Below are 72,089 nucleotides of genomic sequence, written 5' to 3' on the forward strand. Positions count from 1 at the left end.
CTAAAATGGTACAATACCATCCGAGTAGGTCCATACAGAACCATACCACTGTAAAACGGTACAATACCGTACGACCAAGTACGTCCATATGGAACCATACCACACCAAAATGGTACAATACTGTACGAGTACGTTCAAACGGTACTAAACGACACAAAAACGGTACAATACTTTACGAGTATGTCCATACGGTACAAAATCTCACAAAAACGGTACAATACCGTACGAGTACGTCCATACGATACAAAACAATACCGTTCGAGTACGTCCATACAGAACCATACCACACAAAAATGGTACAATGCCGTACGAGTACGTCCACACGGTACCATACCATACCAGAACGGTAAACTACCGTACGATTACGTCCATACGGAACCAAACCACACCAAAACGGTACAATACCGTACGAGTACGTCCATACGGTACCAAATCACACCAAAATGGTACAATACTGTACAAGTACGTCGATACGGTACCATACCACTAAAAAATGGTACAATACCGTATGAGTACTCCCACAAGGAAGCATACCACACCAAAACGGTACAATACCGTACGAGTACGTCCATACGGTACCAAATCACACAAAAATGGTACAATACCGTACGAGTACGTCGATACGGTACCATACCACACTAAAATGGTACAATACCATCTGAGTAGGTCCATACGGAACCATACCACTCTAAAACGGTACAATACCGTACGACCGACAACGTCCATACGAAACCATACCACACAAAAAAGAGACAATAACGTACGAGTACGTCCATACGGTACCAAACCACACAAAAATGGTATAATACCGTACGAGTACGTCCATACGGTATCAAACCACACCAAAATGGTACAATATACTGTATGAGTACGTCGATATGGTACCATACCACTCCAAAACGGTACGCTACTGTACGAGTACTCCCATACGGAACCATACCACACCAAAAAGTACAATACCGTACGAGTACGTCCATACGATACCAAACAATACCGTCCGAGTACGTCCATACAGAACCATGTCACACCAAAACGGTAAAATACTGTACGAGTACGTCGATACGGTACCATACCACTCCAAAATAGTACACTACCGTACGAGTACTCCCATACGGAACCATACCACACCAATATGGTACAAAACCGTACGAGTACGTCCATACGATACAGAACAATACCGTCCGAGTACGTCCATATAGAACCATACCACACCAAAACGGTACGATACCGTACGAGTACGTCCATACGGAACCATACCACACCAAAACGGTACAGCACCGTATGACTACGTTCATACGGTACCACACAACCCCAAAATGGTACAATACTGTATGAGTACATCGATAAGGTACCATAATACTCAAAAACGGTACACTACCGTACCAGTACTCCCATACGGAACCATACCACAGCAAAATGGTACAATATCGTACGAGTGCGTCTATACAGTATCAAACCAAACCAAAATAGTACAATACCGTACGAGTACGTCGATACGGTACCATACCACACTAAAATGGTACAATACCGCCGAGTAGGTCCATACAGAACCAAACCACTCCAAAACAGCAAAATATCGTACGACCGAGTACGTCCATGCTGAACCATACCACACCAAAACGGTATAATTCCGTACGAGTACGTCCATACGGTACTAAACCACACCAAAACGGTACAATACCGTACGAGTACGACAATACGGTACCAAACCACACCAAAATGGTACAATACTGTACAAGTACGTCGATACGGTACCATACCACTAAAAAATGGTACAATACCGTACGAGTACTCCCATACGGAACCATACCACACCAAAACGGTACAATACCCTACGAGTATGTCCATTCGGTACCAAACCACACCAAAATGGTACAATACCGTACGAGTACGTCCATATGGCACCATACCACACTAAAATGGTACAATACCATCCGAGTACGTCCATACGGAACAAAACCACTCCAAAATAGTACAATACCGTACGACCGAGTACGTCCATACGGAACCATACCATACCAAAATTGTACAATAACGTACGAGTACGTCCATACGGTACCAAACCACACCAGAATGGTACAATATACAGTATGAGTACGTCGATACGGTACCATACCACTCCAAAATGGTACACTACTGTACGAGTACTCCCATACGGAACCATACCACACTAAAACGGTAGAATACCGTCCGAGTACGTCCATACGATACCAAACAATACCGTCCGAGTACGTCCATACAGAACCATGTCGCACCAAAACGGTACAATACTGTACGAGTACGTCGATACGGTACCATACCACTCCAAAATGGCACACTACCGTACGAGTATTCCAATACGGAGTCATACCACACCAAAACGGTACAAAACCGTACGAGTACGCCCATATGATACCAAACAATACCGTCCGAGTACGTCCATATAGAACTATACCGCACCAAAAGGGTACAATATCGTACGAGTACGTCCATACGGTACCATACCAAAACGGTACAATACCGTACGAGTATACCAATACGGAACCATACCACAACAAAACGCTACAACACCGTACGAGTACGTCCATAGGTACCATACAACCCCAAAATGGAACAATACTCTACGAGTACGTCGATACGGTACAATACCACTCAAAAACGGTACACTACCGTACCAGTACTCCCATACGGAACCATACCATACCAAAATGGTATAATACCGTACGAGTACGTCTATACGGTATCCAACCAAACCAAAATAGTACAATACCGTACGACTACGTCGATACGATATGATACCACACTAAAATGGCATAATACCGTCTGGGTAGGTCCATACAGAACCATACCACTCCAAAACAGGACAATACTGTACAATCGAGTACCTCCATGCGGAACCATACCACACCAAAACGGTACAATTCCGTACGAGTACGTCCATACGGTACTAAACCACACCAAAACGATACAATACCGTACGAGTACGTCGATACGGTACCATACTACACTAAAATGGTACTATACCGTCCGAGTAGGTCCATACGAAACCATAACACTCCAAAACGGTACAATACCGTACGACCGAGTACGTCCATACGGAACCAAACCACTCCAAAACGGTACAATAACGTACGAGTACGTCCATACGGTAACAAACCACACCAAAACGGTACAATATTGTGCGAGTACGTCCATACGGTACCAAACCACACCAAAATGGTACAATACCGTACGAGTACGTCGACACGGTACCATACTACACTAAAATGGTACTATACCGTCCGAGTAGGTCCATACGGAACCATCACACTCCAAAACGTTACAATACCGTACGACCGAGTACTTCCATACGGAACCAAACCACTCCAAAACGGTACAATAACGTACGAGTACGTCCATACGGTAAAAAACCTCACCAAAACGGTACAATACCGTACGAGTACGTCCATACAGTACAAAACCACACCAAAATGGTACAATACCGTACGAGTACGTCGATACGGTACCATACTACACTAAAATGGTACTATACCGTCCGAGTAGGTCCATACGGAACCATAACACTCCAAAATGGTACAATACCGTACGATCGAGTAAGTCCATACGGAACCAAAGCACTCCAAAACGGTACAATAACGTACGAGTACGTCCATATGGTAACAAACCACACAAAAATGGTACAATACCGTACGAGTACGTCCATACGGTACAATACTATACCAAAACGGTACACTACCATACGAGTACGTCCATACGGAACCATACCCCACCAAAACGGTACTACGAGTGCGTCCATCGGTACCATACCACACAAAAACGGTACAATACTGTACGAGTACGTCCATACGGTACCATACAACCCCAAAATGGTACAATACTGTACGAGTACGTCGATACGGTACCATACCACTCAAAAATGATACACTACTGTACGAGTACTCCCATACGTAACCATACCACACCAAAATGGTACAATACCGTACGAGTACGTCTATACGGTTTCAAACCAAACCAAAATAGTACAATACCGTACGAGTACGTCGATACGGTATCATAACACACTAAAATGGTACAATACCGTCCGAGTAGGTCCATACGGAACCATACCACTCCAAAACGGTACAATACCGTACGACCGAGTACGTCCATATCAAACCAAACATCTCCAAAAGTGTACAATAACGTACGAGTACGTCCATACGGTAACAAACCATACCAAAACGGTACAATAACGTACGAGTACGTCCATACGGTACCAAACCATACCAAAATGGTACAATAAACTGTATGAGTACGTCGATACGGTACCATACCACTCTAAAACGGTACACTACTGTACGAGTACTCCCATACCACACCAAAATGGTACAATACCGTACGAGTACGTCCATACGATACCAAAGAATACCGTCCGAGTACGTCCATACAGTACCATGTCGCACCAAAACGGTACAATACTGGACGAGTACGTCGATACGGTACCATACCACTTCAAAACGGTACACTACCATACGAGTACTCCCATACGGAACCAAACCACACAAAAATGGTACAATACCGTACGAGTACGTCTATACGGTATCAAACAAAACCAAAATCGTACAATACCGTACGAGTACGTCGATACGGTACCATACCACACTAAAATGGTACAATACCGTCCGAGTAGGTCTATACAGAACCATACTACTCAAAAACGGTACAATACTGTACGAGTACGTCCATACGGTACCAAACCACACCAAAATGGTACAATACCGTACGAGTACTCCCACACGGAACCATACCACACCAAAACGGTAAAAAACCGTACGAGTACGTCCGTACGATACCAAACAATACCGTACGAGTACGTCAATACGATACCAAACAATACCGCCCGAGTACGTCCATACAGTACCATGTCGCACCAAAACGGTACAATACTGGACGAGTACGTCGATACGGTACCTTACCACTTCAAAACGGTACACTACCGTACGAGTACTGCCATACGGAACCAAACCACACAAAAATGGTACAATACCGTACGAGTACGTCTATACGGTATCAAACCAAACCAAAATCGTATTCGTACAATACCGTACGAGTACGTCGATACGGTACCATACCACTTCAAAACGGTAAACTACCGTACGACTACTCCCATACGGAACCAAACCCCACAAAAATGGTACAATACCGTACGAGTACGTCTATACGGTATCAAACCAAACCAAACCAAAATCGTACAATACCGTACGAGTACGTCGATACGGTACCATACCACACTAAAATGGCACAATACCGTCCGAGTAGGTCTATACAGAACCATACTACTCCAAAATGGTACAATACCGTACGAGTACGTCCATACGGTACCAAACCACACCAAAATGGTCCAATACCGTACGAGTACTTCCACACGGAACCATACCACACCAAAACGGTACAAAACCGTACGAGTACGTCCGTACGATACCAAACAATACCGTCCAAGTACGTCCACACAAAACCATACCGCACCAAAACGGTACAATACCGTACGAGTACGTCCATACGGTACTATACCATAGCGAAACGGTACACTACCGTACGAGTACGTCCATACGGAATCATACCACACCAAAACGATACAATACCGTACGAGTACGTCTATACGATACCAAACAATACCGCCCGAGTACGTCCATACAGTACCATGTCGCACCAAAACGGTACAATACTGGACGAGTACGTCGATACGGTACCTTACCACTTCAAAACGGTACACTACCGTACGAGTACTGCCATACGGAACCAAACCACACAAAAATGGTACAATACCGTACGAGTACGTCTATACGGTATCAAACCAAACCAAAATCGTATTCGTACAATACCGTACGAGTACGTCGATACGGTACCATACCACACTAAAATGGTACAATACCGTCCGAGTAGGTCTATACAGAACCATACTACTCCAAAACGGTACAATACCGTACGAGTACGTCCATACGGTACCAAACCACACCAAAATGGTACAATACCGTACGAGTACTCCCACACGGAACCATGCCACACCAAAACGGTACAAAACTGTACGAGTACGTCCGTACGATACCAAACAATACCGTCCAAGTGCGTCCATACAAAACCATACCGCACCAAAACGGTACAATACCGTACGAGTACGTCCATACGGTACCATACCATAGCAAAATGGTACACTACCGTACGAGTACGTCCATACGGAACCATACCACACCAAAACGGTACAATACCGTACGAGTACGTCCATAGGTACCATAAAACCCCAAAATGGAACAATACTATATGAGTACGTCGATACGGTACCATACCACACCAAAATGGTACAATACCGTACGAGTACGTCTATACGGTATCAAACCAAACCAAAATAGTACAATACCGTACGAGTACGTCAATACGGTACCATATCACACTAAAATGGTACAATACCGTCCGAGTAGGTCCATACAGAACCATACCACTCAAAAACAGGACAATACCGTACGACCGAGTACGTCCTTGCGGAAATATACCACATCAAAACGGTACAATTCCGTACGAGTACGTCCATACGGTACTAAACCAAACACAAACGGTACAATACCTTAAGAGTACCTCAATACGGTACCAAACCACACCAAAATGGTATAATACTGTACGAGTACGTCGATACGGTACCATTCCTCTCAAAAATGGTACACTACCGTACGAGTACTCCCATAGGGAACCATACCACACCAAAACGGTACAATACCGTACGAGTACGTCCATACGGTACCAAACCACACCAAATTGGTACAATACCGTACGAGTACGTCGATACGGTACCATACCACACTAAAATAGTACAATACCGTCCGAGTAGGTCCATACGGAACCATATCACTCCAAAACGGTACAATACCGTACGACCAAGTATGCCCATACGGAACCAAACCTCTCAAAAACGGTACAATAACGTACGATTACGTCTATACGGTTACAAACGACACCAAAACGGTAGAATACCGTATGAGTACGTCCCCAAATCACACCAAAATGGTAAAACATACTGTATGAGTACATCGATACGGTACCATACCACTTCAAAACGGTACACTACTGTACGAGTACTCCCATACGGAACCATACCACACCAAAACGGTACAATACCGTACGAGTACGTCAATACGATACCAAACAATACCGTCCGAGTACGTCCATACAGAACCATGTCGCACCAGAATGGTACAATACTGTACGAGTACGTCGATACGGTACCATACCAATCCAAAAGGGTACACTACCGTTCGAGTACTCCCATACGGAACCATACCACACCAAAACGGTACAAAACGGTACGAGTACGTCCATACGATACAAAACAATACCGTCCGAGTACGTCCTTACAGAACCATATCGCACCAAAACGGTACAATACCGTACGAGTACGTCCATACGGTACAATACCCTACCAAAACGGTACAATACCGTTCTAGTATGTCCATACGATACCAAACAATACCGTCCGAGTACGTCCATACAGAACCATGTCGCACCAAAATGGTACAATACTGTACGAGTACGTCGATACGGTACCATACCACTCCAAAACGGTATACTACCACACGAGTACTCCCATACGGAACCATACCACACCAACATGGTACAATACCGTACGAGTACGTCCATACGATACCAACAATACCGTCCGAGTACGTCCATACAGAAACATGTCGCACAAAAACGGTACAATACGGTACGAGTACGTCGATACGGTACCAGACCACTCCAAAACGGTACACTACCGTACGAGTACTCTCATACGGAACCATACCACAACAAAATGGTACAATACCGTACGAGTACGTCTATACGGTATCAAACGAAACCAAAATAGTACAATACCGTACGAGTACGTCGATACGGTACCATGCCACACTAAAATGGTAAAATACCGTCCGAGAAGGTCCATACAGAGTCATACCACTCCAAAACAGGACAATACCGTACGACCGAGTACGTCAATGCGGAACCATACCACACCAAAACGGTACAATTCCGTACGAGTACGTCCATACGGTACTAAACCACACCAAAACGGTAAAAATACCGTACGAGTACGTCTATACGGTTTCAAACCAAACCAAAATAGTACAATACCGTACGAGTACGTCGATACGGTACCATGCCACACTAAAATGGTACAATACCGTCCAAGTAGGTCCATACAGAACCATACCACTCCAAAACGGTACAATACCGTACGACCGAGTACGTCCATAATGAACCAAACCACTCCAAAACGGTACAATAACGTACGAGTACGTCTATACGGTAACGAACCACACCAAAACGGTAGAATACCGTATGAGTACGTCCATACGGTGCCAAACCACACCAAAATGGTAAAAAACATATTGTATGAGTACATCGATACGGTACCATACCAATTCAAAACGGTACACTACTGTACGAGTACTCTCATACGGAACCATACCAAACCAAAATGGTACAATACCGTACGAGTACGTCCATACGATACCAAACAATACCGTCCGAGTACGTCCATATAGAACCATGTCGCACCAAAATGGTACAATACTGTACGAGTACGTCGATACGGTACCATACCACTCCAAAAGGGTACACTACCGTTCGAGTACTCCCATACAGAACCATACCACACCAAAACGGTACAAAACCGTACGAGTACGTCCATACGATACCAAACAATACAGTCCGAGTACGTCCATACAGAACCATACCGCACCAAAACGGTACAATACCGTACGAGTACGTCTATACGATAACAAACCACACCAAAACGGTACAATACAGTACGAGTACGTCCATATGGTACAAAACCACACCAAAATGGTACAATATATTGTATGAGTAAGTTGATACGGTACCATACCACTCCAAAACGGTACACTACTGTACGAGTACTCCCATACCACACCAAAACGGTACAATACCGTACGAGTACGTCCATATGATACAAAACAATACCGTCCGAGTACGTCCATACAGAACCATGTCGCACCAAAACGGTATAATACTGTACGAGTAGTCGATAAGGTACCATACCACTCCAAAACGATATACTACCGTACGAGTACTCCCATACGGAATCATACCACACCAAAATAGTACAATACAGTACGAGTACATCGATACGGTACCATGCCACACTAAAATGGTACAATACCGTTCGAGAAGGTCCATACAGAACCATACCACTCCAAAACAGGACAATAGCGTCCGACCGAGTACGTCCACGAGGAACCATACCACACCAAAACGGTACAATTCCGTACGAGTACGTCCATACGGTACTAAACCACACAAAAACGGTACAATACCGTTCGAGTACGTTAATACGGTACCAAACCACACAAAAATGGTACAATACTGTACGAGTACGTCGATACGGCACCATACCACTCAAAAACGGTACACTACCGTACGAGTACTCCCATAGGGAACCATACCACACCAAAACGGTACAATACCGTACGAGTACGTACATACGGTACCAAAACACACCAAAATGGTCCAATACCGTACGAATACGTCGATACGGTACCATACCGCACTACAATGGTACTATACCGTCCGAGTAGGTCCATACGAAACCATACCACTCCAAAACGGTACAATACCGTACGATCGAGTACGTCCATACGGAACCAAACCACTCCAAAACGGTACAATAACCTACGAGTACGTCCATACGGTAACAATCCACACCAAAATGGTACAATACCGTACGAGTACGTCCATACGGTACCAAACCACACCAAAAGGGTACAATATACTGTATGAGTACGTCGATACGGTACCATACCACTCCGAAAGGATACACTACTGTACGAGTACTCCCATACCACACAAAAACGGTACAAAACCGTACAAGTAAGTCCATATGATACAAAACAATACCGTCCGAGTACGTCCATACAGAACCATGTCACACCAAAACGGTACAATACTATACGGGTACGTCGATACGGTACCATACCACTCCAAAACGATACACTACCGTACGAGTACTCCAATACGGAACCATACCACACCAAAATGGTACAATACCGTACGAGTACGTCTATACGGTATCAAACCAAACCAAAATAGTACAATACCGTACGAGTACGTCGATACGGTTCCATACCACACTAAAATGGTACAATACAGTCCGAGAAAGTCCATACAAAACCATATCACTCCAAAATAGGACAATACCGTACGACCGAGTACGTCCATGCGGAACCATACCACACCAAAACGGTACAATACCGTACGAGGACGTCAATACGGTACCAAACCACAGCAAAATGGTACAATACTGTATGAGTACGTCGATACGGTACCATACCACTCAAAAACGGTACACTACCGTACGAGTACTCCCATACGGAAACATACCACACAAAAATTGTACAATACCGTACGAGTACGTCTATACGGTTTCAAACCAAACCAAAATAGTACAATACCGTACGTGTACGTCGATACGGTACCATGCCACACTAAAATGGTACAATTCCGTCCAAGTAGGTCCATACAGAACCATACCTCTCCAAAACGGTACAATATCGTACGACCGAGTACGTCCATAAGGAACCAAACCACTCCAAAACGGTACAATAACGTACGAGTACGTCTATACGGTAACAAACCACACCAAAACGGTAGAATACCGTATGAGTACGTCCATACGGTACCAAACCACACCAAAATGGTAAAACATACTGTATGAGTACATCGATACGGTACCATACCAATTCAAAACGGTACACGACTGTTCGAGTACTCCCATACGGAACCATACCACACCAAAATGGTACAATACCGTACGAGTACGTCCATACGATACCAAACAATACCGTCCGAGTACGTCCATACAGAACCATGTCGCACCAAAATGGTACAATACTGTACGAGTACGTCGATACGGTACCATACCATTCCAAAAGGGTACACTACCGTTCGAGTACTCCCATACAGAACCATACCACACCAAAACGGTACAAAACCGTATGAGTACGTCCATAGGATGCCAAACAACACCATCCGAGTATGTCCATACAGAACCATACCGCACCAAAACGGTACAATACCGTACGAGTACGTCTATACGGTAACAAACCACACCAAAACGGTGCAATACCGTACGAGTACGTCCATACGGTACAAAACCACACCAAAATGGTACAATATACTGTATGAGTAAGTCGATACGGTACCATACCACTCCAAAACGGTACACTACTGTACGAGTACTCCCATACCACACCAAAACGGTACAATACCGTACGAGTACGTTCATATGATACCAAAAAATATCGTCCGAGTACGTCCATACAGAACCATGTCGCACGAAAACGGTATAATACTGTACGAGTACGTCGATAAGGTACCATACCACTCCAAAACGATACACTACCGTACGAGTACTCCCATACGGAACAATACCACACCAAAATAGTACAATACAGTACGAGTACATCGATACAGTACCATGCCACACTAAAATGGTACAATACCGTTCGAGAAGGTCCATACAGAACCATACCACTCCAAAACAGGACAATACCGTACGACCGAGTACGTCCACGAGGAACCATACCACACCAAAACGGTACAATTCCGTACGAGTACGTCCATACGGTACTAAACCGCACAAAAATGGTACAATACCGTACGAGTACGTCAATACGGTACCAAACCACACCAAAATGGTACAATACTGTACGAGTACGTCGATACGGCACCATACCACTCAAAAACGGTACACTACCGTATGAGTACTCCCATAGGGAACCATACCACACCGAAACGGTACAATACCGTACGAGTACGTACATATGGTACCAAAACACACCAAAATGGTACAATACCGTACGAATACGTCGATACAGTACCATACCGCACTACAATGGTACAATACCGTCCGAGTAGGTCCATACGGAACCATACCACTCCAAAATGGTACAATACCGAACGACCGAGTACGTCCATACGGAACCAAACCACTCAAAAATGGTACAATACCGTACGAGTACGTCCATACGGTACAAAACCACACCAAAATGGTACAATATACTGTATGAGTACGTTGATACGGTACCATACCACTCCAAAACGGTACACTACTGTACGAGTACTCTCATACCACACCAAAACGGTACAATACCGTACGAGTACGTCCATACGATACCAAACAATACCGTCCGAGTAAGTCCATAGAGAACCATGTCGCACCAAAACGGTACAATACTGTCCGAGTATGTCGATACGGTACCATACCACTCCAAAATGGTACGCTACCGTACGAGTACTCCCATACGGAACCATACCACTCCAAAATGGTACAATACCGAATGACCGAGTACGTCCATACGGAACCAAACCATTGAAAAACGGTACAATACAGTACGAGTACGTCCATACGGTACAAAACCACACCAAAATGGTATAATATACTATATGAGTACGTCGATACGGTACCATACCACTCCAAAACGGTACACTATTGTACCAGTACTCCCATACCACACCAAAACGGTACAATACCGTACGAGTACGTCCATATGATACCAAACAATACTGTCCGAGTACGTCCATACAGAACCATGTCGCAGCAAAACGGTCTAATACTGTACGAGTACGTCGATAAGGTACCATACCACTCCAAAATGGTACACTACCGTACGAGTACTCCCATACGGAACCATACCACACCAAAACGGTACAATACCGTACGAGTACGTCTATACGGTATCAAACCAAACCAAAATAGTACAATACCGTACGAGTACGTCGATACGGTACCATACCACACTAAAATGGGACAATACCGTCCGAGAAGGTGCATACAGAACCATATCACTCCAAAAAAGGACAATACCGTACGACTGGGCACGTCCATGCGGAACCATACCACACCAAAACGGTACAATTCCGTACGAGTTCGTCGGTACGGTACTAAACCACACCAAAATGGCACAATACCGTACGTGTACGTCGATACGGTACCAAACCACACCAAAATGGTTCAATACTGTATGTGTACGTTGATACGGTACCATACCACTCAAAAACGGTACACTACTGTACGAGTACTCCCATAGGGAACCATACCACACCAAAACGGTACAATACCGTACGAGTACGTACATACGGTACCAAAACACTCCAAAATGGTGCAATACCGTACGAGTACGTCGATACGGTACCATACCACACTAAAATGGTACAATACCGTCGGAGTAGGTCTATACCGAACCAAATCACTCCAAAACGGTACAATAACGTACGAGTATGTCCATACGGTACCAAACCACACCAAAACAGTACAATACCATACGACCGAGTACGTCCATACGGATCCTAACTATTCCAAAATGGTACAATAACGTAAGAGTACGTCGATACGGTAACAAACCACACCAAAATGGTAGAATACCGTACGAGTACGTCCATACGGTACCAAACCACACCTAAATGGTACAACATACTGTATGAGTACAATGATACGGTACCATACCACTCCAAAACGGTACACTACTGTACGAGTACGTTGATACGGTACCATACCACTCAAAAACGGTACACTACCGTACGAGTACTCCCATACGGAACCATACCACACCAAAATGGTACAATACCGTACAAGTACGTCTATACGGTATCAAACCCAACCAAAATAGTACAATACCGTACGCGTACGTCGATACAGTACCATACCACACTAAAATGGTATAATACCGTCCGAGTAGGTTCATACGGAACCATACCACTCCAAAACAGTACAATACTGTACGACCGAGCACGTCCATACGGATCCAAAGCACTCTAAAAGGTACAATAACGTACGAGTACGTCTATACGGTAACAAACCACACCAAAACGGTAGAATACCGTACCAGTACGTCCATACGGTACCAAACCACACCAAAATGGTACAACATACTGTATGAGTACAACGTTACGGTACCATACCACTCCAAAACGGTACACTACTGTACGAGTACGTTGATACGGTACCATACCACTCAAAAACGGTACACTACCGTACGAGTACTCCCATACGGAACCATACCACAGCAAAATGGTACAATACTGTACGAGTACGTCTATACGGTATCAAACCAAACCAAAATAGTATAATATCGTACGAGTACGTCGATACGGTACAATACCACACTAAAATGGTACAATACCGTCCGAGAAGGTCCATACAGAACCATACCACTCTAAAACAGGACAATACCGTACGACCGAGTACGTCCATGTGGAACCATACCACACCAAAGCGGTACAATTCCGTACGAGTACGTCCATACAGTACTAAACCACACCAAAACGGTACAATACCGTACGTGTACGTCAATACGGTACCAAACCACACCAAAATGGTACAATACTGTACGAGTACGTCGATACGGTACCATACCACTCAAAAACGGTACACTACCGTACGAGTACTCCTATAGGGAACCATACCACACCAAAACGGTACAATACCGTACGAGTACATCCATACGGTACCAAAACACACCAAAATGGTACAATATCGTACGAGTACGTCGATACGGTAACATACCACACTAAAATGGCACAATACCGTCCGAGTAGGTCCATACGGAACCATACCACTCCAAAACGGTGCAATACCGTACGACCGAGTACGTCCATACGGAACCAAACCACTCCAAAACGGTACAATACCGTACGAGTACGTCCATACGGTACCAAACCACACTAAAATGGTACAATACACTGTGTGAGTACGTCGATACGGTACCATACGACTCCAAATGGTACACTACTGTACGTGTACTGCAATACCACACCAAAACGGTACAATACCGTACGAGTACGTCCATACGACACCAAACAATGCCATCCGAGTACGTCCATACAGAACCATGTCGCACCAAAATGATACAATACTGTACGAATACGTCGATACGGTACCTTACCACTCCAAAATGGTACACTACCGTAAAGGTACTCCCATACGGAACCATACAACACCAACATGGTACAATACTGTACGAGTACGTCCATAAGATACCAAACAATACCGTCCGAGTACGTCCATACAGAACCATGTCGCACTAAAACGGTACAATACTGTACGAGTACGTCGATAAGGTACCATACCGCTCCAAAACGGTACACTACCGTACGAGTACTCCCATACGGAACCATACCACACCAAAATGGTATAATACCGTACGAGTACGTCTATACGGTATCAAACCAAACCAATATAGTATAATACCGTACGAGTACGTCGATACGGTACCATACCACACTAAAATGGTACAATACCGTCCGAGAAGGTCCATACAAAACCATACCACTCCAAAACAGGACAATACCGTACGACCGAGTAAATCCATGCGGAACCATACCACACCAAAATGGTACAATTCCGTACGAGTACGTCCATACGGTACTAAACCACACCAAAACGGTACAATATCGTACGTGTACATCAATACGGTACCAAACCACACCAAAATGGTACAATACTGTACGAGTACGTCGATACGGTATCATACCACTCAAAAACGGTACACTACCGTACGAGTACTCCCATAGGGAACCATACCACACCGAAATGGTACAATCCCGTACGAGTACGTCCATACGGTACAAAAAAACACCAAAATGGTACAATACCGTACGAGTACGTCGATACCGTACCATACCACACTAAAATAGTACAATACCGTCCGAGTAGGTCCATACGGAACCATACCACTCCAAAATGGTACAATACCATACGACCGAGTACGTCAATATGGAACCGAACCACTCTAAAATGGTACAATACCGTACGAGTACATCCATACGGTACCAAACCACACCAAAATGGTACAATATACAGTATTAGTACGTCGATACGGTACCATACCACTCGAAAATGGTACACTACTGTAGGAGTACTCCCATACCACCCAAAAACGGTACAATACCATACGAGTACGTCCGTACGACACCAAACAATACCGTCCGAGTACGTCCATACAGAACCATGTCGCACCAAAACGGTACAATACTGTACGAGCATGTCGATATGGTACCATATCACTCCAAAACGGTACACTACCGTACAAGTACTCCCATACGGAACCATACCACACCAACATGGTATAATACCGTATGAGTACGTCCATACGATACCAAACAATACCGTCCGAGTACGTCCATACAGAACCATGTCGCACCAAAACGGTACAATGCTGTACGAGTACGTCGATACGGTACCATACCACACCAAAATGGTACACTACCGTACGAGTACTCCCATACGGAACCAAACCACACCAAAATGGTACAATACCGTACGAGTACGTATATATGGTATCAAACCAAACCAAAATAGTACAATATCGTACGAGTACGTCGATACGGTACCATGCCACACTAAAATGGTACAATACTTTCCGAAAAGGTCCATACAGAACAATACCACTCCAAAATAGGACAGTACCGTACGATCGAGTACGTCCATGCGGAACCATACCACACAAAAAGGTACAATGCCGTACGAGTACGTCCATACGGTACTAAACAGCACCAAAACGGTACAATACCGTACGAGTATGTCAATACGGTACCAAACCACACCAAAATGGTACAATACCGTACGAGTACTCCCATTGGGAACCATACCACACCAAAACGGTACAATACCGTACAAGTACGTCCATACGGTACCAAAACACACCAAAATAGTACAATACCGTACGAGTACGTCGATACGGTACCATACCACACTAAAATGGTACAATACTGTCCGTGTTGGTCCATACGGAACCATACCACTCCAAAACGGAACAATACCGTACGACCGAGTACGTCTATATGGAACCAAACCACTCCAAAACGGTACAATAACGTACGAGTACGTCCATACGGTAACAAACAACACCAATACGGTACAATACCGTACGAGTACGTCCAAACGGTACCAAACCACACCAAAATGGTACAATATACTGTATGAGTACGTCGATACGGTACCGTACAACTCCAAAACGGTACACTACTGTACGAGTACTCCCATACCACACCAAAACGGTACAATACCGTACGAGTACGTCCATAAGATACCAAACAATACCGTCCGAGTACGTCCATACAGAACCATGTCGCACCAAAATGGTACAATACTATACGAGTACGTCGATACGGTACCATACCACTCTAAAACGGTACACTACCGTACGAGTACTCCCATACGGAACCATACCACACCAAAATGGTACAATACCGTACGAGTACGTCTATACGGTATCAAACCAAACAAAAATAGCACAATACCGCATGAGCACGTCGATACGGTACCATACCACACTAAAATGGTACAATACCGTCCGAGTAGGTCCATACAGAACCATACCACTCCAAAATGGTACAATACAGTACGAGTACGTCCATACGGTACCAAACCACACCAAAATGGTACAATACCGTACGAGTACGTCGATACGTTACCATACCACACTAAAATGGTACAATACCGTCCGAGTAGGTCCATACGGAACCATACCACTCCAAAACGGTACAATACCGTACGACCGAGTACGCCCATACAGAACGAAACCACTCCAAAATGGTACAATACCGTACGACCGAATACGTCCATACGGAACCAAACCACTCCAAAACGGTACAATAACGTACGAGTACGTCTATACGGTTACAAACCACACCAAAATGGTACAACATACTGTATGAGTACATCGATACGGTACCATACCACTCCAAAACGGTACACTACTGTACGAGTACTCCCAAACGGAACCATACCACACCAAAACGGTACAATACCGTACAAGTACGTCTATACGATACCAAACAATACCATCCGAGAACGTCCATACAGAACCATGTCGCACCAAAATGGTACAATACTGTACGAGTACATCGATACGGTACCATACCACACTAAAATGGTACAATACCGTCCGAGTAGGTCTATACCAAACCAAATCACTCCAAAATGGTACAATAACGTACGAGTATGTCCATACGGTACCAAACCACACCAAAACGGTACAATACCGTACGAGTACGTCGATACGGTACCATACCACTCCAAAAATGGTACACTACCATACGAGTACTCCCGTACGAGTACCATACCACACCAAAATGGCACAATACCGTACGAGTACGTCTATACGGTATAAAACCAAACCAAAAAAGTACAATACCGTACGAGTTCGTAGATACGGTACCATACCACACTAAAATGGTACAATAGCGTCCGAGTAGGTCCATACAGAACCATACCACTCCAAAACAGGACAATACCCTACGACCGAGTACGTCCATGCAGAACCGTACCACACCAAGATGAAACAATTCCGTACGAGTTCGTCCATACGGTCCTAAACCACACCAAAACGGTACAATACCGTACGAGTACGTCAATACGGTACCAAACCACACCAAAATGGTACAATACTGTATGAGCACGTTGATACGGTACCATACCACTCAAAAATGGTACACTACCGTACTAGTACTCCCATAGGTAACCATACCACACCAAAACGGTACAATACCCTACGAGTACGTCCATACGGTACCAAACCACACCAAAATGGTACAATACTGTACGAGTACGTCGATACGGTACCATACCACTTCAAAATGGTAAACTACCGTACGAGTACTCCCATACGGAACCATAGCACACCAAAACGGTACAATACCCTACGAGTACGTCCATACGGTACCAAACCACACCAAAATGGTACAATACCGTACGAGTACGTCGATACGGTACCATACCACACTAAAATGGTACAATACCGTCCGAGTAGGTCCATAATGAACCAAATCACTCCAAAACGGAACAACACCGTACGACCGAGTATGTCTATACGGAACCATACCACACCAAAATGGTACAACACCGTACTAGTACGTCTGTACGGTACTAAACCACACAAAAATAGTACAATACAATACGAGTACGTCCATACGATACCAAACCTTAAAAAAATGGTACAATACCGTTCGAGAACGTCGATACGGTACCATACCTCACTAATATGGTACAATACCGTCCGAGTAGGTCCATACCGAACAAAATCACTCCAAAACGGTACAATACCGTACGACCGAGTACGTCCATACGGAACCATACCACACCAAAATTGTACAATACCGTACGAGTACGTCTATACGGTACTAAACCACACAAAAATGGTACAATACCGTACGAGTACGTCCATACGATACCAAATCTCTCCAAAATGGTACAATACAGTACGGGTACGTACATACGATACCAAACAATACCATCCGAGTACGTCCATAAAGAACCATACCACACGAAAACGGTATAATACCGTACGAGTACGTCCATACGGTACCATACCATACGAAAATGGTACAATACTGTACGAGTACGTCGATATGGTACCGTACCCCTCCAAAACGGTACACTACCGTACGAGTACTCCCATACGGAACCATACCATACCAAAACGGTACACTACCGTACGAGTTAGTCCATACGGAACCATACCACACCAAAACGGTACAATACCGTACGACTACGTCCGTACGGTACCAAAAGCACACGAAAATGGTACAATACTGTACGAGTACGTCGATACGGTACCATACCAACGTAAAACGGTACACTACTGTAAAAGTACTCCCATACGGAATCATACCACAACAAAACGGTACAATACCGTACGAGTACGTCAATACGATACCAAACAATCCAGTCCGAGTACGTACATACAGAACCTTACCGCACCAAAACAATACAATACCGTACGAGTACGTCCATACGGTACCTTACCATACAAAAACGGTACACTACCGTACGAGTACGTCCATACGGAACCAAACCCCACCAAAATGGTACAATACTGCACGAGCACATAAACGGTACAATACCGTACGAGTACGTTCATACGGAACCAAACCACACCAAAACGGTACAATGTCGTACGGGTACATCCATACGGTACCAAACCACCCCAAAACGGAACAATACCGTACGAGTATGCCCATACGGTACCCAACCTCACCAAAATGGTACAATATTGTACGAGTACGTCCATACGGAATCATACAACACTAAAACGGTAAAATACCGTACAAGTACGCCCATACAGTACCAAACCACACCAAAACGTTACAATACCGTACGAGTACGTCCATACTGTAGCCAACCTAACTAAAATGGTACAATACCGTCCAACTACAACCATACAGAACCATACCACACCAAAACGGTTCAATACCGTACGACCGTGTACGTCCATACGGAACAATACCACACCTAAACGGTACAATACCGTACGAGTACGTCCATACGGTACCAAACCACACCATAATGGTACGATACTGTACGAGTATGTCAATACGGTACCATACCCTTCAAATATGGTACACTACTATACGAGTACTCCCATAGGGAACCATACCACACACAAACGGTACAATACCGTACGAGTACGTCTATACGGTACCAAACCACACCAAAATAGTACAATACCGTACGAGTACGTCGATACTGTACCATACAACACTAAAATGGTACAATACCGTCTGAGTAGGTCCATACCGAACCATACCACTCCAAAACGGTATAATATCGTACGACCGAGTACGTCCATACGGAACCATATCTCACTGAAACGGTACAATACCGTACGAGTACGTCCATACGGTACCAAACCTCACCAAAATGGTACAATACCATACGAGTACGTCCATACGATACCAAACAATACCGTCCGAGTACGTCCATACAGAACCATACCATACCATAATGGTACAATACTGTACGAGTACGTCCGTACGGTACCATACCGTACCAAAATGGTACACTACCGCATGATTACATCCATACGGAACCCTACCACAACAAAACGGTACAATACCGTACGAGTACGTCCATACGGTACCAAACCACACAAAAATGGTACAATACTATGCGAGTACGTCGATACGGTACCATTCCACTCAAGTACGTTACACTACCTTACGAGTACTCCCATACGGAACCATAGCACACCAAAACGGTACCATACCTTACATGTACAACCCTACGGTACCATACCATACAGAAACGGTACACTACCGTACGAGTATGTCCGGACGGAACCATACCACACTAAAATTGTACAATACCGTCTGAGTAGGTCCATACGGAACCATACCACGCCGAAATGGTATAATACCGTATGACCGAGTACGTCAATACGGAACCATACCACACAAAAATGGTACAATACCATACGAGTACGTCCGTACGGTACAAAACCACACCAAAATAGAATAATACCGTACGAGTACGTCCATACGGTAGCAAACTTCACCAAAATGGTACAATACCGTACGAGTACGTCCATATGATACCAAACAATACTGTCCGAGTACGTCCATACAGAACCATACCACACCAAAACGGTACAACCTATTCGGTACCAAACCACACCAAAATGGTACAGTACCGTACGAGTTTGTCCATACTGTACCAAGCCTCACCAAAACGGTATAATACCGTACGAGTACGTCCATACGATACCAAACAATATCGTCCGAGTACGTCAATACAGAACCATACCACACCAAAACGATCCAATAACGTATAAGTATGTCCATACGGTACCATACCATACCAAAACGGTACACTACCGTACGAGTACGTCCATACGGAACCATACCACACCAAAACGGTACAATACCGTACGAGTACGTCCATACGATACCAAACCACACCAAAATGATATAATACTGTACGAGTACGTTGATATGGTACCATACCACTAAAAAATGGTAAACTACTGTACGAGTACCTTGATACGGTACCATACCACACTAAAATGGTAGAATACCGTCTGAGTAGGTCCATACGGAACCATACCACTCCAAAACGGTACAATACCGTACGACCGAGTACGTCCGTACGGAACCATACTTCACCAAAATGGTACAATACCATACGAGTACGTCCATACGGTACTAAACCACACCAAAACGGTACAATACCGTACGAGTACAACCATACGGTACCAAACCTCACCAAAACGGTACAATACCGTACGAGTACGCCCATACTATACCAAACAATACCGTCTGAGTACGTCAATACCAAACCATACCACTCCAAAACGGTATAATACCGTACGAGTACGTCCATACGGAATCATACAACACCAAAACGGTATAATACCGTACGAGTACGTCCATACTGTACCAAACCACACGAAAACGTTACAATACCGTACGAGTACGTCCATACGGTAGCCAACCTCACTAAAACGGTACAATACCGTCCAACTACATCCATACGGAACCATAACACACCAAAACGGTACAATACTGTACGACCTAGTACGTCCATACGGAACCATACCACACCAAAACGGTACAATACCGTACGAGTACGTCCATACGGTACCAAACCACACCAAAATGGTACAATACCGTACGAGTATGTCGATACGGTACCATACCGCACTAAAATGGTACAATACCGTCCGAGTAGGTCCATACGGAACCATACCACTCCAAAACGGTACAATACCGTACGACCGAGTGAGTCCACACGGAACAAAACCACACCAAAACGGTACAATACCGTACGAGTACGTCTATACAGAACCATACCGCACCCAAACGGTACAATAACGTACCAGCACGTCTATACGGTACCAAACCACTCCAAAATGGTACAATAAAGTACGAGTATGTCGATATCGTACCATACCACTCAAAAACGGTAAACTACCATACGAGTACTCCCATACGGAACCAAACCACACCAAAACGGTACAATACCGTACGAGTATGTCCATATGGTACCAAACCACACCAAAATGGTAAAATACCGTAGGAGTACGTCGATACGATACCATACCACACTAAAATGGTACAATACCATTCGAGTTGGTCCATACGGAACCGTACCACCCCAAAACGGTACAAAACCGTACAACCGAGTACGTCCATACGGAACCACACCTCACAAAAATGGTACAATACCGTACGAGTACGTCCATACGATACTAAACCACACCAAAACGGTACAATACCGTACGAGTGCATCCATACGGTACCAAATCTCACCAAAACGGTACAATACCGTACGAGTACGTCCATACGATACCAAACAATACCGTCCGAGTACGTCCATACAGAACCATACCACTCAAAAACGGTACAATACCGTACGAGTACGTCCATACGGTACCATACCAAACGAAAGTGGTACACAACCGTACGAGTACATCCATACGGTACCAACCCTCACCAAAATGGTACAATACCGTACGAGTACGTCCATTCGATACCAAACAATCCCGTTCGAGTAAGTCCATACCGAAGCATACCACTCCAAAACGGTACAATACCTTACGAGTACAACCATACGGTACTAAACCTCCCCAAAATGGTACAATATAGTACGGGTACGTCCATACCGTACCAAACCACACCAAAATGGTACAATTCCGTACGAGTACGTCCATACGGTACAAGACCACTCAAAAATGGTACAATCCCATACGAGTACGTCCATACGGTACCAAACTACATCAAAATGGCACAATACAGTACGAGTACGTCCATACGGTACCAAACCACACCAAAAAGGTACAATGACGTACGAGTACGTCCATGCGGAACCATACCACACCAAAAAAGGTACACTATCGTACAATTACGTCCATATGGTACCAAACCACACCAAAATGACACAATACCGTACGAGTACGTCCATACGGAACCAAACTACACCAAAACGGTACAATACCGTACGAGTATGTCCATACGGAACCATACAACAACAAAAAGATATAATACCGTACGAGTACGTCCATACGGTACCAAACCACACAAAAATGGTACAATACCGTACAAGTACAACCACACAGTACCAAACCACAAGAAAATGGTACAATACCTTAAAGTACATCCATACGGTACCAAACCAAACCAAAATAGTACAATACCGTACGAGTTTGTTCATACGGAACCATACCACACCAAAACGGTACAATACCGTACGAGTATGTCCATAGGTACCCAACCTCTGCAAAACGGTACAATACCGTCCGAGTAGATCCATAAGGAACCATACCACACAAAAACGGTTCAATACCATACGAGTACGTCCATACGAAACCAAACCACACCGAAACGGTACAATACCGTACAAGTACGTCCATACGGTACCAACCGTTACCTAAACGGTACAATACTGTATAAGTACGACCTTACGATAACAACCCTCACCAAAATGGTACAATACCATACGAGTACATCCATACGGTAACAAACCACACCAAAACGGTACAATACCGTACGAGTGCATCCATCCAGTACCGAACCACAGCAAAACAGAACAGTACTGTACGAGTACGTCCATACGGCATCATAGCACATGAAAACGGTACAATTCCGTACGAGTACGTCCAAACGGTACCAAACCACACCAAAACGGTATATTACCGTACGAGTATGTCCTTACGGAACCATACCACACCAAAACGGTATACTACCGTACGAGTACATCCATTCATACCACACCAAAATGGTACAATACCGTATGAGTACGTCCATACGGAACCATACAACATTAAAACGATATAATACCGTACGAGTACGTCCATACGGTACCAAACCACACCAAAACGGTACAATACCGTACGAGTACATCCCTACGATACCAAACAATACCGTTCGAGTAAGTCCATACGGAAGCATACCACACCAAAACAGTACAATACCGTACGGGTACAACCATACGGTATTAAACCTTCCCAAAATGGTACAATACCGTACGGGTACGTCCGTACCATACCAAACCACACAAAAATGGTACAATTCCGTACGAGTACGTCCATACGGTACCATAGCACACCAAAATGGTAAAATACCATACGAGTACGTCCATACGGTACCAAATTACACCAAAACGGCACAATACACTACGAGTACGTCCATACGTTAGCAAACAAACCCAAAAAGTTACAATGTCGTACGAGTACGTCCAGACGAGCCTTACCACACCAAAACGGTACAATATTGTACAAGTACGCCCATATGGTACCAAACCACACCAAAACAGTACAATATCGTACGAGTACGTCCATACGGTAACAAAAAACCCCAAAACAGAACAATACTGTACGAGTATGTCCATACGGTATCGAACCTCACCGAAACGGTACAATACCATACGAGTACGTCCATACGGAACCATACGACACCAAAACGGTAAAATACCGTACGAGTACGTCCATACTGTACCAAACCTCACCAAAACGTTACAATACCGTACGTGTACGTCCATACGGTAGCCAACCTCACTAAAACGGTACAATACCGTACGGTACGTCCATCGATACCAAACAATACCGTACGAGTACGTCCATACGGTATCATACCATACTAAAGCGGTACACTACGTTACGAGTACTTCCATACGGAACCATACCACACGAAAACGGTACAATACCGTCAAGCACGTCCATACGGTACCAAACCACACCAAAATGGTGTAATACCGTACGAGTACGTCGATACGGTACCATACCACACAAAAACGGTACACTACCGTACGAGTACGTCCATACGGAACCATACCATTCTAAAATGGTACAGTACCGTACGAGTACGTTCATACGGTACCATACCGCACCAAAATGGTACAATACCCTACGAGTACGTCGATACGGTACCATACCACCTTAAAATGGTAAAATACCGTCCGAGTACGTCCATATGGAACCATCCCACACCAAAACGGAACAATACCATACGAGTACGTCCATAGGGTACCAAACCACACAAAAACGGTACAATACCGTACGAGTACGTCCATACGATACCAAACAATACCGTCCGACAATGTCCATACGGAAGCATACCACACCAAAATGATACAACACCGTACGAGTACGTCCATACGGTACCAAACCACACAAAAATGGTACAATACCGTACGAGTATGTCCATACGATACCAAACAATACCGTCCGAGTACGTCCATACAGAAGCATACCACACCAAAACGGTATAATACCTTACGAGTACAACCATACGGTATTAAACCACCCCAAAATGGTACATTACTGTACGGGTATGTCCATGCCATACCAAACCACACCAAAACGGTACAATACCATGAGAGTACGTCCATACGGTAACATACAACACCAAAATGGCACAATACCGTACGAGTACGTCCATACGGTACCAAACTACACCAAAACGGCACAATACCATACGAGTATGACCATACGGTAGCAAACAACTCCAAAACGGTACAATGTACCATACCACACCAAAACGGTACAATACCGTACAAGTACAACCATACGGTACCAAACCACTGGAAAATGGTACAATACCGTGGCGTACATCCATACGGTACCAAACCACTCGAACTTGGTACAATATCGTATGAGTACATCCATATGGTACCAAATCACACCAAAATGGTATAATAACGAACGAGTACGTCCATACGGAACCATACCACACATAAACGGTCCAATACCGTTCAAGTACGTCCATAGGGTTCCAAACAACACCAAAATAGTACAATACCGTACGAGTACGTCCATAGGTACCAAACCACCCTAAAACGGAACAATACCGTACGAGTACGTCCATACGATACCCAATCTCACCAAAACGGTACAATACCGTACGAGTACGTCCATACAGAACAATACGACACCAAAATGGTAAAATACTATACGAGTACGTCCATACTGTACCAAACCCCACCAAAACGTTACAATACCGTACGAGTACGTCCATACGGTAGCCAACCTTACTAAAATGGTACAATACCATCCAACTACATCCATACGGAACCATACCATATCAAAACGGTACAATACCGTACGACCGAGTATGACCATACGGAACCATACCACACCAAAACGGTACAATAACGTACGAGTACGTCCATACGCTACCAAACCACACCAAAATGGTAAAATACCGTACGAGTACGTCGATACGGTACCATACCACACTAAAATGGTACAATACCGTCCGAGTAGGTCCATACGGAACCATACCACTCCAAAACGGTACAATACCGTTCGACCGAGTATGTCCATACCGAACCATACCACACTAAAACGGTACAACAACGTACGAGTATGTCCATACGCTACCAAACCACACCAAAATGGTAAAATACCGTACGAGTACGTCGATACGGTACCATACCACACTAAAATGGTACAATACCGTTCGAGTTGGTCCATACGGAACCATACCACTCTAAAACGATACAATACCGTACGACCAAGTACGTCCATACAGAACAAAACCTCACCAAAATGGTACAATACCGTACGAGTACGTCCATACGGAACCATACCACACAAAAATGGTTCAATACCGTACGAGTACGACCATACGGTAAAAACCATGCCAAAATGGTACAATACTGTACGAGTACGTCGATATGGTACCATACCACTCAAAAACGGTAAACTACCGTACAAGTACTCCCATACGGAACCAAACCACACCAAAACGGTACAATACCGTACGAGTACGTCCATACGGTACCAACCCTTACCAAAACTGTACAATACTGTATAAGTACGTCCTTAAGGTACAAACACTCACCAAAATGATACAACACAGTACGAGTACGTCCATACGGTACCAAACCACACCAAAATGGTACAATACCGTACGAGTACGTCCATACGATACCAAACAATACCGTCCGAGTAAGTCTATACGGAAGCATACCACACCAAAACGGTACAACATCGTACGGGTACAACCATACGGTATTAAACCTCCCCAAAACGGTTCAATACCGTACGAGTACGTCCATACCGTACCAAACCACACCAAAATGGTACAATACCGTACGAATACGTCCATACGGTACCATACCACACCAAAATGGTACAATACCGTACGAGTACGTCCATACGGTTCCAAACTACACCAAAGTAGCACAATACCGTACGAGTACGTCCATACGGTACCAAACCACACCAAAACGGTATAATGTCATACGAGTACGTTCATACGGTACCATACCGCACCAAAATGGTACAATACCCTACGAGTACGTCGATACGGTACCATACCACCTTAAAATGGTAAAATAACGTCCGAGTACGTCCATATGGAACCATCCCACACCAAAACGGAACAATACCGTACGAGTACGTCCATAGGGTACCAAACCACACAAAAACGGTACAATACCGTACGAATACGTCCATACGATACCAAACAATACCGTCCGACAACGTCCATACGGAAGCATACCACACCAAAATGATACATCACCGTACGAGTACGTCCATACGGTGCCAAACCACACCAAAATGGTACAATACCGTATGAGTATGTCCATACGATACCAAACAATACCGTCCGAGTACGTCCATACAGATGCATACCACACCACAACGGTATAATAACGTACGAGTACAACCATACGGTATTGAACCACCCCAAAATGGTACAATACCGTACGGGTACGTCCATGCCATACCAAACCACACCAAAACTGTACAATACCGAAAGAGTACGTCCATACGGTAACATACAACACCAAAATGGCACAATACTGTACGAGTACGTCCATATGGTACCAAACTACACCAAAACGGCACAATAGCATACGAGTATGACCATACGGTTGCAAACCACTCCAAAATGATACAATGTACCATACCACACCAAAACGGTACAATACCGTACAAGTACAACCATACGGTACCAAACCACTGGAAAATGGTACAATACCGTGGCGTACATCCATACGGAACCAAACCACTCGAAATTGGTACAATACCGTATGAGTACATCCATATGGTACCAAATCACACCAAAATGGTATAATAACGAACGAGTACGTCCATACGGAACCATACCACACCAAAACGGTCCAATACCGTTCAAGTACGTCCATAGGGTTCAAAACAACACCAAAATAGTACAATACCGTACGAGTACGTCCATACGGTACCAAACCACCCCAAAATGGAACAATACCGTACGAGTACGTCCATACGGTACCTAATCTCACCAAAACGGTACAATACCGTACGAGTACGTCCATACAGAACCATACGACACCAAAATGGTAAAATACTATACGAGTACGTCCATACTGTACCAAACCCCACCAAAACGTTACAATACCGTACGAGTACGTCCATACGGTAGCCAACCTTACTAAAATGGTACAATACCGTCCAACTACATCCATACGGAACCATACCATATCAAAACGGTACAATACCGTACGACCGAGTATGTCCATACGGAACCATACCACACCAAAACGGTACAATAACGTACGAGTACGTCCATACGCTACCAAACCACACCAAAATGGTAAAATACCGTACGAGTACGTCGATACGGTACCATACCACACTAAAATGGTACAACACCGTTCGAGTAGGTCCATACGGAACCATACCACTCCAAAACGGTACAATACCGTACGACCGAGAATGTCCATACGGAACCATACCACACTAAAACGGTACAGTAACGTACGAGTATGTCCATACGCTACCAAACCACACCAAAATGGTAAAATACCGTACGAGTACGTCGATACGGTACCATACGACACTAAAATGGTACAATACCGTTCGAGTTTGTCCATACAGAATCATACCACTCTAAAACGATACAATACCATACGACCAAGTACGTCCATACGGAACAAAACCACACCAAAATGGTACAATACCGTACGAGAACGTCCATACGGAACCATACCACACAAAATTGGTTCAATACCGTACGAGTACGACCATACGGTAAAAAACCACTCCAAAATGGTACAATATAGTACGAGTACGTCGATATGGTACCATACCACTCAAAAACGGTAAACTACCGTACGAGTACTCCCATACGGAACCAAACCACACCAAAACGGTACAATACCGTACGAGTACGGCCATACGGTACCAACCCTTACCAAAACGGTACAATACTGTATAAGTACGTCCTTAAGGTACAAACACTCACCAAAATGATACAACACAGTACGAGTACGTCCATACGGTACCAAACCACACCAAAATGGTACAATACCGTAGGAGTACGTCCATACGATACCAAACAATACCGTCCGAGTAAGTCTATACGGAAGCATACCACACCAAAACGGTACAACACCGTACGGGTACAACCGAACGGTATTAAACCTCCCCAAAACGGTTCAATACCGTACGAGTACGTCCATACCGTACCAAACCACACCAAAATGGTACAATACCGTACGAATACGTCCATACGGTACCATACCACACGAAAATGGTACAATACCGTACGAGTACGTCCATACGGTACCAAACTACACCAAAGTAGCACAGTACCGTACGAGTACGTCCATATGGTACCAAACCACACCAAAACTGTATAATGTCGTACGAGTACGTCCATACGGTACCATACCATACCAAAACGGTACAATACCGTACGAGTATGTCCATACAGAACCATACAACACCAAAAAGATATAATATCGTACGAGTATGTCCATACGGTACCAAACCACACAAAAACGGTACAATACCGTACAAGTACAACCATACGATACCAAACCACAAGAAAATGGTACAATATCGTAAAGTACATCCATACGGTACCAAACCAAACAAAAATAGCACAATACCGTACGAGTACGTTCATACGGATCCATACCACACAAAAACGGTACAATACCGTACGAGTATGTCCATAGGTACCCAACCTCAGCAAAACGGTAAAATAGCGTCCGAGTACATCCATACAGAACCATACCACACCAAAATGGTTCAATACCATACGACTACGTCCATACGATACCAAACCACACCGAAACGGTACAATACCGTATGAGTACGTCCATACGATACCAACCCTTACCAAAACGGTACAATACTGTATAAGTACATCCTTACGGTACCAACCCACATCAAAATGGTACAATACCGTACGAGTACATCCATACAATAATAAACCACACAAAAATGGTACAATACCGTACGAGTGCATCTATCCGGAACCGAACCAAAGCAAAACGGTACAGTACTGTACGAGTACGTCCATACGGTACCAAACCATATCAAAACGGTACAATTCTGTATGAGTATGTCAATACTTTACCAAACCACACCAAAACGGTATAGTACCGTACGAGTATGTCTTTACGGCACCGTTCCACAACAAAACGGTACACTACCGTACGAGTACATCCATTCATACCCCACCAAAATGACACAATACCGTACGAGTACGTCCATACGGAACTATACAACACCAAAATGATATAATACCGTACGAGTACGTCCATACGGTACCAAACCACACCCAAACGGTACAATACTGTACGAGTACGTCCCTACGATACCAAATAATTCCGTCCGAGTAGGTCCATACGGAAGCATACCACACCAAAATGGTACAATACCGTACGGGTACAACCATACGGTATTAAACTTCCCCAAAACGGTACAATACCGTATGGGTACGTCCATACCGTACCAAACCGCACCAAAACGGTACAATTTCGTACGAGTATGTCCATACGGCTCCATACCACACAAAAATGGTACAATACCGTACGAGTACGTCCATACGGTACCAAACTACACCAAAACGGGACAATACAGTACGAGTACATCCATACGGTACCAAACCACACCAAAAAGGTACAACGTCGTACGAGTACGCCCATACGGAACCATACCACACCAAAACGGTACAATACCATACAAGTACGTCCATATGGTAGCAAACCACACCAAAACAGTACAATACCGTACGAGTATGTCCATACGGTACCAAACCACCCCAAAACGGAACAATACTATACGAGTATGTCCATACGGTTTACAACCTCACCAAAACGGTACAATACCGTACGAGTACATCCATACGGAACCATACGACACCAAAACGGTAAAATACCGTACGAGTACGTCCATACTGTACCAAACCACACCAAAACGTTACAATACCATACGAGTACGTCCATACGGTAGCCAACCTCACTAAAACGGTACAATACCGTACGAGTACGTCCAAACGATTCCAAACAATACCGTACGAGTACGTCCATACGGTATCAAACGATACCAAAGCGGTACACTACGTAATGAGTATGTCCTTACGGAACCAAACAACACCAAAATGGAACAATACCGGCAACCACGTCCATACGGTACCAAACAACACCAAAATGGTACAATACCGTACTAGTACGTCCATACGGAACCTACCACCCTAAAATTGTACAATACCTAACGAGTACATTCATACGGTACCACACCATACCAAAATGGTACAATACCCTACGAGTACGGCGATACGGTACCATACCACACAAAAACGGTACACTACCGTACGAGTACGTCCATACGGAACCATACCACCCTAAAATGCTACAATACCGTACGAGTACATTCATACGGTACCATACCACACAAAAATGGTACAATACCCTACGAGTACGCCGATACGGTGCCATACCACACCGAAATGGTTCAATACCGTCCGAGTACGTCCATACGGAACCATCCCACACCAAAACGGAACAATACCGTACGAGTACGTCCATAGGGTACCAAACCACACCAAAATGGTACAATACCGTACGAGTACGTCCATACGGTACCATACGACACCAAAATGGTACAATACCGTACGAGTACGTCCATACGGTACCAAACTACACCAAAACGCACAAAACCGTACGAGTACGTCCATACGGTACCAAACCACTCCAAAACGGTACAATGTACCATACCACACCAAAACGGTACAATACCGTACAAGTACAACCATACGGTACCAAACCAATGGAAAATGGTACAATACCGTGGAGTACATCCATACGGTACCAAACCACACGAAAATGGTACAATACTGTATGAGTATATCCATATGGTACCAAACCACACCAAAATGGTACAATAACGAACGAGTACGTCCATACAGAACCATACCACACCAAAATGGTACAATACCGTTCAAGTACGTCCATAGGGTACCAAACCACACCAAAACAGTACAAGACCGTACGAGCACGTCCATACGGTACCAAACCACCCCAAAACGGAACAATACCGTACGAATATGTCCATACGGTACCCAATCTCACCAAAATGGTACAATACCGTACGAGTACGTCCATACGAAACCGTACTACACCAAAATGGTAAAATACCGTACGAGTACGTCCATACTGTACCAAACCACACCAAAATGTTACAATACTGTACGAGTACGACCATACGGTAGCCAACCTCACTAAAATGGTACAATACCATCCAACTACATCCATACGGAACCATACCATACCAAAACGGTACAATACCGTACGACCGAGTACGTCCATACGGAACCATACCACACCAAAATGGTACAATACCGTACGAGTATGTCCATACGCTACGAAACCAAACCAAAATGGTAAAATACCGTACGAGTACGTCGATACGGTACCATACCAAACGAAAATGGTACAATACCGTCCGAGAAGGTCCATACGGAACCATACCACTCCAAAACGACACAATACCGTACGACCGAGTACGTCCATGCGGAACAAAACAACACCAAAACGGTACAATACCGTACGAGTACGTCCATACGGAACCATACCACACGAAAATGGTACAATACCGTATGAGTACGTCCATACGGTAACAAACCACACCAAAATGGTACAATACTGTACGAGTACGTCGATATGGTACCAAACCACTCAAAAATGGTAAACTACCGTACGAGTACTGTAGCAGGCCGAGCAAATGGCTCGAGCAGCTTCCGAACGTGATCCAATATTCCTTCAAACTCCAAGACATCTTTCTTTGGACGTTCGGATCAGCAATCGTAGCCGAGGGTCCCTTTAGCCGAGGGTCCCTCCAATTACCATTTCCTATTAATTCTTCATTCCTTGCACGTGCTCGGGGGTGGAAGATACGTTCGTTTGGATAGCTGTCGAAGGTCCCACAACATGCTCGGTGCCGAGCGAAGCTTTGCCGACGATCCAGCTCATCCGCATCAGAACAGCAACCATGGCAATGATGATGGTTGTGACGTCATCCAAACGGTTATGAGGATAATAATGGTGGCACGTGAAGGTGCCAGGTCATCATGAAAACGGTTGTAAAATCCTAAAACATGATGCAACAGTGAAATCAGCCGACGTGTGTTGAGCGTTGGTGCAATCTTGGAGACCAAGCTAAGGGTTCCCTATAAATATCCCATTATGCCTTCTTGGAAGAGGTACGCTCAAACAAAACCCTAGCTCTCAATTCCTAACTCTTCCTTGCAAGCAAACTGACTCTTGCACCGGAGGGCCATCCCGGAGAACCTCCGGCGTGGTCTCTTAGTCGTGCTTCGTTTTGCAGGACTGAGCAAGGAGCCAGGAGCTAATTTGGAACCAACATTGTGAAAGTACGAACCATCCGGAACGGAGCCCCACAAGTACTCCCATACGGAACCAAACCACACCAAAACGATACAATACCGTACGAGTACGTCCATACGGTACCAAACCACACCAAAATGGTACAATACCATACGAGTACGTCGATACGGTACCATACCACACTAAAATGGTACAATACCGTCCAAGTAGGTCCATACGGAACCATACCACTCCAAAATGGTACAATACCGTACGACCGAGTACGTCCATACGGAACCATACCTCACAAAAATGGTACAATACCATACGAGTACATCCATACGGTACTAAACCACACCAAAATGGTACAATACCGTACGAGTACATCCATACGGTACCAAATCTTACCAAAATGGTACAATACCGTGCGAGTACGTCCATACGATACAAAACAATACCGTCCGCGTACGTCCATACAGAACCATACCACTCCAAAACGGTACAATACCGTACGAGAACGTCCATACGGTACCATACCATACCAAAGCGGTACACTACCGTACGAGTACGTCCATACGGAACCTTACCACACTAAAATGGTACAATACCGTACGAGTATGTACAAACGGTACCAAACCACACCAAAACGGTACAATAGCGTACAAGTATGTCCATACGATACCAAACAATACCGTCTGACTACGTCCATACGGAAGCATACCACACTAAAACGATACAACACCGTAAGAGTACGTCCATGCGGTACCAAACCACACCAAAATGGTACAATACCGTACGAGTACGTCCATACGATACCAAACAATACCGTCCGAGTACGTCCATACGGAAGTATACCATATGAAAATGGTACAATACCACACGAGAACAACCATACAGTATTCAACCACCCCAAAACAGTACAATACAGAACGGGTACGTCCGTACCGTACCAAACCACAGAAAATCGGTAAAATACCGTACGAGTACATCCATACGGTACCATACCACACCAAAAGGGTACAATACTGTTCGAGTACGTCGATACGGTACAAAACTACACTAAAATGGTACAATACCAGATGACTACGTCCACACGGTACCAAACCACACCAAAATAATATAATACCGTACATATATGTCCATACGGTAACATACCACATCAAAACGGTACAATACCATATGAGTACGTCCATACGGAATCAGACCACACCAAAATGGTACAATATCGTACGAGTACAACCATACGGTATTAAACCACCCCAAAACGGTACAATACCGTATGGGTACGTCCATACCGTACCAAACCACACCAAAACAGTAGAATACCGTACGAGTACATCCATACGGTACCATACGACACCAAAATGGTAAAATACCATACGAGTACGACCATACGGTACCAAACTACACGAAAACGGAACAATACCATACGACTACGTCCATACAGTACCAAACCGCACAAAAACGGTACAATACCGTACAAGTACAACCACACGGCACCAAACCACAAGAAAATGGTACAATACCGTAAAGTACATCCATACGGTTCCAGAACAAACCAAAATAGTACAATACCGTACGAGTACGTTCATACGGAACCATACCACACCAAAATGGTACAATACCATACGAGTATGTCCATAGGTACCCAACCTCAGCAAAACGGTACAATACCGTCCAAGTACATCCATACGGAACCATACCACACAAAAACGGTTCAATACCATACAAGTATGTCCATACGGTACCAAACCACACCGAAATGGTACAATACCGTACGAGTATGTCCATACGGTACCAACCCTTACCAAAACGGTACAATACGGTATTAGTACGACTTTACGGTACCAACCCTCACCAAAATGGTACAATACCTTACGAGTACATCCATACGGTAACAAACCACACCAAAACGGTACAATACCGTACGAATGCATCTATCCGGTACCGAACCACAGCAAAACGGTACCGTACTGTACGAGTACGTCCATACGGTACCCAACCACATCAAAAGAGTACAATTCCGTACAAGTACGTCCATACGGTTCCAAACCACACCAAAATGGTACAGTACCGTACGAGTATGTCCTTACGGTACCATACCACACCAATATGGTACACTACCGTACGAGTACATCCATTCATACCACACCAAAATGGTACAATACCGTATGAGTACGTCCATACGGAACCATACAACACCAAAACGATATAATACCGTACGAGTACGTCCATACAGTACCAAACCACACCAAAATGGAACAATACCGTACGAGTAAGTCCATACGATACCAAACAATACCGTCCGAGTAAGTCCATACGGGAGCATACCATACCAAAATGGTACAATACTGTACAATTAAAACCACACGGTACCAAACCACAAAAAAATGGTACAATACCGTAAAGTACATCCATACGGTACCAAACCAGAAAAAAAATAGTACAATACCGTACGAGTACGTTCATACGGAACCATACCACACCAAAACAGTACAATACCGTACGAGTATGTCCATACGGAACCATACAACACCAGAACGATATAATACCGTACGAGTACGTCCATACGGTACCAAACCACACAAAAACGGTACAATACCGTACAAGTACAACCACACGGTACCAAACCAAAAGAAAATGGTACAATACCGTAAAGTACATCCATACGGTACCAAACAAAACAAAAATAGTACAATACCGTGCAAGTATGTTCATACGGAACCATACCACACCAAAACGGTACAATACCGTACGAGTATGTCCAAAGGTACCCAACCTCAGCAAAACAGTACAATACCATCCGAGTACATCCATACGGAACCATACCACACCAAAACGGTTCAATACCGTATGAGTATGTCCATACGGTACCAAACCACACCGAAACGGTACAATACCGTACGACCGAGTACTTCCATACGGAACCATACCAACGCAAAACGGTAAAATACCTTACGAGTACGTCCATACGCTACGAAACCAATCCAAAATGGTAAAATACCGTACGAGTACGTCGATACAGTACCGTACCACACTAAAATGGTACAATACCATCCGAGAAGGTCCATACGGAACCATACCACTCCAAAACGGTACAATACCGTACGAGTACGTCCATCCGGTACCATACCATAACAAAGCCGTACACTACCGTACGAGTACGTCCATACAGTACCAAACCACACCAAAATGGTACAATACCGTACAAGTATGTCCATACGATACCAAACAATACCGTCCGACTACGTCCATAAGGAAGCATACCACACTAAAATGATACAACACCGTAAGAGTATGTCCATACGGTACCAAACCACACCAAAATGGTACAATACCGTACGAGTACGTCCATACGATACCAAACAATACCGTCAGAGTACGTCCTTACGGTAGTATACCAAACCAAAATGGTACAATACCATATGAGTACAACCATACGGTATTAAACCACCCCAAAACGGTACAATACCGAACGGGTACGTCCGTACCGTACCAAACGAAAGGAAAACGGTACAATACCGTACGAGTACATCCATACGGTACCATACCACACCAAAATGGTACAATACCGTTCGAGTACGTCCATACGGTACAAAACTACACTAAAATGGTACACTACCAGATGAGTACGTCCACACGGTACCAAACCACACCAAAACAGTTTAATACCGTACATGTACGTCCATACGGTAACATACCACACAAAAATAGTACAATACCATACGAGTAAGTCCATACGAAATCAGACCACACCAAAATGGTACAATATCGTACGAGTACAACCATACGGTATTAAACCACCGCAAAACGGTACAATACCGTTTGGGTACGTCCATACCGTACCAAACCACACCAAAACGGTAGATTACCGTACGAGTACGTCCATACGGTTCCATACGACACCAAAACGGTACAATACCATACGAGTACGACCATACGGTACCAAACTACACCAAAACGGCACAATACCATACGACTACGTCCATACAGTACCAAACCGCACAAAAACGGTACAATACCGTACAAGTACAACCACACGGTACCAAACCACAAGAAAATGGTACAATACTGTAAAGTACATCCATACGGTTCTAAACGAAACCAAAATAGTACAATACCGTACGAGTACGTTCATACGGAACAATACCACACCAAAATGGTACAATACCGTACGAGTATGTCCATAGGTACCCAACCTCAGCAAAACGGTACAATACCGTCCGAGTACATCCATACGGAACCATACCACACATAAATGGTTCAATACGATACGAGTACGTCCATACGGTACCAAACCACACCGAAACGGTACAATACCGTACGAGTACGTCCATACGGTACCAACCCATACCAAAACGGTACAATACTGTATAAGTACGACCTTACGGTAACAACCCTCACCAAAATGGTACAATACCTTACGAGTACATCCATACGGTAACAAACCACAGCAAAACGGTTCAATACCGTACGAATGCATCTATCCGGTACAGAACCACAGCAAAACGGTACTGTACTGTACGAGTACGTCCATACGGTACCAGACCACATCAAAAGAGTACAATTTCGTACGAGAACGTCCATACGGTTCCAAACCACACCAAAACGGTACAGTACCGTACGAGTATGTCCTTACGGTACCATACCACACCAAAATGGTACACTACCGTATGAGTACATCCATTCATACCACACCAAAATTGTACAATACCGTACGAGTACGTCCATATGGAACCATACAACAGCAAAACGGTAGAATACCATACGAGTACGTCGATACGGTACCAAACCACACCAAAACGGAACAATACCATACGAGTATGTCCATACGATACCAAACAATACCGTCCGAGTAAGTCCATACGGAAGCATACCACACCAAAATGGTACAACACCGTACAATTACAACCACACAGTACCAAATGTAGGGAGGTATTCCCGAGCAGATACATTTAGTTACCGAACACGTGATGTTTGGGAACACGTGGTAAATACGACTGGACTTGTCGCCGGGCAGTATGAAGAACAGCGATATGGAACAATGACATGTGAAGTCCTTGGTCCATGCAATCTGTTCAGTTGAGAAGGCCAATGACATGACAAGTCACCGGTGTAAACTATCTGTTCGACAGATAAGAGACATTCTGATTACATTTGGACCAAGTTACATGTGAAGTCCTTGGTCCAGGTAGTTTGTTCGGCCATGAGACAGCCGAACAAAGAAGGAGCTCTAATCGAGAGTAGGAGCAGAGGGAATACTCTGGAAGATTCCAAAGTAGTCATGTCCCATAAAGGGATAAAGATCCCAAGAATATAGGATCTGAGAATGATACCCAACAAGTATGGGATGTTCGGCTCTTAATGGAAAAGAATCCTAAAAGGACTCTTTTCCATAAACTGATAAAGGAAACGAGACTCCTTGATATCCTGGGTTTCCTATACGAGTTAGGAATCCTATGGCAACAAGGATGCTTGGACAGCAAGCATCAATAAATCTATAAATATGAGGTAAACCTAGAGGTGAAAGGTACGCAATACATTGCATTATTATTGCTTTCCTACTGATAATTAGGGTTGAGTTTTCTAGTACGTGATACTAACAAAGGCATCGGAGGGCCTTTGCCACGAGAGGCAAAGGTGCACTCACCCCCTGTCTATTTTGCAGATTAGGGTTCAGACGTCGAGCTAGGGTTCCGGTGAAGAGGCACGAATAAGCCGTTGCAATCCAGTTGATCCGAAGCATCAATTGTTTTCATCCCCCTACAATTGGCGCCGTCTGTGGGAAACGAACGAGTTCCCTTTTGAAAAATAAGAACGATGGAAGAAGATCCAGCTACACCATTTAGTCCGAAGGACCAGTTGGGTGGGGGAAGAGATAAATCCCCACCAGGCGCACCGAGAAAGCCTACTGGTAGACATGACAGAGATAGCTCCAAAGAAAAAGGAGACAAAACTGCTACTGGCTCCACGAGAAGGAGTAGGTCACATCGAAGGGATGAGTCAGACATCCGTTCAAGAAGTATACGCGATGACAATGATCTCCTAGATATAAAGAGAGGAGAAATCGAGGAGTATGCTCGTTTGATTAAGAAACGAGAGTATGAGATACAGGAGTTGCAGCGGATACGAGAGCACCCAGAAGATTCTGGACTCTCTCGTAGGCATTCCCCAAGAGATGGAAGGACGCTGGTAGTCCATAAGCAGACCCATTCACGAAGAAGAAGGAGCAGAAGTCCTGTTATGGGGCGTTATGAGGCTTCTCCACGAAAAAGGGGAAGAAGAAATAAAAGCCGAACGCCCGAGAGAAAGGCTTCTTCACGAAAAGGGAGAGCAGAGACAAAAGTTCCACCCCCGAAGAGGAGGGAACTAGAAAGCATCATCGAGACAGGTACGGGAGACCTGATGCTGATTGGGTCAAGGCTTCGGCCCACAAGTCAAAAGAGCAAGAGGATGGGATAGTAACTGCACGAGAAGCAGCACGAAAGGCCCTGAGTAATATTGCAGCCTCCCCTTTTACAAAAAGGCTACAAGAAGCGAGATTGCCGAACAGAGTGAAGCACGGAGTGTTCGTACTTTATGAGACAAATACGGACCCCGTGGCTCACATACAGCATTATCAACAGGCCATGTTTATGCATGAAGGGGATGATTCCATCTTGTGCAAGATGTTTCCCTCCAGTCTGGGCAAGGTGGCTTTATCCTGGTTTCATAAGTTGGCCCCACGATCCATACGAGGATGGAGGCAGTTGGCCGAAGAATTCACTGCTCGGTTCTTGACGAGCAGAAAGGCCCCGAAGACATTTGAGAGTCTTTCCACCATGAAACAGGAAGAGAACGAGCAAATCAGAGATTATGCAAAGAAGTACTGGGAAACTTTCAACGAGATTGAAAGTTGCAGTGAGGAGTACGCGATTGCTACCTTCAAGACTGGTTTGCCTGTTCGGGGAGAGCTGCGCCGATCATTGAATAAACATTCAGTAGCCACTTTGGCTAAATTGATGGAACGAATAGAGCAACATGCCAGAATGGAGGATGACATTCTCCGTGAGGATGGCAGGACAGTTGCCGAACAGCCAAAGGCACCTGTCAAAAAAGTGGATAAGCCAGAGCCCAAGACTTATAGAGAGAGAAGGGAATATGGGCAGGCTAAGAAAGAGCCGTACAAAGATAAGCAAGCTCCTGACCCAAAAGCTTTTTTTTCTATCACTACGGTTTGGAAGGAACCAATATACAGGATTCTTTATCGAATAAAGAATCAGCCATATTTCAAGTGGCCCCCGAGTCTAGGCGGAGACAAGGATGCAAAACGTGCTACGAATCAGCACTGCAGTTACCACAAAGATTGGGGCCACATGACCGAGGATTGTGAGATGTACAAGAGGCACCTTGATGATTTGGTTTCTCGAGGCTATCTCAAAGAGTTTATCCAGGAGGACCCTAAAGAGAAAGGAAAGGCTATAGAGCTGGGTTACGAGCAAAACCCTAAAGGCGTGATCCATATGATACATGGGTTGGCTACACCTTATACGAGGAGTGAGGTGAGGCTGTTGCAAAGACAGGTCAAACACGATCAGCACGTGATGCGATTGGGAAACAAGAGAGGGCGAGAGACTGATGTATGCAATGGGAGCTTGGCATTCAGTGATGATGATTTGGGGGAGGTCCAAATACCCCATAACGATGCACTGGTCGTAACCCTACGAGTTGGGGAATATGACATCGAAAGAATTCTAGTGGACTTAGGGAGTTGTACAGAGGTATTGTATTACGATGCGTTCAAGAAACTAGGGCTGGCACAAACAGACTTAGAGCAGTCTACAACGCCTCTCATTGGGTTTGGTGCAGGAGCAGTCTGGCCCCTTGGGAAGGTAACGTTACCTGTTCGGGCTGGGTCAGTTGTGTTGAGAACAGACTTTCTGGTGGTCGATGTCCCATTTTCCTATAATGCGATTATAGGGAGGACGTGGTTGCACAAGATGAGAGCAGTCTCCTCGACTTATCACCAGATGGTGAAATTTCCAGGTTCAAATGGGATTGAAGTCCTTAAAGGCAACCAGAAGGTGGCACAACAATGTTTGATTTCCATCATCAAAACAGCTCTAAAGGCCCTCCATGTTCATACATTAGAAGTACCAGATCAACCAACCATCGAGGATGTTGGAAGAAGCCCAGCTGAAAAAGTGATTGAAGGATTGGAAAAGATTCAGATCAACGAGACCGATCCTGAAAGATATTTTTTAATTGGGGAATCACTACCAGCAAACGAAAAGGCTGAGTCGATAAGATTTCTAAAGGAGTATATTGATGTTTTTGCATGGGTGCCAGAGGAAATGCCCGGAGTGGATACAGATGTGATCTGTCACCATTTAAACATTGACCCTCAGCACAAGCCGATCATTCAGAAAAAACGAAGGGTAGCCGTGCAGCATGTAGATGCAGTGATTGAGGAGGTCGATCGATTACTGGAGGCCAAGGCAATACATGAAGTCTATTACCCAGAGTGGTTATCCAACACTGTTGTGGTAAAGAAGAAGAATGGGAAGTGGTGTGTCTGTGTGGACTTCACAGACCTGAACAAAGCGTGTCCTAAGGACAGTTTTCCTTTGCCCAGGATAGACCAATTGGTTGATGCAACCTCTGGTTACGAGCGAATGAGTTTTCTCGATGCATATCGAGGGTATCATCAGATTGCTATGTTTGAACCTGATCAAGAGAAGACTTCCTTCATCACACCTCGAGGATTATACTGCTACAGTGTCATGCCGTTTGGGCTGAAAAATGCTGGGGCCACATACCAAAGACTTGCAACCATCATGTTCAAAAAACTCATTGGGAAAACTTTGGAGGTTTACATAGACGATATGGTGGTAAAAAGTCGAGAAAAAGGAGGGCATATTACTGATTTAAAAGAAGTCTTTGAAATTTTGAGGAAATACAAGTTGAAGCTCAACGCCTCGAAGTGTGCGTTTGGAGTTGGTTCAGGAAAGTTCCTGGGCCATTTGGTAACTATGAGGGGGATAGAGGCAAATCCCGAGCAGATCGATGCTTTGCAGAGATTACAGAGTCCCAAAACTACCAAGGAAGTCCAAAGGCTGACTGGGATGGCAGCAGCACTAAACAGATTCATCAGCAGGTCAAGTGACAAATGCAGACCCTTTTTTCAGCTACTGAAAAAGAGGGAGGGATTTGAATGGGGAGCAGAATGTGAGCAAGCTTTCCAGGATCTGAAGAAATACCAAGCCGAACCCCCACTGTTGTCAACTCCACAGCCAGGTGAGTCTTTAATTCTGTACTTAGCTGTTTCCGAGCACGCAGTAAGTGCAGTCTTGTTGAGGGATTTGGGGATCGAGCAAATCCCCATTTATTATGTTAGCAAGACATTGTTGGATGCAGAGACGAGATATCTGCCTTTAGAAAAACTTGTCCTGGCACTTAGAACAGCAACCAGGAAATTGCCACACTACTTCCAAAGCCATAAGGTTATGGTTTATACTGAGTATCCATTAAAATCACTGCTTCGAAAGGCAGATTTCTCGGGAAGGATCTCGACGTGGTCCGTAGAGTTAAGTCAGTATGATCTCGAGTATCAGCCACGCACAGCAATTAAAGGCCAGGTGTTGGCTGATTTTGTGGCAGAGTTTTCCCCCACTGTTGCTCCCTTGCCTCCTACGAGAAAGGAACAGGCAGCTAAGACATCATCCTTGAAGGATCAACCCGTAGCCGAACAGGATCCCAAAGAATGGAAGTTATTCGTTGATGGATCAGCGTGTAATACTGGTTCTGGAATTGGAGTTGTCCTCTTTCCTCCTCAAGGAGTTCTGATTGAACTCTCTGTTCGGCTTGGATTCAGTGCATCGAATAATGTGGCTGAATATGAAGCACTCTTGGCAGGATTGAGAAGTGCGAAGACCCTTAAAGCAGAACGGGTCAGGGTGTATTGTGATTCCCAGCTTGTTGTGAATCAACTGTCCGGCGAGTACGAGACTCGGAATGAAAAGATGGTAGCCTACGTGCAGGCAGCAAAAGACTTGCTTGATACCTTCGAGAGGGTATATATTGAGCAAATAAGTTCTGGACAGAATGCCCATGCAGATTCTTTAGCTTGGTTGGCTGCAGCAGTACCAACAGAGTTCAAAAGAAGGGTGGCAGTAGAATACCTAAATGAGCCGAGCATTGGGAGGAGTGTAGACTTGGTCTTGGACGTGAACCAAGGACCAAGTTGGATGGACCCAATAATGGAGTTCTTACGAGACGAGATACTCCCTTCTGATAAAAAGGAGGCCCATAAGATAAGAGTCAAATCTGCTAGGTTTTGGCTGTCCTCAGAGGGTAAGTTGTATAGAAAATCCTTTACAGGTCCCTATTTGCTATGCGTACATCTTGAGATGGTACAGAAGTTCCTTCATGAGATCCACGAGGGAACATGTGGGAGCCATACTGGAGGGAGATCCATTGCCCACCGAGCAATTACTCAAGGCTACTAGTGGCCACACATGCAAGAAGATGCAAAGGTTTATGTAAAGATTTGTGAGAAGTGCCAAAAATTCTCACCAATGATTCGAACACCTGCCGAGGATCTGGTGCCTTTGACGAGTCCCTGGCCTTTTGCCCAATGGGGAATGGATATCGTGGGCCCATTGCATAAAGCAACTGGGAATCGAAAATTCCTGCTTGTAGCAACTGATTATTTTACGAAGTGGATTGAGGCAGAACCATTGGCCAAAATCACTGAACCTATGATAGAAAGGTTCGTGTGGAAAAGCATCATCACTCGCTTTGGGGTCCCTTATTCATTGATTACAGACAATGGATCCCAATTTCAGAAGAAATTCAAGGCTTTTTGTGCCCAGTATGGAATACGAAATTATTACTTCACTCCGGCCTACCCTCAGAGTAATGGGCAAGCAGAGGCATCCAATAAAACTATCCTAGATGGGATAAAGAAGAGGCTGGACAAAGCAAAGGGAAAATGGCCTGATGAGTTACCGTTAGTTTTGTGGGCTCACCGAACAACGCCTAGGAGGTCTACGGGAGAGACCCCCTATTCGTTGGCATTTGGAACAGAGGCTGTCATACCTCTAGAAGTGGGTCTGCCGACCAACAGGACAACTTTGGTTGAAAGTGGAGGCAATGACAGGGCCCTTGAAATCGAGCTTGATCTTGCCGAGGAGAAGAGAGAAAAGGCCTTGGTACATCTTGCTTCTTACCAAGAACAGCTGATGAAAAGCTACAACAAACATGTTCATCCTAGAGAATTTGGTGTTGGGGACCTTGTGCTACGAAAAGTGCTCGGCAACACCAAGGTGGCAAATGAAGGCAAGCTGGGGGCCAACTGGGAAGGCCCGTATAGAGTAACTGAGATTGTGGGCATAGGAGCCTATAGATTGGCAGATCTGGATGGTGATCCAATTTCGAGGCCTTGGAATGTTCATAATTTACGAAAGTTCTTTGTTTAGAAGTATTAAAATCTGTTTTGGATTTACACTACGTGATTGTGTGGGAATTACGAATATAATTCCTTTGTTCTAGTTTTGATTATTTTTGCAAAGGGTACGAGTAACGCCCTCTTGCGTTTTACAGATTATGAATAAAATCACTTCTTTCGAATAACTGTTGTGGTATTTAAATACGAACTACGAGTTTGGTTCTCCTTATTCGTATTGGGGAGCAGGGTATACCTTTTGAGTATGTGAAACTTAAAAGTTTTATACATTTTTAAGTACGTGACACTTAACGAATACAAGTACGAAACACTTGTATAGAATTTCAAGTATGTGAAACTTGGGTATACATTTGAACGCAAGTATGAAAACACTTGTATGTATTTTCTTAAATACGTGATACTTAGCAAGTATGAAAACACTTGTATGTTTTCTTTTAAAAAATACAAGTACGAAATACTTGTATGGACGTTCAAAGTACGAGATACTTATATGGTATTTTAAGTACGTGATACTTGAGAAACTATATTGGCTTGACTTAAATGTAAGCCACATTTAGTTTAAGTACGTGAAACTTATGTTCCTAAGTATGTGAAACTTGAGGAAAACCTTTATGATCAAGTGTTTGTATGACAACACTTGAAAGACTTTTAAAACATTTATTTACGAGAAACTTAAAAGAAAATAACTAAGTACGTGAAACTTAGAAGAATTACAAAGTACGAAAAACACTTGTATGTTCTGTTGCTAATTATATGTTTGCTCTTAAGTATGTGAGACTTAAGGAACAAATTGTATGTTTGTTCTGGCCCTTAAAATATGTGAAACTTACATAACATAAGACAATCAACAGTACGAAATACTTGAGATTAAAACAGTGCATCCGAACAGATGCAACAAACAGAGGAGAGCCGAGTAATTGCCACGAAGGGCCGAATACCTGTATTATCCAGAGTATTACCAAAAGAAAGTACTGGAACCACGCAGGGTTAAATTACCGTGGTCACGCAGGACCAGCCATATTGTTTGAGAAACACAAAATACTTATTTATCAATCTAGGTTCTGAATTTCTGGTTGGACGTCAGGATTACCAGCAGCAGTTGCAGTCTCTTCTGGGACAACAGTTTCAGTGGTTACTTCCCGAACAGATGATTGCTCAACATCATTTTGAGATTCAACCTGTATTTCTTCATCAACATCTTCAAAATCGTCAATCTGTTGATCGACATCATCAGTTGGAGCTGTAACTCGGCGGCTCGGTAGATCGTTCTCAACCCATAGGGGAGAGTCTTCTGCAACACCTACCTTTGTGAGGCATGCTTCCCAACAAGCAGCCCAGATTTCATCCTGGATGATCGGCATCTGCTCTACGTAACTAGTCGTTGTAGCGTCGAAGCCCTTTTGATAACCATCTTCAAAGGCAGCCTTTTTGGTATGCTCAATCTCAACCAAAGCATGGTTGAGGCTGTCCTCAGCAGCTCCAAGCTTGTCTTTGGCCTCGACGAAGTCTGCTTTGGCTTTGTCTCTTTCCCTTTCAAGTCTAGTAATCGTATGAAGCAGTCTGGTATTGTTGTTCAGCAATGTGATCCTCTCATTATCAGCATCTTCAAACTTTTGGCCCAATGTGACCATCTTTTGAATGAACTGACAAAACACCGAACAGTAAGTATTGGGAATATCAAGTGGTATATGAAATACACACAAAGACTTATATGAAAAGATTAAGTCACATTACCTTGATACCACTGACGAGACCAGTGGAGACAAGCCGATCAGGTGTAGCTTCGGACTCCTTCTGCATGTCTACAGGAAGAAGTATACCTTGGGCAAGGGCGAGTGCTGTCTCCGAAGAGCTAGCACTGTCCCCTATGTGAACAGGCCGATCACCCCTAATGAGATTAGGGGTCCAGCTTTCAGGAAGCACTGGAGTACTCGAAGAAGGGGGTTGTTGGACTACAGAAGTGGTTTGGTTCAGAGCGTCCCCAGTTTCTTCGCTCCTGGGACGTTTGTCCCGATGAGCATTGGTAGTCTCAACAGGATTATCTTCCCGTGGAGAAGATGACGATCTCGCAGATCCTCCCCTATTGCGACGTGAACGTGGGGGAAGGGCGCCAGTTGATGCTACCCTATTGGTAGCACCACGTCCCCGAGAGGAGACAGTGAGTAAAGAACTGAGGTTAATAGGTTGGTGCGTCATCATACCTGAGGTTGGGGGTGATCGAGAATAACCGGATGAGGACGACTGACTGGTAATTTGGTGAGGAACGGGTTGTTGTTCGGCAATGAGTTGCCTGCGGCTTGATCTCCTGAGTACCACACGTGTTTGAGGTATACCGTCAGGAATAACAATATCGCCTGACTGACCGGCAAGAGTGACACCAGCTTGAAGCCTTGAACTGTGTGGTTGGGGAGCAGTGGATGTAGACGCGGCACTAGTGCTGGGGTGGGCAAGTCTTCTGTCAATGACCCCTCTGTACGAAGGATTGTATCCCAGCAGTATATCAGCGTCTCGACCCCGACCAGCTGTTCGGGTACCAGGTTCGCCTTTATATTTAAGGATTTTGTTGAAGTCCTCTGTTCAGACGTAACTAGGCTCTCGTCTTGGACGTTTGTTGACGTTTTCAGCTGCACAATCGGAGTTATTAAATCAAAAATTAGACACAATAGAAAGCTACGAGAAAGTAGCAAACAAACAAATAGCAAAGATGAAAAATAAGAAGCATACGTGGGCATCCCCATATATGGGGGCAGTGGAGACCCACCACCTGACCATCCTCTCCTAGTGGCTCAAAGGCTCCAGTGACGTAAAGGAAATTGATTTCATGATCTCGAGCAGAGTTTGGCAGGTTTAGCACGAGACGCTTGTCGGCCCTTCTAACTTTGAAGTAATAGGTGTTGTATTCAGGGTTTAGTACAATGCTGTACCACCACTGAATATCCCAAATTCCTAACTGGGTCCCCAGAATCCTATTCAAAGCTACTACACCCATTATCAACCTAAAGACGTTTGTTGATATTTGCATGGGGGTAAGACGATACCAGTTTAGGATCTGGCGAAGTAATGGGTGAAGGGGAAATCGAACTCCGCCTTCGACGATAACAACAATGGGGATACACATTCGATCCCAGGAACCTCCGTCTCTATCTGCGCCCAGGGGGGCGAGTTCGAGACCAACGTTCTCCGGAACGTTATATTCCCTCCTAAATGCCGCCATGGCAGTAGGGGTTTCACATAATTTCCTAAATTTACTGCGTCTCAAGGGATTCTCACCATCGTCAGCCATGGGTATACTCAGGAAAGAAGAAAGACTGAAAAAGGGTGCAACTGAAACCCTAGAAAACGACTCACGAAATCGAGAATAGAGATCTCAGATAAGAACCTAAACAGAAGAAATGAAGTAAGAACGAGGATCTTATAAGAATATGGTGACGATTCCCTGGAATGCAATCGAGTTTGTAGACGACGGCAATGGCAAAAAGCTTAGAGAGAGAAGGACTTTTGGAGTTTTGGGTGGGGAAATCCAAAATGAGCCCTTTCTGGGGTTTAGATGCCAGAGACGGAGACGAAACGTCTCGTCTCACACCGTTACCTTTTAAGTAATGGGATAAAGGGATCAAGCTAACGTCGTATTGACGTCGTTAAGATAAAACGTCAGTTCACATTTAATGTAAAAGCGTACGATATGCGCCACGTGGAGTCATTACCTCGAGATGGTATAATGACAGAGGTGCCAAAAGGCATCAATGAGATATTGAAATTATGACTGCACGGGATCAAAAGAGTTTGGTCTAGATAGAATTCTGTTTCTAAGCATCATATATTGCCCCCGAACAGTGGTAAATACATGAAGCTGGGGAGCAATTGTAGGGAGGTATTCCCGAGCAGATACATTTAGTTACCGAACACGTGATGTTTGGGAACACGTGGTAAATACGACTGGACTTATCACCGGGCAGTATGAAGAACAGCGATATGGAACAATGACATGTGAAGTCCTTGGTCCATGCAATCTGTTCGGCTGAAAAGGCCAATGACATGACAAGTCACTGGTGTAAACTATCTGTTCGGCAGATAAGAGACATTCTGATTACATTTGGACCAAGTTACATGTGAAGTCCTTGGTCCGGGTAGTTTGTTCGGCCATGAGACAGCCGAACAAAGAAGGAACTCCAATCGAGAGTAGGAGCAGAGGGAATACTCTGGAAGATTCCAGAGTAGTCATGTCCCATAAAGGGATAAAGATCCCAAGAATATAAGATCTGAGAAAGATACCCAACAAGTATGGGATGTTCGGCTCTTAATGGAAAAGAATCCTAAAAGGACTCTTTTCCATAAACTGATAAAGGAAACGAGACTCCTTGATATCCTGGGTTTCCTATACGAGTTAGGAATCCTATGGCAACAAGGATGCTTGGACAGCAAGCATCCATAAATCTATAAATATGAGGTAAACCTAGAGGTGAAAGGTACGCAATACATTGCATTATTATTGCTTTCCTACTGATAATTAGGGTTGAGTTTTCTAGTACGTCATACTAAGAAAGGCATCGGAGGGCCTTTGCCACGAGAGGCAAAGGTGCACTCACCCCCTGTCTATTTTGCAGATTAGGGTTCAGACGTCGAGCTAGGGTTCCGGTGAAGAGGCACGAATAAGCCGTTCCAATCCAGTTGATCCGAAGCATCAATTGTTTTCATCCCCCTACACCAAACCACAAGAAAATGGTACAATACCGTAAAGTACATCCATACGGTACCAAACCAAACCAAAATAGTATAATACCGTACGAGTACGTTCATACGGAACCATACCACACCAAAACGGTACAATACCGTACGAGTATGTCCATACGGAACCATACAACACCAGAACGATATAATACCGTACGAGTACGTCCATACGGTACCAAACCACACAAAAACGGTACAATACCGTACAAGTACAACCACACGGTACCAAACCACAAGAAAATGGTACAATACCGTAAAGTAAATCCATACGGTACCAAACCAAACAAAAATAGTACAATACCGTACGAGTATGTTCATACGGAACCATACCATACCAAAACGGTACAATACCGTACGAGTATGTCCATAGGTACCGAACCTCAGCAAAACGGTACAATACCATCCGAGTACATCCATACGGAACCATACCACACCAAAACGGTTCAATACCATATGAGTACGTCCATACGGTACCAAACCACACCGAAACGGTACAATACCGTACGACTGAGTACGTCCATACGGAACCATACCAATGCAAAACGGTACAATACCGTACGAGTACGTCCATACGCTATGAAACAAAACGAAAATGGTAAAATACCGTACGAGTACGTCGATACGGTACCATACCACACTAAAATGGTACAATACCGTCCGAGAAGGTCCATACGGAACCATACAACTCCAAAACGACACAATACCGTACGACTGAGTACGTCCATACGGAACAAAACAACACCAAAACGGTACAATACCGTACGAGTACGTCCATACGGAACCATACCACACGAAAAAGGTACAATATCGTACGAGTACGTCCATTCGGTAACAAAACAAAACACCAAAATGGTAAAATATTGTACGAGTACGTCGATATGGTACCAAACCACTCAAAAACGGTAAACTACCATACGAGTACTCCCATACGGAACCAAACCACACCAAAATGATACAATACCGTACGAGTACGTCCATACGGTACCAAACCACACCAAAATGGTACAATACCATACGAGTACGGCGATACGGTACCATACAACACTAAAATGGTACAATACCGTCCGAGTAGGTCCATACGGAACCATGCCACTTCAAAATGGTACAATACCGTACGACCGAGTACGTCCATACCTCACCAAAATGGTACAATACCATGCGAGTACATCCATACGGTACTAAACAACACCAAAACGGTAAAATACCGTACGAGTACATCCATACGGTACGAAATCTTACCAAAACGGTACAATACCGTGTGAGTACGTCCATACGTTACAAAACAATACCGTCCGAGTACGTCCATACAGAACCATACCACTCCAAAACGGTACAATACCGTACGAGTACGTCCATACGGTACCATACCATACCAAAGCGGTACACTACCGTACGAGTACGTCCGTACGGAACCTTACCACACTAAAATGGTACAATACCGTACGAGTATGTCCATACAGTATCAAACCACACAAAAATGGTACAATACCGTACAAGTATGTCCATACGATACCAAACAATACCGTCCGACTACGTCCATACGGAAGCATACCACACTAAAATGATACAACACCGTAAGAGTACGTCCATACGATACCAAACCACACCAAAATGGTACAATACCGTACGAGTACGTCCATGCGATACCAAACAATAACGTCCGAGTACATCCATACGTAAGTATACCAAACCAAAATGGTACAATACCATACGAGTACAACCATACGGTATTAAACCACCCCTAAACGGTACAATACAGAACGGGTACATCCGTACCGTACCAAACCAAAGGAAAATGGTACAATACCGTACGAGTACATCCATACGGTACCATACCACACCAAAATGGTACAATACCGTTCGAGTACGTCCATACGGTACAAAACTACACTAAAATGGTACAATACCGGATGAGTACGTCCACACGGTACCAAACCACACCAAAACAGTTTAATACCATACATGTACGTCCATACGGTAACATACCACAAAAAAACGATACAATACCATACGAGTACATCCATACGGAATCAGACCACACCAAAATGGTACAATAGCGCACGAGTACAACCATAAGCTATTAAACCACCCCAAAACGGTACAATACCGTATGGGTACGTCCATACCGTACCCAACCACACCAAAACGGTAGAATACCGAACGAGTACGTCCATACGGTTCCATACCACACCAAAACGGTACAATACCATACGAGTACGACCATACGGTACCAAACTACACCAAAACAGCACAATACCATACGACTACATCCATACAGTACCAAACCGCACAAAAACGGTACAATACCGTACAAGTACAACCACACGGTACCAAACCACAAGAAAATGGTACAATACCGTGAAGTACATCCATACGGTTCCAAACCAAACCAAAATAGTACAATACCGTACGAGTACGTTCATACGGAACCATACCACACCAAAATGGTACAATACCGTACGAGTATGTCCATAGGTACCCAACCTCAGCAAAGCGGTACAATACCGTCCGAGTACATCCATACGGAACCATACCACACAAAAACGGTTCAATACCATACGAGTACGTCCATACGGTACCAAACTACACCGAAACGGTACAATACCGTACGAGTACGTCCATACGTTACCAACCCTTACCAAAATGGTACAATACTGTATAAGTACGACCTTACGGTACCAACCCTCACCAAAATGGTACAATACCTTACGAGTACATCCATACGGTAACAAACCACAGCAAAACGGTACAATACCGTATGAATGCATCTATCCGGTACTAAACCACATCAAAAGAGTAAAATTTCGTACGAGTACGTCCATAAGGTTCCAAACCACACCAAAACGGTACAGTACCGTACGAGTATGTCCTTACGGTACCATACCACACCAAAATGGTACACTACCGTACGAGTACATCCATTCATACCACACCAAAATGGTACAATACCGTACGAGTACGTCCATACGGAACCATACAACACCAAAACGATATAATGCCGTACGAGTACGTCCATACGGTACCAAACCACACCAAAACGGAAGAATACCGTACGAGTATGTCTGTACGATGCCAAACAATACCGTCCGAGTATGTCCATACGGGAGCATACCACACCAAAATGGTACAATACCGTACAATTACAACCACACGGTCCCAAACCACAAGAAAATGGTACAATACCGTAAAGTACATCCATACGGTACAAAACCAAACCAAAATAGTAGAATACCAAACGAATACGTTCATACGGAACCAAACCACACCGAAACGGTACAATACCGTACGAGTATGTCCATACGGAACCATACAACACCAGAACGATATAATACCGTACGAGTACGTCCATACGGTACCAAAGGACACAAAAACGGTATAATACCGTACAAGTACAACCACACGGTACCAATCCACAAGAAAATGGTACAATACCGTAAAGTACATCCATACGTTATCAAACCAAACAAACATAGTACAATACCGTACGAGTATGTCCATAGGTACCCAACCTTAGCAAAATTGTACAATACCGTCCGAGTACATCCATATGGAACCATACCACACCAAAACGGTTCAATACCATACTAGTACGTCCATACGGTACCAAACCACACCGACACGGTACAATACCGTACGACCGAGTACGTCCATACGGAACCATACCACACCAAAACGGTACAATACCGTACGAGTACGTCCATTCGCTACAAAACCAAACCAAAATGGTAAAATACCGTACGAGTACGTCGATACGGTACCACACCACACTAAAATGGTACAATACCATCCGAGAAGGTCGATACGGAACCATACCACTCCAAAACGACACAAATCCGTACGACCGAGTACGTCCATACGGAACAAAACAACACCAAAACGTTAAAATACCGTACGAGTACGCCCATACGGAACCATGCCACACGAAAATGGTACAATACCGTACGAGTACGTCCATACGGTAACAAACCACACCAAAATGGTACAATACTGTACGAGTATGTCGATATGGTACCAAACCACTCAAAAATGGTAAACTACCGTACGAGTACTCCCATACGGAACCAAACCACACCAAAAGGATACAATACCGTACGAGTACGTCCATACGGTACCAAACCACACCAAAATGGTACAATTCCATACGAGTACGTCGATACGGTACCATACCACACCAAAATGGTACAATACCGTCCGAGTAGGTCCATACGGAACCATGCCACACCAAAATGGTACAATACCGTACGACCGAGTACGTCCATACGGAACCATACCTCACAAAATAGGTACAATACCATGCGAGTACATCCATACGGTACAAAACCACACCAAAATGGTACAATACCGTACGAGTACGTCCATACGGTACCATACCATACCAAAGCGGTCCACTACCTTACGAGTACGTCCATACGGAACCTTACCACACTAAAATGGTACAATACCGTACGAGTACGTCCATACAGTACCAAAGCACACCAAAATGGTACAATACCGTACAAGTATGTCCATACGAAACCAAACAATACAGTACGACTACGTCCATATGAAAGCATACCACACTAAAATGATACAACACCGTAAGAGTACGTCCATATGGTACCAAACCACACAAAAATGGTACAATACCGTACGAGTACGTCCATACGATACCAAACAATACCGTTCGAGTACGTCCATACGGAAATATACCAAACCAAAATGGTACAATACCATACGAGTACAACCATACGGTATTAAACCACCTCAAAACGGTAAAATACCGAACGGGTATGTCCGTACCGTACCAAACCAAAGGAAAACGGTACAATACCGTACAAGTACATCCTTACGGTACCATACCACACCAAAATGGTACAATACCGTTCGAGTACGTCCATACGGTAACATACCACACAAAAACGGTACAATACCATATGAGTACGTCCATACGGAATCAGACCACACCAAAATGGTACAATATCGTACGAGTACAACCATACGGTATTAAACCACCCCAAAACGGTACAATACCGTTTGGGTACGTCCATACCGTACCAAACCACACCAAAACGGTAGAATACCGTACGAGTACGTCCATACGGTACCATACAACACCAAAACGGTACAATACCATACGAGTATGACCATACGCTACCAAACTACACCAAAACGGCACAATACCATACAACTACGTCCATACAGTACCAAACCGCACAAAAACGGTACAATACCGTACAAGTACAACCACACGGTACCAAACCACAAGAAAATGGTACAATACCGTAAAGTACATCCATACGGTTCCAAACCAAACCAAAATAGTACAATCCCGTATGAGTACGTTCATACGGAACCATACGACACCAAAATGGTACAATACCGTACGAGTATGTTCATAGGTACCCAACCTCAGCAAATAGGTACAATACAGTCCGAGTACATCCATACGGAACCATACCACACAAAAACGGTTCAATACCATACGAGTACGTCCATACGGTACCAAACCACACCGAAACGGTACAATACCGTACGAGTACGTCCATACGGTACCAACCCTTACCAAAATGGTACAATACTGTATAAGTACGACCTTACGGTACCAACCCTCACCAAAATGGTACAATACCTTACGAGTACATCCATACGGTAACAAACCACAGCAAAACGGTACAATACCGTACGAATGCATCTATCCGGTACCGAACCACAGCAAAACGGTACCGTACTGTACGAGTACGTCCATACGGTACCAAACCACATCAAAAGAGTACAATTTCGTACGAGTACGTCTAAACGGTTCCAAACCATACCAAAACGGTACAGTACCATACGAGTATGTCCTTACGGTACCATACCACACCAAAACGGTACACTACCGTACGAGTACATACATTCATACCACACCAAAATGGTACAATACCGTACGAGTACGTCCATACGGAATCATACAACACCAAAACGATATAATACCGTACGAGTACGTCCATACGGTACCAAACCACATCAAAACGGAACAATACCGTACGAGGATGTCCATACGTTGCCAAACAATACCGTCCGAGTAATTCCATACAGGAGCATACCACACCAAAATGGTACAATACCGTACAATTACAAACACAAGGTACCAAACCACAAGAAAATGGTACAATACCGTAAAGTACATCCATACGGTACCAAACCAGACCAAAATAGTATAATACCGTACGAGTACGTTCATACGGAACCAAACCACACCAAAATGGTACATTACCGTACCAGTATTTCCATACAGAACCATACAACACTAGAACGATATAATACCGTACGAGTACGTCCATACGGTACCAAACCACACAAAAACGGTACAATACCGTACAAGTACAACCACACGGTACCAAACCACAATAAAATGGTACAATACCGTAAAGTACAACCATACGGTACAAAACCAAACAAAAATAGTACAGTACCGTACGAGTATGTTCATACGGAACCATACCACACCAAAACGGTACAATACCGTACGAGTATGTCCATAGGTACCCAACCTCAGCAAAATGGTACAATACCGTCCGAGTACATCCATATGGAACCATACCACAACAAAACTGTTCAATACCATACGAGTAAGTCCAAACGGTACCAAACCACATCGAAACGGTACGAAACCGTACGACCGAGTACGTCCATACGGAACCATACCTCACCAAATAGGTACAATACCATGAGAGTATATCCATACGGTACTAAACCACACCAAAACAGTAAAATACCATACGAGTACATCCATACGGTACCTAATCTTACCAAAAAGTTACAATACTGTGCGAGTACGTCCATACGATACAAAATAATACCGTCCGAGTACGTTCATACAGAACCATACCACTCCAAAACGGTACAATACCGTACGAGTACGTCTATATGGTACCATACCATACCAAAGCAGTATACTACCGTATGAGTACATCCATACGGAACCTTACCACACTAAAATGGTACAATACCGTACAAGTACGTCCATACAGTACCAAACCACACCAAAATGGTACAATACCGTACAAGTATGTCCATACGATACCAAACAATACAGTCCGACTACGTCCATACGGAAGCGTACCACACTAAAATGATACAACACCGTAAGAGTACGTCCATACGGTACCAAACCACACCAAAGTGGTACAATACCGTACAAGTACGTCCACACGATACCAAACAATACCGTCCGAATACGTCCATACGGAAATATACCAAACCAAAATGGTATAATACCATACGAGTACAACCATACGGTATTAAACCACCCCAATACGGTACAATACCGAACGGGTACGTCCGAACCGTACCAAACCAAAGGAAAACGGTACAATACCGTACGAGTACATCCATTCGGTACCATACCATACCAAAATGGTACAATACCATTCGAGTACGTCCATACGATACAAAACTACACTAAAATGGTACAATACCAGATGAGTACGTCCACACGGTACCAAACCACACCAAAACAGTTTAATACCGTACATGTACGTCCATACGGTAACATACCACACAAAAATGGTACAATACCATACGAGTACGTCCATACGTAATCAGACCACACCAAAATGGTACAATATCGTACGAGTACAAAAATACGGTATTAAACCACCTCAAAACGGTACAATACCGTTTGGGTACGTCCATACCGTACCAAACCACACCAAAACAGTAGAATACCGTACGAGTACGTCCATACGTTACCATACCACACCAAAACGGTACAATACCATACGAGTACGACCATACGATACCAAACTACACCAAAACGGCACAATACCATACGACTACGTCCATATAGTACCAAACCGCACAAAAACGGTATAATACTGTACAAGTACAACCACACGGTACCAAACCACAAGAAAATGGTACAATACCGTAAAGTACATCCATACGGTTCCAAACCAAACCAAAATAGTACAATACCGTACGAGTACGTTCATACGGAACCATACCACACCAAAATGGTACATTACCGTACCAGTATTTCCATACAGAACCATACAACACTAGAACGATATAATACCGTACGAGTACGTCCATACGGTACCAAACCACACAAAAACGGTACAATACCGTACAAGTACAACCACACGGTACCAAACCACAATAAAATGGTACAATACCGTAAAGTACAACCATACGGTACAAAACCAAACAAAAATAGTACAGTACCGTACGAGTATGTTCATACGGAACCATACCACACCAAAACGGTACAATACCGTACGAGTATGTCCATAGGTACCCAACCTCAGCAAAATGGTACAATACCGTCCGAGTACATCCATATGGAACCATACCACAACAAAACTGTTCAATACCATACGAGTAAGTCCAAACGGTACCAAACCACATCGAAACGGTACGAAACCGTACGACCGAGTACGTCCATACGGAACCATACCTCACCAAATAGGTACAATACCATGAGAGTATATCCATACGGTACTAAACCACACCAAAACAGTAAAATACCATACGAGTACATCCATACGGTACCTAATCTTACCAAAAAGTTACAATACTGTGCGAGTACGTCCATACGATACAAAATAATACCGTCCGAGTACGTTCATACAGAACCATACCACTCCAAAACGGTACAATACCGTATGAGTACGTCTATATGGTACCATACCATACCAAAGCAGTACACTACCGTATGAGTACATCCATACGGAACCTTACCACACTAAAATGGTACAATACCGTACAAGTACGTCCATACAGTACCAAACCACACCAAAATGGTACAATACCGTACAAGTATGTCCATACGATACCAAACAATACAGTCCGACTACGTCCATACGGAAGCGTACCACACTAAAATGATACAACACCGTAAGAGTACGTCCATACGGTACCAAACCACACCAAAGTGGTACAATACCGTACAAGTACGTCCACACGATACCAAACAATACCGTCCGAATACGTCCATACGGAAATATACCAAACCAAAATGGTATAATACCATACGAGTACAACCATACGGTATTAAACCACCCCAATACGGTACAATACCGAACGGGTACGTCCGAACCGTACCAAACCAAAGGAAAACGGTACAATACCGTACGAGTACATCCATTCGGTACCATACCATACCAAAATGGTACAATACCATTCGAGTACGTCCATACGATACAAAACTACACTAAAATGGTACAATACCAGATGAGTACGTCCACACGGTACCAAACCACACCAAAACAGTTTAATACCGTACATGTACGTCCATACGGTAACATACCACACAAAAATGGTACAATACCATACGAGTACGTCCATACGTAATCAGACCACACCAAAATGGTACAATATCGTACGAGTACAAAAATACGGTATTAAACCACCTCAAAACGGTACAATACCGTTTGGGTACGTCCATACCGTACCAAACCACACCAAAACAGTAGAATACCGTACGAGTACGTCCATACGTTACCATACCACACCAAAACGGTACAATACCATACGAGTACGACCATACGATACCAAACTACACCAAAACGGCACAATACCATACGACTACGTCCATATAGTACCAAACCGCACAAAAACGGTATAATACTGTACAAGTACAACCACACGGTACCAAACCACAAGAAAATGGTACAATACCGTAAAGTACATCCATACGGTTCCAAACCAAACCAAAATAGTACAATACCGTACGAGTACGTTCATACGGAACCATACCACACCAAAATGGTACAATACCATATGAGTATGTCCATAGGTACCCAACCTCAGCAAAACGGTACAATACCGTCCGAGTACATCCATACGGAACCATACCACACAAAAACGGTTCAATACCATACGAGTACGTCCATACGGTACCAAACCACACCGAAACGGTACAATACCGTACGAGTACGTCCATACAGTACCAACCCTTACCAAAACGGAACAATACTGTATAAGTACGACCTTACGGTACCAACCCTCACCAAAATTGTACAATACCTTATGAGTACATTCATACGGTAACAAACCCCAGCAAAATGGTACAATACCGTACGGATGCATCTATCCGGTACCGAACCACAGCAAAACGGTACCGTACTGTACGAGTACGTCCATACAGTACCAAACCACATCAAAAGAGTACACTTTCGTACGAGTCCGTCCATACGGTTCCAAACCACACCAAAACGGTACAGTACCGTACGAGTATGTCCTTACGGTACCATACCACACCAAAATGGTACACTACCGTACGAGTACATCCATTCATACCACACCAAAATGGTACAATACCGCACGAGTACATCCATACGGAACCATACAACACCAAAATGATATAATACCGTACGAGTACGTCCATACGGTACCAAACCACACCAAAACGGAAAAATACCGTACGAGTAATTCCATACGGGCGCATACCACACCAAAATGGTATAATACCGTACAATTACAAACACACGGTACCAAACCACAAGAAAATGATACAATTCCATAAAGTACATACATACGGTACCAAACCAAACCAAAATAGTATAATACCATACGAGTACGTTCATACGGAACGACACCACACCAAAATGGTACATTACCGTACCAGTATTTCCATACGGAACCATACAACACCAGAACGATATAATACCGTACGAGTAAGTCCATACGGTACCAAACCACACAAAAACGGTACAATACCGTACAAGTACAACCACACGGTACCAAACCACAATAAAATGGTACAATACCGTAAAGTACATCCATACGGTACCAAACCAAACAAAAATAGTATAATACCATACGAGTATGTTCATACGGAACCATACCACACCAAAAAGGTACAATACCGTACGAGTATGTCCATAGGTACCCAACCTCTGCAAAATGGTACAATACCGTCCGAGTACATCCATACGGAACCATACCACACCAAAGCGGTTCAATACCATACGAGTACGTCCAAACGGTACCAAACCACACCGAAACGGTACAATACCGTACGACCGATTACGTCCATACGGAACCATACCACACCAAAATGGTACAATACCGTACGAGTACGTCCATACGGTACCAAACTACACCAAAACAGCACAATACCGTACGAGTACGTCCACACGGTACCAAACCACACCAAAACGGTACAATGTCGTACGAGTACGTCCATACGGTACCATACCACACCAAAATGGTACAATACCGTACACGTACAACCACACGGTACCAAACCATCAGAAAATGGTACAATACCGTAAAGTACATCCATACGGTACCAAACCAAACAAAAATAGTAAAATACCGTACTAGTACATTCATACGGAACCATACCACACCAAAACGGTACAATACTATACGAGTATTTCCATAGGTACCCAACCATTGCAAAACAGTACAATACCGTCCGAGTACATCCATACGGAACCATACCACACCAAAACGGTTCAATACCATACGAGTACGTCCATACGGTACCAAACCACACCGAAACGGTACAATACTTTACCAGTACGTCCATACGGTACCAACCCTTACCAAAACGGTACAATACTGTATAAGTACGTCCTTACGGTACCAACCCTCACCAAAATGGTACAATGCCGTACGAGTACATCCATACGGTAAAAACCACACCAAAACGGTACAATACAAGTGCATCCATCCGGTACCGAGCCACAGCAAAATGGTACAGTACTGTACGAGTACGTCCATACGGTACCAAACCACATCAAAATGGTACAATTCCGTACTACTACGTCCATACGGTACCAAACCACACAAAAATGGTATTGTACCGTACGAATATGTCTTTGCGGTACCATACCACACCAAAATGGTACAATACCGTACGAGCACCTCCATACGGTACCAAACTACACCAAAACGGCACAATACCGTAAGAGTACGTCCATACAGAACCATACAACACCAAAATGGTACAATACCGTACGGGTACAACCATACGGTATTAAACCTCCCCAAAACGGTACAATACCGTACGAGTACGTCCACACCGTACGAAACCACACCAAAACGGTACAATTCTGTACGAGTACGTCCATACGGTACCATGCCACACCAAAACGGTACAATATCGTCCGAGTACGTCCATACGGTACCAAACTACACCAAAACGGCACAATACCGTACGAGTACGTCCATATGGTACCAAACCACACCAAAACGGTACAATGTTGTACGAGTACGTCCATACGGTACCATACCACACCAAAATGGTACAATACCGTACAAGTACAACCACACGGTACCAAACCACAAGAAAATGGTACAATACCGTAAAGTACATCCATACGGTACCAAAGCAAACAAAAATAGTAAAATACCGTACGAGTACGTTCATACGGAACCATACCACACCAAAACGGTACAATACTGTACGAGTATGTCCATAGGTACCCAACCATTGCAAAATGGTACAATACCGTCCGAGTACATCCATACGGAACCATACCACACCAAAACGGTTCAATACCATACGAGTACGCCCATAAGGTACCAAACCACACCGAAACAGTACAATACTTTACCAGTACGTCCATACGGTACCTACCCTTACCAAAATGGTACAATACCGTATAAGTACGTCCTAACGGTACCAATCCTCGCCAAAATGGTACAATGCCGTACGAGTACATCCATACGGTAAAACCACACCAAAACGGTACAATAGGAGTGCATCCATCCGGTACCGAACCACAGCAAAACGGTACAGTACTGTACGAGTACGTCCATACGGTACCAAACCACATCAAAACGGTACAATTCCGTACAAGTACATCCATATGGTACCAAACCACACCAAAACGGTACAGTACCGTACGATTATGTCCTTGCGGTACCATACCATACCAAAATTGCGCAATACCGTACGAGTACGTCCATACGGCACCAAACTACACCAAAACGGCACAATACCGTACGAGTACGTCCATACAGAACCATACAACACAAAAACAATATAATACCATTAGAGTATGTCCACACTTTACCAAACCACACCAAAATGGTACAATACCGTACGAGTTCAACCATACGATACCAAACAATACCGTCCGAGTAAGTCCATACAGAAGCATACCACACAAAAATGGTACAATACCATATACAACCATACGGTATTAAACCTCTCCAAAACGGTACAATACCGTACGGGTACGTCCATACCGTACCAAACCACACCAAAACGGTACAATTCCGTACGAGTACGTCCATACGGTACCATACCACACCAAAATGGTATAATTCCGTACGAGTACGTCCATACGGTACCAAACTACACCAAAACGGCAATATACCGTACGAGTACGTCCATACGGTACCAAACCACACCAAAATGGTACAATGTCGTACGAGTACGTCCATACGGTACCATACCACACCAAAACGGTACAATACCATACAAGTACAACCATACGGTTCCAAACCACATCAAAAAGGTACAATTCCTTACGAGTACGTCCATACGGTACCATACCACACAAAAATGGTACAATACCGTACGAGTATGTCCATACGGTACCAAACTACTCCAAAATGGAACAATACCGTCCAAGTATATCCATACGGAACCATGCCACACCAAAATGGTACGATATTGTACGAGTACGTCCATACGGTATCATACCATACAAAAATTGTACACTCCTGTACGAGTACGTCCATACGGAACCATACCACACCAAAATGGTACAATACCATACGAGTACGTCCATACGGTACCAAACCACACCAAAATGGTACAATACTGTACGAGTACGTCGATATCGTACCATACAACTCAAAAATGGTAAACTACCGTACGGGTACTCCCATACGGAATAAAACCACACCAAAATGGTACAATACCGTACGAGTACGTCCATACGGTACCAAACCACACAAATACGGTACAATACCGTACGAGTACGTCGATACAGTACCATACCACACTAAAATTGTGCAATACCGTCCGAGTAGGTCCATAGGGAACAATACCACTCCAAAACGGTACAATACCATACGATCGAGTACGCCCATTCGGAATCATATCTCTTCAAAATGGTACAAGACCGTTCGAGTACGTCCATACGATACCAAACAATACCATCTGAGTACGTCCATACAGATCCATACCACTCTAAAATGGTACAATACCGTATGAGTACGTCCATACGGTACCACCGCATACCAAAGCGGTACATTACCGTACGAGTACGTCCACACGGAACCATACCACACCAAAATGATACAATACCATCAAGTACATCCATACGGTACCAAACCACACCAAAATGATACAATACCGTACGAGTACGTCGATACGGTACCATACCACACCAAAATGGTACAATAGCGTCCGAGTACGTCCATACGGCACTAAACCACACCAAAACGGTATAATACCGTACGAGTACAACCATACGGTAACAAACCTCACCAAAACGGTAAAAGACCGTTCGAGTACGTCCATATGATACCCAACATTTCCATCCGAGTACGTCCACACAGATCCATAGCACTCTAAAACGGTACAATACCGTACGAGTACGTCCATACGGTACCACACCATACCAAAGCAGTACACTACCGTACGAGTTTGTCCATACGGAACCATACCACACCAAAATAGTACAATACCGTCAAGTACATCCATACCTTACCAAACCACACCAAAATGGTACAATGCCGTACGAGTACATCGATACGGTACCATACCACACCAAAATGGTACAATAGCGTCCGAGTACGTCCATACGGTACTAAACCACACCAAAACGGTACAATACAGTACCAGTACGTCCATACGGTCCCAAACCTCAGCAAATGGTACAATATCGTCCGAGTACGTCGATACGGTACCATACGACACTAAAATGGTACAAGACCGTCCGAGTAGGTCGATACGGAACCATACCACACCAAAATGGTACGATACCGTACGAGTACGTCCATACGGTACTAAACCACACCAAATCGGTACAATACCGTACGAGTACACCCATACGGTACCAAACCTCACAAAAATGGTACAATACCGTTCGAGTACGTCCATACGATACCAAACAATACCATACGAGTACATCCATACAGATCCATACCACTCTAAAATGGTACAATACCGTACGAGTACGTCCATACGGTACCACACCATACCAAAGCGGTACACTACTGTACGAGTACGTCCATACGGAACAATTTCACACAAAAATGGTACAATACCGTACGAGTACGTCGATACGGTACCATACCACAAAAAAATGGTACAATTGCATCCGAGTACGTCCATACGGTTCCAATCCACACCAAAATGGTATAATACAGTACGAGTACATCCATACGGTACCAAACCTCACCAAAACGGTACAAGACCGTTCGAGTACGTCCATACGATACCAAACAATACCATTCGAGTACGTCCATACAGATCCATACCACTATAAAATGGTACAATACCGTACGAGTACGTCCATACGGTACCACACCATACCAAAGCGGTACACTACCGTACGAGTACGTCTATACGGAACCATACCACACCAAAATGGTACAATACCGTCAACTACGTCCATACGGTACCAAACCACACTAAAATTGTACTATACCGTACGAGTACATCGATACGGTACGATACCACACCAAAATGGTACAATAGCGTCCGAGTACATCCATACTGTACTAAACCACACCAAAACGGTATACTACCGTACGAGTACATCCATACGGTACCAAACCTCACAAAAACGGTACAAGACCGTTCGAGTACGTCCATACGATACCAAACAATACCATCCGAGTACGTCCATACAGATCCACACCACTCTAAAATGGTACAATACCGTACGAGTACGTCCATACGGTACCACACCATACCAAAGCAGTACACTACCATAAGAGTTTGTCCATACGGAACCATACCACACCAAAATGGTACAATACCGTCAAGTACATCCATACGGTACCAAACCACACGAAAATGGTACAATAGCGTACGAGTACATCGATACGGTACCATACCACACCAAAATGGTACAATAGCGTCCGAGTATGTCCATACGGTAATAAACCACACCAAAACGGTACAATATCGTCCGAGTACGTCGATACGGTACCATACGACACTTAAATGGTACAATACCGTCCGAGTAGGTCCATACGGAACCATACGACACCAAAATGGTACAATATCGTACGAGTACGTCCATACGGTACTAAACCACACCAAAATGGTACAATACCGTACTAGTACGTCCATACGGTACCAAACCTCACCAAAATGGTACAATACCGTTCGAGTACGTCCATACGATACCAAACAATACCATCCGAGTACGTCCATACAGATCCATACCACTATAAAATGGTACAATACCGTACGAGTACGTCCATACGGTACAACACCATACCAAAGCGGTGCACTACTGTACGACTACGTCCATAAGGAACAATTTCACAAAAAAATGGTATAATACCGTACGAGTACGTTGATACGGTACCTTACCACACCAAAATGGTACAATAGCGTCCGAGTATGTCCATACGGTACTAAACCACACCAAAACGGTATAATACCGTACGAGTACATCCATACTGTCCCAAACCTCACCAAAACGGTATAAGACCGTTCGAGTACGTCCATACGATACCAAACAATACAATCCGAGTACGTCCATACAGATCCATACTACTCTAAAATGGTACAATACTGTATGAGTACGTCCATACGGTACCACACCATACCAAAGCGGTACACTACCGTACGGGTACGTCCATAGGGAACAATTTCACACAAAAAAGGTACAATACCGTACGAGTACGTCGATACGGAACCATACCACACGAAAACGGTACAATAGCGTCCGAGTACGTCCATACGGTACTAAACCACACCAAAACGGTATAATACCGTACGAGTACATCCATAAGGTCCCAAACCTCACCAAAACGGTACAAGACCGTTCGAGTACGTCCATACGATACCAAACAATACCATCCGAGTACGTCCAAACAGATCCATACAACTCTAAAACGGTACAATACCGTATGAGTACGTCCATATGGTACCACACCATACCAAAGCAGTACACTACTGTACGAGTTTGTCCATACGGAACCATACCACCCCAAAATGGTACAATACCGTCAAGTACATCCATACGGTTCCAAACCACACCAAAATGGTACAATACCGTACGAGTACATCGATACGGTACCATACCACACCAAAATGGTACAATAGCGTCCGAGTACGTCCATACGGTACTAAACCACTCCGAAACGGTAAAATACGGTACGAGTACGTTGATACGGTCCCAAACCTCACCAAAACGGTACAATATCGTCCGAGTACGTCGATACGGTACCATACGAAACTAAAATGGTACAATACCGTCCGAGTAGGTCCATACGGAACCATACCACACCAAAATGGTACAATACCGTACGAGTACGTCCATACGGTACTAAACCACACCAAAATGGTACAATACCGAACGAGTACGTCCATACGGTAGCAAACCTCACCAAAATGGTACAATACCGTTCGAGTACGTCCATATGATACCAAACAATACCGTCCGAGTACATCCATACAGATCCATACCACTCTAAAATGGTACAATACCGTACGAGTACATCCATACGGTACCACACCATACCAAAGCGGTACACTACCGTACGGGTACGTCCATACGGAATAATTTCACACAAAAATGGTACAATACCATACGAGTACGTCGATACGGTACCATACCACACCAAAATGGTACAATAGCGTCCGAGTACGTCCATACGGTACTAAACCAAACCAAAATGGTATATTACATTATGAGTACATCCATACGGTACCAAAACCTCACCAAAATGGTACAAGACTGTTCGAGTACGTCCATACGATACCAAACAATACCATCCGAGTACGTCCATACAGATCCATACCACTCTAAAACGGTACAATATCGTACGAGTACGTCCATATGGTACCACACCATACCAAAGCGGTACACTATACAAGTACGTCCATACGGAACCATACCACACCAAAATGGTACAATACCGTCAAGTATATCCATACGGTACCAAACCACAGACAAATGGTACAATACCGTACGAGTACGTCGATACGGTACCATACCACACAAAAATGGTTCAATAGCGTCCGAGTACGTCCATACGGTACTAAACCACACCAAAACGGAATAATACCGTACGAGTACATCCATACGGTCCCAAACCTTACCAAAACGGTACAAGACCGTTCGAGTACGTCCATACGATACCAAACAATACCATCCGAGTACGTCCATACAGATCCATACCACTCTAAAATGGTACAATACCGTACGAGTACGTCCATATGGTACCACACCATACCAAAGCAGTACACTACCATACGAGTTTGTCCATACGGAACCATACCACACCAAAATGGTACAATACCGTCAAGTACATCCATACGGTACCATACCACACCAAAATGGTACAATAGCGTCCGAGTACGTCCATACGGTACTAAACCACACCAAAACGGTACAATACGGTACGAGTACGTCCATACGGTCCCAAACCTCACCAAAACGGTACAATATCGTCTGAGTACGTCGATACGGTACCAGACGACATTAAAATTGTACAATACCGTCCGAGTAGGTCCATACGGAACCATACGACACCAAAATGGTACAATACCGTACGAGTATGTCCATACGTTACTAAACGACACCAAAACGGTACAATACCGTACGAGTACGTCCATACGGTACCAAGCCTCACCAAAATGGTACAATACCGTTCGAGTACGTCCATACGATACCAAACAATACCATCCGAGTACGTCCATACAGATCCATACCACTCTAAAATGGTACAATACCGTACGAGTACAACCATACGGTACCACACCATACCAAAGCGGTACACTACCGTACGAGTACGTCCATACGGAACAATTTCACACAATATGGTAAAATACCGTACGAGTACGTCGATACGGTACCATACCACACTAAAATGGTAGAATAGCGTCCGAGTACGTCCATACGGTATTAAATCACACCAAAATGGTTTAATACCGTACCAGTATATCCATACGGTACCAAACCTCACGAAAACGGTACAAGACCTTTCGAGTACGTCCATACGATACCAAACAACACCATCCGAGTACGTCCATACAGATCCATACCACTTTAAAACGGTACAATACCGTACGAGTACGTCCATACGGTACCACACCATACCAAAGCGGTACACTACCGTACGAGTACGTCCATACGGAACCATACCACACCAAAACGGTACAATACCGTCAAGTACGTCCATACGGTACCAAACCACACCAACATGGTACAATACCGTACAAGTACGTCGATACGGTACCATATCACACCAAAATGGTACAATAGCGTCCGCGTACGTCCATACGGTACCAAACCACACCGAAATGGTATAATACGGTACGAGTACGTCCATACGGTCCCAAACCTCACCAAAACGGTACAATATCGTTCGAGTACGTCGATACGGTACCATACGACACTAAAATGGTACAATACCGACCGAGTAGGCCCATACGGATCCATACCACACCAAAATGGTATAATACCGTACGAGTACATCCATACGGTACTAAATCACACCAAAACGGTACAATACCGTACGAGTACGTCCATACGGTACCAAACCTCACCAAAACAGTACAATACCGTTTGAGTACGTCCATACGATACCAAACAATAGCATCCGAGTACGTCCATACAGATCCATACCACTCTAAAACGGTACAAAACCGTACGAGTACGTCCATACTGTAACACACCATACCAAAGCGGTAAACTACCGTACGAGTACGTCCATACGGAACAATTTCACACTAAAATGGTACAATACCGTACGAGTATGTCAATACAGTACAAAACCACACCAAAATCGTATAATAACATACGAGTACGTCGATACGGTACCATGCGACACTAAAATGGTACAATACCTTCTGAGTAGGTCCATACGGAACCATAGCATACCAAAATAGTACAATACCGTACGAGTACGTCCATACGGTACTAAACCACACCAAAATGGTACAATACCGTACGAGTACGTCCATACGGTACCAAACCTCACCAAAACCGTAGGAGTACGTCCATACGATACCAAACAATACCATTCGAGTACATCCATACAGAACCATACCACACCAAAATGGTACAATATCGTAAGAGTACGTCCATACGCTACCATACCTTACCAAAATGGTACACTACCGTACGAGTACGTCTATACGGTACCAAACCTCACCAAAATGGTACAATACCGTACGAGTATGTCCATACGTTACCAAACAATACCGTCCGACTACGTCCATACAGAATCATACCCCACCAAAACGGTACAATACAATGCGAGTACGTCCTTACGGTACCATACCATACCAAAACGGTACGCTACCAAACGAGTACGTCCATATGGAACCATACCACACCAAAATGGTACAATACGGCACGAGTACGTCCATACGGTCCCAAACCTCACCAAAACGGTACAATATCGTCCGAGTACGTCTCACTACAACCAAAAATGCTTTTAATAGCATGCAACAAACGCTATAGTAGGTAATAGATAGCGTTCCGGAGAACGCCTTATTAGCCCATGCAATTAAAAGTCTTAACTTTCTAAAGCGTTCATTGTCTGCTGTTAAAAACTTTCTATAGCGTTTATTGTCCGCTGTAAAAGAACTTTCTATAGCATCTATTGCCCGCTGTTGTATTTTGTACCTTTGATAGCATTTTTTGTCTGTTATCTAATTTCTTTTACAGCATGCAATGAATGCTATTAAAGGTAAACAATAGCGTTTTCTGAACGTTATCTTAGCCAATTTTAGCTTCTTTTTTTTCAAATACTACAAATGCCAATATACTAGCATTTTCATGCAGAAAATCTACATTCCATTCAACACCAAATTACATCCAAACACGATACAATTTCAATGTAAGATAAATAATTGAACCAAAGATTCATTACAATAGCTTGAAGAATAATTTTCCAGCATAAACTACATTTAAGAGTCAAACTAATTACACTCATAAAAAAAACACTAATGTAATCTCTCTTCCAGTAAATGTAATACTAAACTAGGCAGCCATCTCATTCAAGCACCCCAATTCTTCGCCCACGGAGATGTTCTTAATTTGAAGCTTACTTTTTGGCCGAGTTTATACCCTTTTGCTCCCAACGGCGAACACATACCTGTAAATATAGAACTATTCAAAGTAACCCAATAGATATAGTGAAAATTATTAACGAGAAAAACAACTTTAAAGCAACATAATGTTTGCAGTTAGAAAAAGAAGAATATGATGGATAATTGTCAGCAAGAACCAAGAACAATCTCAGAAGCAACCATACCATGTCCAATTGGCGAACGACATATACCAATCCGTGAGCGATTGTGGAACATAACTATTCATGTGAGAAAATTATGTAAAATGCTGGAACTTCAACCACACGCATTTAACTACCATTTAACTACCAGCCGAGCCACTTAGCTATTCAAACACA

This window comes from Rhododendron vialii, chromosome 10a (assembly GCF_030253575.1).
Source record: "Rhododendron vialii isolate Sample 1 chromosome 10a, ASM3025357v1".
Classification (NCBI taxonomy): domain Eukaryota; kingdom Viridiplantae; phylum Streptophyta; class Magnoliopsida; order Ericales; family Ericaceae; genus Rhododendron; species Rhododendron vialii.